The sequence below is a fragment of the Eschrichtius robustus genome, chromosome X (assembly GCF_028021215.1).
Source record: "Eschrichtius robustus isolate mEscRob2 chromosome X, mEscRob2.pri, whole genome shotgun sequence".
Classification (NCBI taxonomy): Eukaryota; Metazoa; Chordata; class Mammalia; order Artiodactyla; family Eschrichtiidae; genus Eschrichtius; species Eschrichtius robustus.
This window is the reverse complement of record NC_090845.1, coordinates 106,513,495-106,585,583: the sequence shown is the minus strand read 5'-3', so window position 1 is coordinate 106,585,583 and position 72,089 is coordinate 106,513,495. Positions and strand designations below refer to the sequence as shown.

At 39.1% G+C, this 72,089-nt stretch overlaps 1 protein-coding gene across 1 annotated transcript; it reads left to right on the top strand.

Annotated features, from left to right (window-relative positions):
* The first annotated feature begins 39,580 nt into the window (after positions 1-39,580).
* LOC137756419 (cancer/testis antigen 47A-like) lies at positions 39,581-40,243 on the top strand. Its single transcript, XM_068532684.1, has one exon. It carries the CDS (start codon positions 39,581-39,583, stop codon positions 40,241-40,243), a length of 663 nt encoding a protein of 220 aa, XP_068388785.1.
* The last annotated feature ends 31,846 nt before the right edge of the window (positions 40,244-72,089 follow it).

Here is a 72,089-nt window from a genome sequence, read left to right as displayed (position 1 = left end):
CTGAGTTTTCTTTTTGCCTAATACACCCTGGATTGAGTGCAGTAGAAGCCTGCAACCAGGACACATCAATGTGTGCAGACTAAAAATGCTCCAAGAAAAACCTACTCTCTCTAGCCAAAGGACCAGGATAAAGGCAGCCTAGTAAGATAGAACACTTTTAGACAATAATCACCCTACTCCAGCCAAACACCATGGGGCAAAAACTGTGCTCTCACCCCAATCCATGACAGCATAGGCTAAGTAGGAGACCTAGACTTCTAGCTTTACAAAGCTGTAACTAGGCACCTCTTCCCCTCTGTCAGGGTGGTGACAGAGAAGGCTGAGTAGATAGCCAGGACTTTCATTCTTGCCCAATGGTAAGGAGGCCCCCTTCTGTGATGACAGTGGAAGCCATGTCAAGTGCAGTAACGAGGCACCCCTTCCCCTTCCAGCCAGGGTGATGTCAACAGAAGCCTAGTGGGGACTTGAAATTCTATCCCTGCTCAGAAGTAACAAGGGGCTCCCCCCCTTGGAATGCTGAAGGTGGCCAAGTGGAAAACATGGACTTCCATCCCTAACTGGCAGTAATGCGGCAGAATTCTGTATCTGGTAAAAATATCCTTCATGAAAAAGGGAGAAATCAAGACTATTTTTAAGGAAAATTAAGAGAATTTGCCATGAGCAGACCTACCCTAAAAGAATGGCTAAAGGAAATTCATGAAGCAGAAAGGAAATGATAAATCTTGGAACATCAAGAAGTAAGAAAGTATAATTAGAAGAGCAAAAAATTCGGTAAATACAACAGACCCTCCTTTTCCTCTTGAGTTTCTATACACTAACAATGAACTACCTGAAAAGGAAAGAAAACAATCCTATTTACAATATCAAAGCAATAAAGTACATAAGGATAAATTTAAACCAAGAAAGGGAAAGATCTATAAAACACTGATTTAAGAAACTGAAGAAAATGCAAATAAATGAAAAGGTATCCCACGTTCACAAATCAGAATATTGCTAAAATGTACATACTATCCAAAGCCATTTGTAGATTCAATGCAATCTCTCAAAATTCCAATACTGTTTTTCACAAAAATAGAAAAAACAATCCTAAAATTTGTATGGAACCACAAAAAACCCAAAGAGCCAAAGTAATCTTGAGAAAGAAGAACGATGCTGGAGGCATCACACTTACCGATTTAAAACTATTTTACAAAGCTGTAGTAATCAAAAATAGTTCGGTACTGGCACAAAAATAGACACAGACCAATGGAACAGACTTGAGAGCTGAGAAATAAACCCACACATACATGGTTAACTAATACATGACAAGAGAGCCAAGAATATACAATGGGAGAAGGACAGCCTCTTCAATGAATGGTACTTGAAACACACCAAAATGCAAAAGAATGAAACCAAATGCAAAAGAATGAAGCCAGACCCCTGTCTTATACCACTCATAAAAATTAACTTGAAATACATTTAAGTACTTAAATGCAAGACCTGAAACCATAAAACTCCTAGAAGAAAACATAGAAAAGACTCCTTGACATGGGCCTTGACAATAACTTTCTAGATATGGTACCAAAAACACAAGAAACAAAAGCAAAAAAATCATCAAGTGGGATTTCAAACTAAAAAGTTTCTGCACTGCAAAAAAATCGATCAACAAAATGAAAGGGCAACCTACAGAATGGGAGAAAATATTTGCAAATCATCTATCTGATAATGGGTTAATATCCAAAATATGTAAGGAACTCACAACTCCATAGCAAAAAAAAAAAAAAAAAACCAAACAATCCAATTTAAAAATAGGCTGGACCAAAAAAGACATACAAATGGACAACAGGTACATGAAGAGATGCTCAACATCACTAATCATCAGGGAAATGCAAATGAAAACCACAATGAGATATTATCTCACATCTGTTAGAATGGCTACCATCAAAAACACGAGAGATAAGAAATGTTGGCAAGAATATGGAGAAAAGGGAACCCTTGTGCACTGTTGGTGGGAATGTAAGTTGGTACAGCCACAGCAGTATACTATAGACAACAGTATGGAACTTCCTCAAAAAATTAAAAATAGAACTACCATGTGATCCAGCAATTTCACTTCTGGGTATATATCCCAAGGAAATGAAATCAGGATCTCAAAGAGATACCTGGACTCCCATGTTCATTGCAGCATTATTCACGATAACCAAGATATGGAAACAACCTAAGTGTCTATGGATGAATAGAATAAGAAGGTGTGATATTTTACACATATACACACAGAAATATTATTTGGCCACGTTAAAGGAGGAAATCCTTCCATTTGCAACAACATGAATGGACCTTGAGGGCATTATGCTAATTAAGTCAGACAGAGAAAGACAAACATATGATCTCACTTATATGTGAAATCTAAAAAGGCCAACCCCATAGAACAGAGAGTAGAATAGTTCCTGCCAAGTCTGAGGAGTGGGGGAAATGGGGAGATATTGGTCAAAGGGTACAAACTTGCAGTTATAAGATCAATAAGTTCTGGGGATCTAATGTGCAGCATGATAACTATAGGTAACAATACTGTATTATATACTTGAAAGTTGCTAAGGCAGTAAGTGTTCTCATCACAAAAAAAATGGTAATTATGTGAGGTGATGGAAGTGTGAAGTAGCCCTACTGTGGTAATCATTTCACAATATATATGTGTATCAAATCTTGTTATGCAACTTAAACTTACACAATGTTGTATGTCAATTATATCTCAGTAAAGCTGAGGGGAAAAGTGTAAGAAGGGAGGGAGGGAGGGAGAAAAAAGAAAACATTTGAAGAGATGAATCTGTAGGAAACAGTTTAAAAAAAAAAAAAAATCCTAACAAAGGATCTGATTTTAATTGGGTCAGTCTGTGAAGCAATTTATCCTTCAGAGACAAAGAGAGCCCTGCCAAAACAACTATTATTACAGGGTGCCTGTGCCTATGCTCAAGGCTGTGTCCTTTAAGGAGTATCAGAGGCTTCATACTATGGGAAGGAAATACATTTCATTCAAATGATCCCGTTAGCCATAAACAAACAACAAATAAGTATAACAAGCTGCCACCCTCAAGGGTGGGGAGGAATGTGGCCCAGTAACCAGAGTTGCTACAATATATTACCTAAAATGTATTTTTTTTTCTTGGGAATGAGACAAGATATGCAAAGAAACAGTAAAGTCTGACCCATGTATGGAGAAACAAGCAGGCAACAGAAATTGTCTATGAGAGTGAACCAATGTCAGATTTCATGGATAAAGATTTCAAAGTAGCTATTAGAAACATACTCAAAGTACTAAAGGATACCATGCTTAAATAAGCAAAGGTATGATGAAAATGTCTCATCAAATAGAGACTCTCAGTAAGACAGAAACTATAAGAAAGAACCAAATGAAATTACGAAACTGCAAGTATGATAATTAAAAGGAAAATTTTACTAGAGGGGCTCAACAGTTGATTTGAACTGACAGAAAAAAGAATTAGTAAGTTTGAATATAGATCATTGTTATTTGCAATCCAAATAACAGAGAGGAAAAAGGAAGAAAATGAAAAGAGCTTCAGAGAAATGTGGGACCCCATAAAGTACACAAACCTGCATGCAACAGAAATGCCAGAAGAGACAAGAAAGAATGGAACAGTATAGCACAGGGAACTCTACTTAATGCACTGTGGTGACCTAAATGGGAAGGAAATCCAAAAAAGAGGGGATATATGTATATGTATAGCTGTTTCATTTGGCTGTACAGTAGGAACTAACACAACATTGTAAAGCAACTATACTCCAATAAATATTTTAAAGAATGGAACAGAAAAATAATATTCAAAGAAATAATGGCTGAACATTTTCAAATTTGATGAAAAAACGAATCTACACATCCAAGAAGCTCAATGAATTTCAAGTATGATAAAAGCAACCAGATTCACAGAAAGACACATCATGGTAAAAATGCTGAAAGCCAAAAAACATGGAGAAAATCAGGAAAGCAGTAAGAGAAAAACAGTGTCACTTATAAGGAAACCCCAATAAGATTAATAGCTGACTTGTCATCAGAAACAATGGAGGCCAGAAGGTCAAGGAAAAACATATTCAAAGTGCTCAAGATAACAACAAAAAACTGTCAGCCAAGAATCTTATATCCCTCAAAGCTATCTTTGAATAAAAGTGAAATAAAGACATTCCTTGATCAACACAGAGAATTTGTCGCTAGTAGACCTACCGTACAAGAAATACTAGGCTGAAAGCAAGTGACCCCAGACAGTATTTCCAAACCACACAAAAAAGCAAAAACCACTTGTAATGGTAATTATGTTATTATAAAAAGCTGTATAAATGCATATTTCTTTCCTTTCTTCTCTTAACCAGTTTAAAAAGCAATTTTAAAATATATAATTGCACTGTTGGACCTATAACATATAGAAATGTTTGCCAATAACAACATAAAGGAGGTGGTGGGGAGCAAAGCTGTATTAGATTAAGGAAATTAGATGGCAACATGGATCAACAAGAATAAATGAAATGGGAAATAAGGTTAATATAACAAAAGCTATAAATATATACATGTTCTCCTCACTGTAGTTACTTTAAAAGATTTTAAATTGTATAAAATAATAATTATAGCACTGTGTTGTGTTTTTAACATGTAATAAGTATAGCAATAATAATCGCAAAAAGAGGAAAAAGAGGACTGAGCTACACAGGAATAATATTTCTATATCTCATTAGAATTAAGTTAGTATAAATCTCCAGCAGATTCTAAGCTAAGATCTATATGTAAGCCTAAGAAACCAACTAAGGAACCATGAAGGAAATAATGCAAAAGAATAAAAAATTAAAGAAGTTAAAATTTTACATGAGAAAATATCCACTTAATGCAAAAGAAAGCAGTAAAATGAGGAATAGAGTAACAAAAAAAGCATGGGGCATATAGAAAACAAAAAAGTAAAAATAATTTACATGAAGCAAATTATATCAACAACATAATCAAAAGGCACAGTTTGTCAGAATGGATAAAACAAGAAGATCTAACTACATGCTGTCTACAGGAGACACACTTAAAATTCAAAGATATAAATAGATTGAAAGTAAAATGATGGAAAAAGATATGCAAAAAGCAACAGTAAGAAAGCTGAAAAAAAAAAAAAAGAAAGCTGGAGTGGCTATACTAATATCGGACAAAATAGACTTTAAAACAAAAAGTGTTTGAGATAAAGAGGGTAATTTTATAATGATAAAAGGGACACCATGAGGAATATATGACAATTATAAACATATACACCTAATTACAGAGCACCAAATTACATGAAACAAAATCTGACAGAAAAATAAGGGAGAAATACACAATTCTACAATAATACTTGGAGACGTCAATAATCCACATTCGATAATGGATAGAACAAAAAGACATTAACAAGGAAATAGAACTGAACAACACTATAAAACAGCTAAACCTAAAGGACATATATAGAACACGTCTCCCAACAACAGCAGGGTATACATTCTTCTCAAGTGCACATAGAATACTCTCTATGATAGACCATATGCTGGGCCATAAAACAACTCTGAATACCTTTAAAAGGATGGAAATCATGCAAAGTATTTTTTCTACCACAAGAGAACAAAATTATAAAATCAGTAACAGAAAGAAATTTGGTATGTTCACAAATATGTGAAATTAAACAAAACACACCTAAATAACAAATGGGTCAAATAAGAAATCACAAGGGAAATTTGAGATGAATGTAAAACTTATGGGATCCAGTGAAAGCAATGCTTAGAGAGTATTTTATAGCTGTAAATGCCTATTTTTAAAAAAGAAGAAAGATCACATATCAATAAGCTAACCTTCCACCTTAACTCACTGGAAAAAGAAGAGCAAACTAAACCTAAAGTAAACAGAGGTATAAATAAATAAATAAATATTAGAACAAAAATAAAGAAAATAGAAAAACGGCAAAAAAATTAATGAAACCAAGATTTGGTTCTCTAACAAGATAACAAAATTGACAAACATTTAGCCAGGCTGAGCAAAAGGAAGAAAGAAAAAAAAAAAAGAGAGACAAGACTCAAGGTACTAGAATCAGAAATAAAAAACGTAGCTGCTATAGATTGCATGTTTGTGTCCCCCCCCCCCAAATTCCTATGTTGAAACCTAATCCCAGTGTGATGATATTTGGTGGTGGGGCCTTTGGGAGGTGATTAGGTTATAAGAGCAGAGCCCTCATGAATGGGATTAGTGCCCTTATAATAAAAGTGACCCCAGAGAGCTTCCTTGCCCCTTTCTGCCATGTGAGGACACAGCAAGAAGATGTCAGTCTACAATCCAGAAGAGGGCCTTGCCAGAACTTGACCATGTTAGTACCCTGATCTCAGACTTCCGGCCTCCAGAACTGTGAGAAATAAATGTCCACTGTTTATAAAGCCAGCCAGGTACTTTGTTATAGCAGCCCAAGCTAAGACAGTGATATTGCAGAAATAAACAGGATTATGAATAGTATGAACAACTGCATGCCACTAAATAACAGATGAAATGGATAAATTCCTAGGAAACACAAATGACCAAAACTGACTCAAGAAAAAAATAGAAAATATGAATAGACTTTTAACAAGAAATTGAATCTGTAATCAAATCCCTCCCACTAAAGAAAAGCCCAGGACCAGGTGACTTTATAGGTAAATTCTATCACATATTGAAAGAAGAATTCATACCAATTCTTGAAAAACTTTCCCAAAATAGAAGAGGGAACATTTCCCAACTTATTCTATGAGACTGTTATTACATTGATACCAAAAATCAGATAATGACATCATGTGAAAAAAAAATCTACAGACCAGTATCTCTCATGAATATAGACTCAAAAGCCCTCAACAAAACTACTTGCAAACCAAATCCATCAACATAGAGAAAAAATTATATACCATGACTAACTGGGATTTATCCCAGAAATACAAGGATATATTAACTTCAAAAAAAATGACTACACCATATGAACAGAATTTTTTTTAAAAAAGGATCATCTCAATAGATGCAGAAAAAAATTGAAAAATTTCAACACATTTTCATCTCAGAAACACTCAAATAGGAATAGAGGGGAACTTCCTCAATCTGATAAAAGGCATCTACAAAAACCCCGCAGCTAGTATCCTACTTAATCAGAGATAGAGAGGACATTATAAAATGAAAAAATGTCAATCCACCAAGGTGACATAACACAATGCCAATGTTTATGCCCCAAACAACAGAGCTGCAAAATATCTGAAGCAAATACTGACAGAAATGAAAGAAGAAATAGACAAACAATTATAATGGAATATTTCAACACACCTGCCTGAAAAACTGACAAAACTAGACAGAAAGTCAACAAGAATATAGAAGAATACAACAACACTATCAACCAGTGTCTAACTCACATTTATAGAACACTCCAGTCAACAATATACATTCTTATCACATGCACATAGAACATATATCAAGATAGACCACATCCTGTGCCAAAACAAACGTGAACAAAATTTTTTAAATTGAAACCATACAGAGTATGCTGCCCAACCACTCTGGAATCAAACTAGAAATCAGTAACAGAAAGATAACAGGAAAATTTCCAAACACTTAGAAACACATCAGCATACTCCTAAATAATCCTTAAGTCAAAGAATAAGTCTCGGGCTTCCCTGGTGGCGCAGTGGTTGAGAATCTGCCTGCCAATGCAGGGCACACGGGTTCGAGCCCTGGTCTGGGAAAATCCCACATGCCGCGGAGCAACTAAGCCCGTGTGACACAACTACTGAGCCTGCGCGTCTGGAGCCTGTGCTCCGCAACAAGAGAGGCCGCGATAGTGAGAGGCCCGCGCACCGCGATGAAGAGTGGCCCCCGCTTGCCGCAACTAGAGGAAGCCCTCGCACAGAAACGAAGACCCAACACAGCCAAAAGTAAATAAATAAATTAAAAAAAAAAAAAGAATAAGTCTCAAAGGAATTAAAATACATTGAGTTGAATGAAAATGAAAATAAACATATCAAACTTTGAGGGATACAGCTAAAGAAGTGCCAAGAGGGAAATTTATAGCACTAGATGCTTATACAGTAGTTCCCCCTTATCTGTGGTGGATGTGTTCCAAGACCCTCAGTGGATGCCTGAAACCATGGATAGTACCAAACTCTATATATGTTTTTCCTATACATACATACCTATGATAAAGTTTAATTTATAAACTAGGCACAGTAAGAGAAGAACAATAATAAAGTAGAACAATTATAATATACTGTAATAAAAGTATGAAGGTGGTCTTTCTCTCAAAGTATCTTATTTTACAGATTTAATGCCTTTTCCATCTTAACTAAGCACTTATCATGCACAGTGGCCATAACTTTTACAGTTTGAGTTGTAACAGCAAAACTAGAACAAATTTTTCTTTCTTCACAATTTCACAGATAGAAGATTCATTCTTACCGTAGATCTTAGCAACCTCAGCACATGACTTTTTCCTTTTCTTATCAAGTCAAAGACTTACCTTTTCACTTTTCTTTTGAAGTGCTTTCAGAAAAAGCACTTTACAGCTTCTCTTTGGCATATCCAGATTGCCAGGATCACTACTCTTGCACTTCGGGGCCACTATTAAGTAAAATAAGGGTCACTTGAACACAAGCACTCGGATACCATGACAGTCAGTCTGATAACTGAGGCACCTACTAAGTGACTAATGGGCATGATGTGCTGGACAAAAGGATGATTCAGGTCCCAAGCAGGAAGATGTGAAATCATCACACTACTCAGAACAGCTCCCAACTTAAAACTTATGAATTATTTCTGGAATTTTCCATTTAATATTTTTGGACCTTGGTTGAGCACAGGTAACTGAAACCACAGAAAGTGAAACTATGGATAAAGAGGAACTACTGTACTAGAAAAGAGAAAAGCCTCAAACCAATACCCTAAAGTTCTAACTTAAACTAGAAACAAACCCAAAAAGCAGAAGGAAGGAAGTAAAGAGTGAAGTCAGTGAAATAAAAAACAGAAAAACAATACAGAAAACAAATGAACCATATCTGGTTATTTAAGATCAATAAAATTGACTAAACTCTAGCAAAACTGACAAGAAAAAAAAGAAGATACTTCAAAGAGAATAATATGGATAAATAAACACATGAAAAGATATTCAACATCACTAGGAATTAGTGAAAAGAAAATTAGGACCACAATGAGATATAACTACACACCTATGAGTATACTAAAAACATTTAGTTGTACTCTTTAAATCAGTGAATTTTATGGTATGTGAATTATCTCAAAGCCTTGAAAATAAATAAAATCAAGCAACATCCCCTTCAAAATTGTGATAATTCCTAATGCTAGTAAGGATAAGTTGAAACTGGTCTCTCATCCTTTGCTGTTGGGAATGTAAAAATGATACAGCTACTTTCCAAAATAGTTGACAGTTTCTTTAGGAAAAGACAAAAAAACCTAAGCATATGTTTACCATACCACCCAGCAATCACACTCCTCAGCATTTATCTGAGAGAAGTGAAAGCTTAGGTCCACATAAAAACCTATACACAATTGTTCATAGCAGCTTTACTTGTAATTGTCAAAAAACAGAAAAACAGAAAATTTCCCTCAATAGGTGAATGGTGACAAACAATGGTAAATTCATACCATGGAAGACTAGTCAGCAATAAAAAGAAATGAAATAGATGCATGCAACTTACATAGACTACAAGGAAATTATGCTGCATATAAAAAAGTCAACCTCAAAAGGTCACATACGTACTACATCTACAAGTTTCAGGAAATTTCAAAGGAAACATTAAAATGATATTGTATAAATTTACATTTAAATTCCAACTTACATGAAATTGATTTGTATGAAATCATTTTAGAAAATTTGTTCCGTAGGAATCATCAGTTACAGATGTACAAAAATGTAATTTTCAAAATTATTTATCAGAAATTTATCACAGAGTTCTTACCGCCTATAAAAACTCTCTTAATAGTTCTAGCAATAGTTATATTAGCAGAAAGATCCTGCTCAAAATTAAAAATGATCAAAAATTACAATCTTTCATTTGTCGAGTAACATTGCTTTCAATTATATTGCTTGAAAATAAAGTTGCTAAAAGTAAATTTTGATGATCTAATAAATGAATCTGCAGAAAATTAAGGCAGAAGAATCTTATGATCAATCAAGATTTCACATTAATAAAGTATTTCTTGCATTATATAAAATTATGGCACCAAAATATAAAAAAAAAAAAAGGTCACATATAATTCCATTTATAAGAAATTTTCAAAATGACAAAATTATAGAGATGGGGAACAGATTAGTGGTTTCCAGAGGTTAGAGACATTATGGGAGATGGGAGTGCGTGTGACTATAAAGAGGCAGCACAATGGAGATTTTTGTGTTGCTAGAATAGTTCTGTATCTTGATTGTGTTGCGATCACAAGAATCTACACATGTGAAAAAATAGCATATAACTATGCACACACATAATACCAATTTCCTGGTTTTAATATTTTACTGTAGTCATTTAAGATGTAACCATTGGAGGAAACTGGGTGAAAACTATCAAGACCTTTCTGTACTAATTTTAAATCTTCCTGTGAATCTTTAATTATTTCTGAATAAAAAGTAGAAAAAATAAAGTTCCCTGTATCAAATTTGCCTTGTCAAAATGTCCCACTTCATAGTTGGCTTAACTATGAACTAGGATTGTCAACCTCTGTTTCATCTCCTCTTACTTATATCTTCCCTACCACCACATTATTAGCCTCATTGATTGCCCCATCTCTAGGCTCAGTCTTGTCCTACTTTAGACTTATTTGGACTGGAAGCAAGCAGGATTAAATGCCTTGGTCCATCTATTCCTTTCCTCTTCTCTCCACTTGTCCACTCACCCCAGTGAGGCTTGAGAATAGTCACTCTACAAAGTCTTGAATCTTTCTACCCCCTTGCTAATACTACTACTAGCTATACTTTCCTAAAATTCTACTGCCTGCCAGATGCTTTATATACATTAACTCATTAATTCTCACCACAACATTCTATGAGTGAGGTACTGTTTTTATCCCTATTTTACAGATGAGGAAATAGAATCATGGAAAACAAGTCCCTTGCACAAGGACATTCAGAAAATTGGTGGCAGAACTGGGATTCAAACCCAGATCCTAAAGCTATGATCTCTATTGTTAGAACCACAAGGTTCTCTAGTGCTGACTGTTACGTTTCCATGTTTCCTCTCAAGTCACAGCTCTCTCCAGCTACTCAGTCCTCAACCTACAACTTCAGTCTCTACCACTCCTCTTGCTTTGGCCAGTCCCTTGACCCCAAGTCTCATCCTGGGGGCCACCCGTGGAAAGAATGATATGATGTATGAAAGTGCCTAGCAATAGTAATCCCCTCAACAAATAGTATTTTTTAAATTATAATTTACCTCATTTAATATCTACTGCAATCCTACTAAGTGGGCATTATTATTTCCTATTTTACAGCTGAGGAAACTGAGGTTCAGATCAGTTAAGAAACTTGTCTAAGATCATAGAATCAACAAGTGATAAAGTCAATATTCTCACCTAAATTTTTGGCTTTAGGCTCATGCTCTTTCCAAAACTGAGTCTTAACCGAGGCCTTGCACTGGAATTATCTGAGGAAACTTTTTCACAATATGTTTTCCTGGGCTCACCACCAGGGACTGAGTCAGTATGTTTGGACTGAGACAGTACTTTGAACAAGCTCCCCAAGTAATGCTGATGTGAAGAACCATTGCATTAAACTTTCATAATTCCTGGTATTTTAATCACTAACCAAGTGTCCAAATGTATATCATCTAATCTATAATTGTCCACCTTCTCCAGAGAAAGGTCATGAAAGACCGTCAGATTCTTTACTGAGATCTGGGTACATCACAGATAAATCATATATACAATAACATTTCCAGAACCCTCAAAATTGTCATTTAAGAATAAAAAAATCCATGACTAAGTAATATTCCCCTTTGGGAGTTTCACAATCCATGGTAGCCTATCAACGTCTCTGAAAAGTACTCCAGTTAAAGAAAAAAAGACAACTTTGTTTAGCACAGTATTTTATAACTTATTGGACCATAAAATTCCTTTATTATGTGGAATGCCAATTCATGGAACATAGAAATGTTGGCTTACAGAGTTCCACTTATCTAATAGCTGAGTCTAGAAACCTTATCACAGAAGTAAAAGATACTGTTGTGACTTATTTCATGACTACTTGAATTCTCCCTAAACATGCTCCTCTCTCATCTTCCCTTTCTCGATAAATGATATCACCTTCCATCTGACTGATCAAGGCAAAAAGCTTAGGCATCCTTAATTTATCATCTTTTTCCTTCTTCACACACAAATAATAGAAAAGACTTATAGATTCTACCTACACATTATATGCTGAATTTTTCTACTTCTATCTCTTCCTCTGTAACAACCCTAGACTAAAACACCACCACTCACTTCAAAATCCTCCTAATTGGTCTCCCTGCCTCCACTCTTTCCCCACTACAATCTACAGTTGAGCCTTGAACAACATGAGGTTTAAACTGCATGGGTCCACTTATTCACGGATTTTTTTCAATAAATACGTATTACAGTACTACAAGATCTGCGGTTGGTTGAGCCTGTGGATGCGGAACCATAGATATGGGGGGCCAACTATAAATTATACGCAGATTTGACTGCATAGGAATCAGCACCCCTGACCCCCATGTTGTTCAAGGGGTAACTGTATTTTCCACTCAGCAACCATATCATGTCACTCCACTGCTAAAAACCAAACAGTGGCTTTCTATTACATTTTCCAAACTACTTTCAATGACTTTTTATGGCCACAAGGTCCTACATAACTGGCCCCTGCATACCTCTCACCCCTTACTCATTCTGCTCTGGTTACACTAGCTTTGGTTCTATTAAGTTAAACCATATGAAACTGCCTTTTTTGTAGTTAACTCTGTTCCACATGTCTGTAAATAGTTCTTTCATTAAACTCTCTTCCCTTAATCCCTTTGAATGTTTCATCCATTTCCTGTTGGAACCCTGACTGATAACTGTCTTCTTAGTCAAACCAAGCAGGACCCTGTGGGGCCCTCCTGGTTACAAGAGCCTTTCCGTGTCCTCCGTTTCTTGTTTGTAAGAAAGGGACTTTCAGCCTCTTAGACCTTCCCTGAGTTCCAAAGGGCAGTTTCAAAAAGTTACTAATTAGGAGAGTGAGGGAATGCAGAAAGAAACAGTGGTACAGTGGCGATAAAGCAGAGTCCTAATTCCTCCTCAAGGGCTATACATAACAATCTGGTACGCGTCTCTGAGTTGTTCTACAGGAACTAAGGCCCCATCCAGGTGGAGGATGGTAACTTCAGGCTGAGCACAAGCACTGGACCCCAAAATGGTCAGAACCAGAAGGCTGATGATTGAGATTCCTGGAACATCACCCTGTTATCTCACCACCAGCCAATCAGAGGAAGGTCACACACCCTGCAGCCCTCCCCGCAAATTTTGCCTATAAAAACTCTTTCCCAAAAACAATCGGGGAGTTCAGGTCTTTTGAGCATGATCCGCCTGTTCTCCTTGCTTGGACCTTGCAATAAACCTTGCTCTGCTCCAAACTCCAACGTTTCAATTTGTTTGGCTTCACTGTGTGTCAGGCACACAAACTTGGGTTCGAAAACATTAGTAATGTTCTAAAATATTACTTGCTCTAGAATTTGAGCTTATGAGCCTATAGTTCAGACTCTACCTTCTCTCTTTTGAAAATCAGGTCAGTATCTGCTCCTCTCCCAGTTTCTTTATGGACCTAGTCCACTTTCATGATTCCTTAAAGAACCCTAACAGCAGTGCTATAATCCCATCTGTGTTCAGTCTCCTGGGATATAAACTGTCTGGGCCAAGAAACTTAAGGTCACAAGCTCAGCTTACTGTTTTTTCTCTTTTTTTATTAAATTTTTATTGCAGTATAGTTGATTTACGATATTGTGTTAGTCTCGGGTGTACGGCAAAGTGAATGTTATACATACACATATATCCCCTCTTATCTTGACATTGGATTCCTTCTTACCATGGTTAGCTCTACTGTTTGTGATGCAGACAGAAGCCAAATGAAACTTGAATAATACTTCTCTCTCTCACAACAATATCAGCCCTAACCACCAGACCCTTGCCCTCAGTGGCCCTCAGAGCAACTTTTTAGAACATTAAGACTCTAAAAAACAGTTTGAAAATCAGTGTACTAAACTATGCTGCCTCTTCTATAGAAATAGAAAAACCAAGGCTCCATAAGCTCTACTTCCAGCAATATTACAACCTCATTGTCTGACCATGGTTTATTAACCTGTGCCTAAGGTTTGCCCTCCTTTAAAAAAATGTAGATATTACAGTTGGCCCTCCATATCCACAGGTTCTTCATCTGTGGATTCAACCAACCATAGATCAAAAATATTTTTTTAAAAAGTTCCAGAAAGTTACAAATAGCAAAATTTGAATTTGCCACATGCTGGCAACTACTTACATAGCATTTACATTATATTTATATTATATTGGGTATTATAAGTAATCTAGAGATAATTTAAAGTATATGGGAGGATGTGCATAGGGTATATGCAAATATTATGCCATTTTATATGAGGGACTTGAGCATCCATGGATTTTGGTATCTATGGTGGGGGATGGGGGGTCCTGGAACCAATCCCTCTAGGATACTTAAGGGACGACCATATACTCATTTGCCTGAACATCTTAATGAGAATGACTCTAGAACCATCACCTTATCTTAAACACTAATAAATGTGATGTCAATCTTTAGCAGATCCCAGTGCAATCTCTAGATATACTTTGGTGGTGGTGTTCCTTTTTCCAAATAGCCTAGGACTGCACTATTTCAGCATGCAGATCAACTCCTTTAAGAGCAACAAATCATGAAATACAACCTTGGATAAAAATGTAAAAATAATAGCACTGAATAAATTGATTTCTGAAATATTTACTAAAACAGCAGCCAGTATCCAGTAGTATATCACCCAATATCTTCCTGTAATGAGAGAATCTGAGCCAAAGAAGTTTTCATCCTCAATGTACTTTTGGAATCTGTATTTATGAACCAAATCTGTGTTGTTCATCAAAAAGTAGTTGTTTGGGAATTTGTTATGCTCTACTAAATGAGAATATAAAGACAAAAATATGGTCCATTATGAACATAAACACTCTTTCTTGCCTCCGCCTCTTGTTTTTCTGCTTACTCAGTACTGGGTAAGGCCCTTGGGAGATACAAAAAGGTAAAGGAATGGACCCTACCCTGAGGGAGTTTACGGTCTGGTTAAGGTAACAGACATGTCTGAGAAGTAAAACAATGCAATAAATATGACAAGGTTGCTGATGAGTACTCTGGGAGCTTGGAGGCTATGAATTCTTGGGTCGGAGAAGACACCAAGAAAGACTAGATATGAACTAGGACTCAAGGAATGGCTAAGGTTTGGAGAGGCAGCGAGGCGATAAAGGCATTCCGGCCAGATGGGACAAAGTGATCAAAGGCTCTATAGAGTCGAGAGTGTGTAAAGCATGTTTGGGGGACAACAGCTAGAATGGGGGGGGGGTCTATGTTCAAGAATAGGAAAGATGCAGCTGGGTCAAGATCATGGATGATATTCCATATTAAGGAGCTTTGGCCTTAGCCCATTAACTACTAAAGTATAGCCATCTGCATCAGAATCACCTGGGGAAGACTGTTTAAAATGAATTATAGGCCCCAACTTTAATAACTCTCATTCAGTAGGTTTAGGGCTGGGGCCAGGAAATCTGCATTTGGAACAAGTACCCCCGCCCCCACACCCTGCAAACTGATTCTGATGCCTGATAGAATGTAAGAACTCCTTCAGGCAATGGAAAACCAAAATGGAAAGCCAATTAGAGGCTTTTTAAAAGGAGAGTATATAGTGATAGAGCAGTGATTCAGGAAAATAAATCTTCTAGTTGTATGCCTGGCAGATTGAAGGAGAAGGAGATAAGGAAAGCCAGATAGATGGCTTTACAATAGTCCAGGTGTTAAGTCTAAATCACTGATTTATCCATCCCTTTGTTCCCAGGGCCTAGCATAGAGTCTGGTACATAGTAATTCACTCAGAGGCAGACTTACTTGTGAAGCTAATGAAGCTTATGCTTCAGAGTCCCTTACTTACACAGACCCTTTCCTAGTCCCTCTCTCTTTTTAATTTAAAAAACTCACATTCACACCTATTTTGGAATTCTTTCACTTAAAGAAGGCTCCCAAAGTTGTATAAAGCCTCACACCCCACAAAACACTGGATCCAGTCCTACATTCAGTGTTTATTGAACTCAAAGTTTAGACAAATCACTTAGTGATTTCCTGCTTACTAGAACCCCTTTCCTCAGTTTATTCTCAACATAACAGATATGGCTTTTTTTTTTTTTTTAAACAGGATCAGCCTATCATAACATATCACTCCTCTGCCCAAACCCTCCAGTCTCAGAGTAAAAGCCAAATCCTTACAATGGCTCTAAGGATCTATACAGCCCAGACTCCTGTTACCTCTCTGATCTCACCTCCTACTCTCCCTTCTGCTCACTGTGCTCCAGTTACATTGGCCTCTTTGTTGTTCCTTGACCATTCCATGAATATTCCTGCATAAAGGCCTTTGATATTCTGTTCCCTTTGCCTAGAATGCTCTTCCCTACAGATATTTTCATGGCTCACTCTCTCACCTCCTCCAAAGCTCTACTCAAATGTCACCTTCTCAATGACATCTTTTCTGACCACCTTCTCTAAACTGCAATCCTACACACACATTCCCTGTATCCCTTTCTCTGCTTTATATTTCTCCTCAACACTTATTACTATACAGTCGAAACTTGACAACATAGGGATTGGAGCACTGACTCTCCGCACGCTTGAAAATCCACATATAGGGACTACCCTGGTTGTCCCGTGGCTAAGACTCCATGCTCCCAATGCAGGGGGCCCAGGTTCAATCCCTGGTTGGGGAACTAGATCCCGCATGCCACAACTAAGAGTTCGCATGCCACAACTAAAGATTCTGCAGGCCACAACAAAGACCCAGTGCAGCCAAATAATTTAAAAAACAAAAGAAAATCTACATTATAACTTTACAGTTGGCCCTCCACATCTGTGGTTCCACATCCACAGATTAAACCAACCATGGATCATGTAGTACTGTAGCACATACTTTTTTAAAACAAATCCACATATAAGTGGACCCATGCAGTTCAAACCTGTGTTGTTCAAGGGTCATCTGTATAAGATTTCAATGTTTATTTGTCTTTTACCATTAGAAGTGTAAGCTCCATGAGGGCAGCGATATTTGTCTTTTGTTTTGTTATTTCTCTACCACTTGGAACAACCGTGTACATAAGAGATGCTCAAAAAAGTCAGTGAATGAAGGCCACTTTTTAGCTGTGTCACCTTGGATAAATAACCTGACATAAGCCTCAGTTTTCCCATCTATAAAAGTGGATAATAGAACCTACTTGATTTAGTAATAAAAACCAGATCTCTGTAGCGAGCTGTACTTTTAAGCAAACAATTTGTTCTCAGGGAGAAGTTTTAAAGCCTTTCCAACTCATGAATAAAAAGAGAAATAAAACATTTTTAAAAAGAAAAGCAAAACAAAAATAATAGCACCTACTTCATAGTAGTCTTCTGAGGTTTAAAATTAGATAATTTGTTTACATGTAGTGTAGAATGTTGCACAGATGAAGTAGTCAATAAATGTTAACAGAAGTCCTTAATAACTTAATCCAAAAAAATCACCTACTCTACCTCCACGGAAAACCAGCCTAATCCAGGCATAGTCTACTTAGTCTACTTAGTCTACCAGGCTCGGCCAAAGTCATCCACAGAGCTGCAACTGCAGAAGCTACTTTCATTTCTGCTCTTCCTTCCACTGATGAATGTTGCTGACAAGTACAGAGACACGCAGACACACACAGAGAGGCAGATGTGACATAGCAGAAGCTCAGCCAGGACATGGTCCCAGGCAAGAAGAATGGGAATCTATCTTGTTTCAGAGAGACGTGAAACGGAGCCAAGCAACATGCACATTTTGTTGTAGTTGTGAAGAGTCAATCACAGCAGGAGCCCAGCTAAAAGATACTCACCACCACCCCAACACATATACACATCCTGGTATGCATATCAAATAAGCCCTCTCTTTATTCCCGAGAAATCAGGAGAATCTGTATCAAGAGCAAGCCTACTCATGCAGAGAGCAGGAGGAGTCATAACTATTGGTATCATATGATCATTACTCAATCACTATCACCCTTTAAGTGAGAGCCAGCCCCTCTCACTTGCACATAAACACACTGAGCTAAGTCAGGACCTAACAGGACCAGTGCTGTTTCCAACATCTGCCCTTGGACCCCATCCTGACTCTTCATTGCCCAATTATAGGCTATAGATGTGGGTCTTCCTGAAAGGAAAGGGGCTAAGGGAAAGTCTTTCACACTGCCATGTTACAATCTGCTCCTGACAAATGTGTGGGTCCAGCTTTGAGGTCAAAACTCTTGCTTCCTCGTTTTCTCTGCATCTACTTAAAGAGTAATTTTCTGTGCACACTGAACAATAACAACAATAATTACTAGCGACCATTTACTTAGCAATTACTATGTATGAAGCACCATATTATGGCTTTTATACTCATTGTTCTTAATCCTTCAATAACGAGTTAGGTAGGTAGTACTGTCCCCATTTTACAAAGGGGGAAACTGAACTGACTCAGACTAATTTATTTACATAAGGTCATATAGCTAGTAAATGATGAAGCCAGGACTCAAATAGATCTGCCTGGCTCCAAACCTATACTTGCCATTCTATAACATTCCCATTCTAGAAAAAGGTATTTAACCACATGCATGAAACTAACTTTAAGATATAAAGTCCATATCAGTTAGGCAACGTGAAAGGTATCAAGGAAAGACTGAGAGCAGTTTCATCCAACTCAGAAAATAAGTACGACAGCACCTAGTTCTGGATTATAAACCCACTCCTGATTTAGCCCTTGTGTATCTGTCAGAAAGGTCAATGTTCACTTTCCCATTTTAATTTGCTCCCTCTTGGTTACCTAAGAAGAATGTCTCCTGGTCCTTAGACATCCTAAGCAGCCATATTCAGTATGCTGGTGTATCAGCCTGGGTCCACAAAGGAGAAATAAATGACATAGTAATTTTAACAAGTTTAATATAAAGAATTATAACAGGAGATTGGAGTAACTAGGGATTGGCTAGGAAAAAATAAAGACAATTCTAAGTATAGAAATAGCACATATAAGGAGCAATCACTATCCCTGAGGGTAAGATAGAATGCCCAAGGAAGAGTTCCTCCTTACCCCCATAACCCACCTCTAACAGGTCTGAGATCCGGACATTGATAGAGAGGAGCTAACTATGGCTAACCAAATGGCAGAGAGGTTGCTGTGGTGCCACATCAGTAAAACTTGCTAGAAATCTGCTCTTTGGAACTTGTCAGAAACTCAGTCTCATGTGGGTTCATGGGAAGTATCTTATCATAGACACTTCACTACGAAACCACCTAAGAGGGGGTTACCAAAGGAAGCTTTCAGCAGCTGGGAGCTGCTGGATCCCACGTACTGCAGAAGCCACCCCACACTATAGGAGCTGGACTCTGGGGAAGCTACTGGTCCTGCAGGAGCCTATTGTGTGAGTTATACATGAACCAGAAAGTAAAAAATTTCTTCTAATGTCTCTCAGTGCCTGCTGAAAAAGAAACTTGATATCATGATAAGTAGAAAAAGAAAACCATTTTAAAGGCCCTTATTCATTTTCACAGATCAGACAGTAAGGATATATATGGAGCTGAAAATCAAAAACTCATACTGTCAGATCTGTTAAACCTTGGTAGGTTCCTGAGCAGCCTATTTCTCCTGGTTCTAGCTTCTACCCAATGCTATGCTTTCTCTGCTTTTCTCCTCTGCCTCCTGCCCAGGAAAAAAAACTTGATAAATGTATTTTTGTAATTTTAATTTGGTCTGATTCCAGTTAGTAATAAATATGCATTATAGAAAACTTGGAAAAGTCACTTTTATAGAAGAAAATTCAGAACATTCCCCAACTCAATCCAAGAGATAACCACAATTAACATTTTAATGGCTGTCCTTCTACACATGTAAAAGTATAGAAAATGTGTATATATATATTGTGTGTGTGTATATATATATATATCCCAAACACACGCACACATATGCACACACACCCCTGCATGCCCCCGCACATCTACGTATATGTGCACCTCCACATCTATGTATATACATTTATATAGATAGATGTATATGTAGATATAAATATGGAAATATTTTTATAAACCAAAGAATACAAATGCTAAGTATCCTTTTGGTTTTTTTATTCTACAAGACTAAGAGCACTGTATATCTCCATAAAAGAACAAGGAAAATACCTTGGTTACTCATGAATTATTAATCCTTAATAACGTGACAGTATTTCATAGTGGTTAAAGGGCAGAATTCAACAAGCAATACAACAAACACCTCACAGTCTACATCCTGCCATCCACCTGTTTTTATAAATAAAGTTTTATTGGAGCACAGCTATACCCATTAATTTATATATTGTTTATGGCTGCTTTTGTGCTACAACAGCATAGTTGAGTAGTTGCAACAGAGACCATAAGGCCTGCAAAGCCTAAAACATTTACCATCTGACTTTTACAGAAAAATTTGCCAATCCCCGGTTAAGAGCATGGAAGCTATAGTTAGACTGCCTGTGCTAAAATTCCAGCTCCAACATTGACTGTGTGACTTGGACAATTCACTTCAACTCTGAGGCTCAGTTTCCCCATCTTTATAAAATGAAAATAAAAGCATTTACTTCACAGGGCTATTGGAAAGATTAAATGAAATGTAAGGTGCTTACAACTGCTACAAAATTAAAACCTAATGAAAGCTTGCTATTGTTTTTTTATAAGCACACCAAGTATCAACAAGAACAGTCACACACAGTGTATCTTTGGCTCTGTACCATACGCTAGAGGGATGGACCTCATCGGCTGTATCCTTTTGTTTTTCTTTCAGTACACAAAATGGAGGCTTAGAGAAACGGAAAGTCAGCCTATTTATATCAAAATGGAAGTGTGCCATCTCTTTCCCTTAGGAGAAGCCCTAGCATGGGAGACTGAATCCCTCACCCATTCAGTTGGCAGAGCCAAAGAGAGAACAGCAAAAGAGGTTTGAAACAAACCTAGATCTGGACATAAATATATAATGTGCTTCAATACATACAAGCTGCAGGAATTCCCCTAATCTCATATCATAGCTCCATTTCGGCATCGATGAGGAGGTTTTGTTTGCATCAAGATGATACCTTCCCAGCAATATCATTACACCAAGGTGTGGTGACCCACTCTCTTCACCTACCAACTAATTTAAAAGCATTAAAACAAAAATGGTAATAATGCCAGGTGATAAAGAACTAGTTTGATTTGGGTTACAACCATAATTTATTTTCTCAAGCCTACTTCTTATAAGCTTTAAACAACAAATATTTTCTTAAAACTTAGCAATTTTTCCTGATGGTATAATCAAATACCACAGAAGCATAAGGAAGGTTTATCTGGATAAATTGCTTTGGATAAACAAAATAAATCCAGGAAACATAGATACTGAATTATTTTCATCTTCTGAAGTTTTGTTTTGTTTTTGAGCAGCTGAGGAGAAATGAACAAGAGTTTTGTTCTCTTCACCTTAGTAGAGTTTTCATTCCCCCCTTCACTGTTCTTACCAATAGACATAGATGGGCAGATGGGTGGAGGTGACATGGAAAAGAATGGGACACAATATGGTACTGCAGTGATTAGCCTCTACGCAAATTGATGCTCATAATTTTTCTTGGGTTTTGGTTTCTAGTTCAGATTTAAATGGGTACAATATTTTACACTGTAACAAAAAAACAGGACAATGACTTGTGTTTCACAATCTATGCAACTGAATTCATGTTCTCTTACGAGTATTTTTCCCAGAATTATTCCTCTCTGGAATATGGGGCTATTCCTTTGGGGCACTGCAGGCAGATGAAAATGACAAAGAGTATGATATGATAGGCTCATATCCCCAAACACTACACTTAGATAAATAGTATGGTCTGTTTCACCAGCATGGGATACAAATATGGCCCCAAGTCTCACAAAATAGTTGCATTTATGCATCAGGGAATTCTGTGATCATCTAGATGATACCTTCAAACATCACTACACTCCTACAGGGGCACACCATACCTCTTCCAATGCTGACTATATTTTGCTCTCAGTCATGGCTCTTTCTGGAATTCGCTGTCTACCCATTTCTGCCTATAGAAATCTTGACCATCTTTTAGATCCCAGCTCAAGTAAAACTACCTCCATGAAGCCTTCTTGGATTCAAGAACATACTTCTAAAAAGATATAACTACTCCTGTTGCTATGAGACAGAGAATATGAGAAGACAAAAGAACTAGAGTTCGTGTGAATGTGGGGAACACTGAGATGCAGTTTCCAGGATAAAGATGGAAGGAGAGCTTTGAATTTTACATCGAGTTCTCTCCCCCTGAGTTTGTAGATTTGAGTTGAAGTGAATGTGGGGAACACTGAGATGCAGTTTCCAGGATAAAGATGGAAGGAGAGCTTTGAATTTTACATCGAGTTCTCTCCCCCTGAGTTTGTAGATTTGAGTTGAAGGTGTTATAAAAGCTGTAAACTGGTAAACTAACAGGGTCTGCTTAAGACTAGACTGGATCAGAACAACAGAGAACTACCCCCAAACACAATTAGCAGAGCACAAGCAATAAGCAACAGTAGTTTACCACTGTGGGACAGGAAAGAGAATGGAGAGAAACCCTCCCACCTTTGGTGAAGGCATCCAGGGATGACTGAAACACTGAGAAAAAACTATCTGGTAATCCAGCCACTACTCTAAGTACAAGATAATAACAGCCCACTGCTAGAAGAATTTGAAGACTGTGATGCCCTGAAGGTAAAAATAAACGAGAAAACCTAAATCCACCTTACTCCTTACTACATTGACTCAACCATACATTAATGGCTTAAAAGAAGAAGAGGAAGCCCATTCCCAAACACAAATAATATTTACCTCAGTTATACTTTTTCTACATTATCTCCACCATTTAATCAAAAACTAGTAAACAGAAGTAAAAGCAGGCCATTGTCAACAGATTAAGCAATCAGAGATGGCTCAGATGTTGAAACTATCAGAGAGGTACTTATAATAACTATGATTATTTTATGTTATATTAAAGAACTCATTAAATCATTTATGATATATATGAAAGGAACAAGTGAAAAAGACAATAAGCATGAAGAGATGAAGAATTTTAACAGAGATATGGAAACAAAGGAGTCAAGTGAAGTTCAAAAAAATTGTTTTGCAAAAAAACCTAAATGAGGACATCAGACACATTGGAATAGGGCCTACTCATCAGACACATTGGAATAATGTCCCATTTTAACTTGATTACCTCTGTAAAGATTCTATTTCAGACTTCTGGTTTCACATGTAAGGAGCATGGAAGTTGCCACTCCATCCTAACAACAAGTAAAAACTGAACAGACTAAAAAAGCAATGACTCTTCTTGGATCCATGAGAGAGGGGAGGACACAGGGCAAACTTCAGCCCCCAAGACTGGAGAGACATACAGGCAAATACGGGGAGTTGTAGCTTACTAGAGCAGAGACTCATGAGCAGAAACCACCCTGGGAACCAATGCCAGGGTAGGAAAATCTGAACTACAATTGATGAACTGCTGAAGTCTCAGTGTGGGAAACTTTGAGTTAAAAATTCCAAGAGGTCCCAGTCATAGGCGGGCCCACAATGTGGTGAGGTTTATCTCCAGCAGCTCAACCAAGTTCCCACAGTAAATATCAGGGGGAAAAAAATCCACTCAGGCTCTGGGAAGGGAAGGGGAAAAGGAACCATCTTGAAATACCCAGAGAACTCTTCTTCTTGGAAAGACCTGCCTTCAGGGGAAACTAACAAGAGTCTAACCTGCTGGGCTACTATCAGAGCCTAACTGACCTAGAGAAGGGAAATACCCAACTCCAGCCCACTCTAGTCATTTTGTCCCACCTAAGGCAGGAGAAAAAAACCCTGAGAATTTCACAGTCCAGAGGCATAGGCTCATTGAAAGACTGAGACCTAATCATAGGATTATAGAATGCATCCCCTTCCCCCAACATCTCAACCACCACATTACTAAAGGCCTATGTACAATAGCTTCTTTTATCTAGTACATTGTGTCTGATTATCATGGAAAAGTTACAAAGCATAACAAAAGGCAAAAAACATAATTTGAAGAGACAGAGCAAGTATCAGAATCAGACATGGCAGGGATGTTGGAATTATCAGACTGAGAATTTTAAAACAACTATGATTAATACGCTAAGGGCTCTAATGGATAAAGTAGACAACATGCAAGAACAGATGGGCAATGTAAGCAGAGAGATGGAAATACTAAGAACCAAAAAGGAAATCCTAGAGATCAAAAACACTAACAGAAACGAAGACTGCCTTGATGGGCTTATTAGTAGACTGGACACAGCCAAGGAAATAATCTGACCTAGAGGGTACATCAATAGAAACCTCAAAAACTGAAAAGCAAAATGAACAAAGACTGAAAACCAAAAAAAATACAGAATAACCAAGGACTGTGGGACAATTACAAAAGATAACGTATCCATCGTGGGAATACTAAAAGGAGAAGACAGAGAATAGAAGAAATATTTGAAAAAATAACGACCAAGAAGTTCCCAAAATTTATATCAGACACCAAACCACAGACCCAGGAAATTCAGAGATCATCAAGCAGGATAAATTTCAAAAAACAAAACCTACACCTTGGTTTTCTGTAGTTTGAAGATGATATACCTAAGACTGATATACCTAAAACAAAAAAATCATGAAAGAAGCCAGAGGAAAAAACACATTACCCAGAAAGAGGGGGAAAAAAAAAGTTTACATCTGATTTTTCCTCAGAAACATGCAAGCAAGAAGAGAATGGAGAAAATATTTGAAGAATAAAGACTCTCTCATATAAACAAAAAATGTGGGAAGTTGTTGCCAGTAGACCTGCCTTAGAAGAAATGTTAAAAGAGGTTCTTTAGAGAGAAGGAAAATAATAGAGGTCAAAAACTCAGATCTACATAAAGAAAGGAAGAGCATCAAACAAGGAATAAATGAAGGTAAAATACTTTCTTATTCTCAGATAACAGTTTGCTCAAAATAATAATACGAGCATTGCATTTATAGATACAGACATACCCCTGAGATATCACATGTTTGGTTCCAGACCACCACAATAAGGTGAAAATTGCAACAAAGCAAGTCACACAGATGTTTTGGCTTCCCAGTGCATATGAAAGTTATGTTCACACTACACTGTGATGCATTAACTGTGCAACAGTATTATGTCTAAAAAACAATGTACCTACCTTAATTTAAAAATACTTTATTATTAAAACATGCTAACCATCATCTGAGCCTTCAGTAAGTGGTAATCTTTTGCTGGTGGAGGGTCTTGCCTCAACGTTAATGGCTGCTGACTGATCAGGGTGGTGGTTGCTGAAGGTTGGGGTGGCTATGAAAATTTCTTAAAATAAGACAACAATGAAGTTTGCTGCATTGATTGACTCTCCCTTTCATGGAGGATTTCTCTGTAGCATGCAATGCTGTTTGATAGCATTTATGCACAGTAGAACTTCTTTCAAAATTGGAGTGAATCCTCTCAAACCCTGCCACTGCTTCATCAATCAAGTTTATGTAATATTCTAAATTCTTTGCTCTTGTTTCAGTAATCAATTGTAAAAATAACGAGAAAACAATTTTTAAATGGCAAAAAGCACATACTTATCGATAATTACTTTAAATGTAAATGGACTAAATGATCCAATTAAAAGATATTGAGTGTATGAATGTAAGAAAAAACAAGATCCATCTATACACTGCCTAGAAGAGACTCATTTCAGATCCAAAGACAGGTACAGAGTGAGGGGATGGAAAAAGGTATCCAATGCAAATGGAAATAAAAAGAAAGTTGGAGTAGCAATACTTATATCAGGCACAATAGATTTTACAAAGACTGTAACAAGAGACAAAGGACGTTGCATAATGATAAAAACATCAATACAACAAAAAGATATAACAACTGTAAATGTATATGCACCCAAAATAGGAGCACCTAAATACTCAAAGCAAGTATTAACAGACACAGATGAAGAAACTGACAATAACACAATAATAATAGGGGACTTGAACACCCCACTTACATCAATGGACAGATCATCCAGACAGAAAATAAGGCAACACTGGTTTTAAACAACACATTAGACCAAATGGACTTAATAGATCTATATGTGTGTGTGTATATATATAAAACATTCCATCCAAAAGCAGCCAAATACACATTTTTTCAAGTGAACATGGAACATTCTCCAGGACAGATCACATGATAGACCACAAAACAAGTCTCAGTAAATTTAAGAAAATTGAAATCATCACAAGAATCTTTTCCAACACAACACTATGAGACTAGAAATCAACTACAAGAAAAACCCTGCAAAAACCACAAAACACGTGGAGGCTAAACAATATGCCACTAAACAACCAGTGGGTCAATGAAGAAGCCAAAGAGGAATTTAAAAAAATACCTAGAGACAAAGGAAAACAATGATCCAAAAATCTATGGGATGCAGCAAAAGCAGTTCTAACAGGGAAGTTTATAGCAATACAAAACCTACCTCAGGAAACAAGAAACATCTCAAACAACCTGATCTTACACCTAAAGGAACTAAAAAAAGGAACAAACCATACCCAAGATGAGTAGAAGGAAAGAAATCATAAAGATCAGAGCAGAAATAGATACCAAAAAAAAAAAAAAGATCAATGAAACTAAGAACTAGTGCTTTGAAAAGATAAACAAAATAGATGAAACTTTAGCCAGACTCATGAAGAAAAAGAGAGGGCCCAAATCAATAAAATCACAAAAGAACAGAGGTTAAAATGAGTCCACAGAAATACAAAGGATCATAAGAGATTATTATGAACAATTAATATGCCAATAAAATGGGCAACCTAGAAGAAATGGATAAATTCCTAGGAACGTACAGTCTCCCAGGTCAACACCTATCCTTCTCAAACTATTCCAAAATATTGAAGAGGAAGGAATGCTGACTAACTCATTCGATGAGACCAGCATCACCAAAACCAGACAAAGACACCACAAAAAAAAAAGAAAACAAAAGAAAATTACAGGCCATTATCACTGATGAACATAAATGTAAAAATGGTGACAAAATATTAGCAAATCAAATTCAACAATACAGTAAAAGGATCATACACCATGATCAGGTGGGATTTATCCCAGGGATGCAAGGATGGTTCAATATCTACTAAAAAAAAAATCAGTGTGAAAAACCACATTAACAAGTTGAATAAAAATCATATGAGCATCTCAATAAATGCAGAAAAAGCTCTTGGTAAAATTCAACAGCCATTTATGGTAAAAACTCTCCACAAAGTACATATAGAGGGAACATACCTCAATATAATAAAGGCAAAATGACAAACCCACAGCCAACATCATACTCAATGGTTAAAAGGTGAAAGCATTTCCTCTAAGATCAGGAACAAGACAATGAAGGACACTCCACCACTTTTACTCACCACAGTATTAGAAGTCTTAGTCCTAGCCAGAGAAAACAGACAAAAAGAAGAAAGAAAAAGAAATAAGATGAATCTAAATTGGAAAGGAAGAAGTAAAACTGGCACTGTTTGCAGATGACATGATACTATATATAAAAAATCCTAAAGACACTACCAAAAAACTATTAGCATAAATGAATTCAGTAAAGTTGCAGGTTACAAAATATACAGAAACCTGTCATATTTCTACACACTAACGACAAACTATCAGAAAGAAAAATTAACAATACCATTTACAACTGCATCAAAAAGAATAAAATATCTAGAAACAAATCTAACCAAAGAGGTAAAAGACCCATACTCTACAAAGTTTCAGACACTGATGAAAGAAATTGAAGACGACATAAATAAATGGAAAGATATACTGTGCTCATGGTTGGAAGAATTAATATTGTTAAAATGACCATACTAGCCAAAGCAATCTACATATTTAATGCTTTCCCTATCAAAACACCATTACAACAAAAAATTCTAAAATTTGTATGGAAACACAAAAGACTCCCAATAACCCAAGCAATCCTGAGAAAGAACAAAGCTGGAGGTAACACACTCCCTGATTTCAAACTATACTACAAAGCTATAGTCATCAAAACACTATGGTAGGATAAGGCCCTTCAAGATGATGGAGGAGTATGACGTGGAGATCAACTTCCTCCCCACAAATACATCAGAAATACATCTACATGTGGAACAACTCCTACAGAACACCTACAGAACGCTGGCAGAAGACCTCAGACTTCCCAAAAGCCGTGGTGCTGACAGGGTCTTGGTGCTATATCCAGGTGTCAGGTCTGTGCCTCTGATGTGGGAGATCCGAGTTCAGGACACTGCTCCACAAGAAACCTCCCGGCCCAAGATAACATCAAATGGCAAAAACTCTCCCAGAGATCTCCAGCTCAACGCTAAGACCCAGCTCCACTCAACGACCAGCAAGCCACAGTGCTGGACACCCTATGCCAAACAACTAGCAAGACAGGAACACAACCCCACAAATCAGCAGAGAGGCTGCCTAAAATCATAATAAGGTCACAGGCACCCCAAAACACACCACCAGACGTGGTCCTGCCCATCAGAAAGACAAGACCCAGCCTCATCCAACAGAAAACAGGCACCAGTCCCCTCCATCAGGAAACCTACACGACCCACTGAACCAACCTTAGCCACTAGAGGCAGACACCAAAAACAACGTGAATTACAGACCTGCAGCCTGTGAAAAGGAGACCCAAACCCAGTAAGTTAAGCAAAATGAGAAGACAGAGAAACACACAGCAGATGAAGGAGCAAGGTAAAAACCAATCAGACCAAACAAAAGAAGATGAAATAGGCAGTCTACCTGAAAAAGAAAACAGAGTAATGATAGTAAAGATGATCCAAAATCTTGGAAATAGAATGGAGAAAATACAAGAAACGCTTAAGAAGGACCTAGAAAAACTAAAGAGCAAACAAACAATGATGAACAACACAACAAATGAAATTAAAAATTCTCTAGAAGGAACCAATAGCAGAATAACTGAGGCAGAAGAATGGATAAGTGACCTGGAAGATAAAATAGTGGAAATAACTACCACAGAGCAGAATACAGATAAAAGAATGAAAAGAATTGAGGACAGTCTCAGAGACATCTGGGACAACATTAAACCCACCAAAATTCGAATTACAGGGGTCCCAGAAGAAGAAGAGTAAAAGAAAGGGACTGAGAAAATATTTGAATAGATTATAGTTGAAAACTTCCCTAATATGGGAAAGAAAATAGTCAATCAAGTCCAGGAAGTGCAGAGAGTCCCATACAGGGTAAATGCAAGGAGAAACACGCCAAGAACATATTAATCAAACTATCAGAAATTAAATACAAAGAAAAAATATTAAAAACAGCAAGGGAAAAACAACAAATAACATACAGGGGAATCCCCATAAGGTTAACAGCTGATCTTTCAGCAGAAACTACACAAGCAAGAAGGGAGTGGCAGGACATAGTAAAGTGATGAAAGGGAAATACCTACAACCAAGATTACTCTACCCAGCAACTATCTCATTCAGATTCAACAGAGAAATTAAAACCTTTACAGACAAGCAAAAGCTAAGAGATTTTAGCAGCACCAAACCAGCTCTACAACAAATGCTAAAGGAACTTCTCTAGGCAGGAAACACAAGAGAAGGAAGAGACCTACAATAACAAACCCAAAACAATTAAGAAAATCGTAATAGGAACATAAATATCGATAACTACCTTAAATGTAAATGAATTAAATGCTCCAACAAAACACACAGACTGGCTGAATGGATACAAAAACAAGACCCATATATATGCTGTCTACAAGAGACCCACTTCAGACCTAGGGACACACGCAGACTGAAAGTGAGGGGTTGGAAACAGATATTCCATGCAAATGTAAATCAAAAGAAAGCTGGAGCAGCAATTCCCATATCAGACAAAAGAGACTTTAAAATAAAGACTATTACAAGAGACAAAGAAGGACACTACATAAAGATAAAGGGAGAAGAAGGAGATATAACAATTGTAAATATTTATGCACCCAACATAGGAGCACCTCAATACATAAGGCAAATGCTAATAGCCATGAAAGGGGAAATCGACAGTAACATAATCATAGTAGGGGACTTTAACACCCCACTTTCACCAATGGACAGATCATCCAAAATGAACATAAATAAGGAAACACAAGCTTTAAAGGATACATTAAACAAGATGGACTTAATTGATATTTATAGGACATTCCATCCAAAAACAACAGAATACACTTTCTTCTCAAGTGCTCATGGAACATTCTCCAGAATAGATCACATCTTGGGTCACAAATCAAGCCTTGGTAAATTTAAGAAAATTGAAATCATATCAAGCATCTTTTCCGACCACAATGGTATGAGATTAGAAATCAGTTACAGGGAAAGAAATGTAAAAAACACAAACACATGGAGGCTAAACGATACACTACTAAATAACCAAGAGATCACTGAAGAAATCAAAGAGGAAATCAAAAAATACCTAGAGACAAATGACAATGAAAACACGATGGTCCAAAACCTATGGGATGCAGCAAAAGCACTTCTAAGAGGGAAGTTTATAGCAATACAAGCCTACCTCTAGAAACAAGAAAAATCTCAAATAAACAATTTAACTTTACACCTGAAGGAACTAGACAAAGAAGAACAAAACCCAAAGTTAGTAGAAGGAAAGAAATCATAAATATCAGAGCAGAAATAAATGAAATAGAAACAAAGAAAACAATAGCAAAGATCAATAAAACTAAAAGCTGGTTCTTTGAGAAGATAAACAAAATTGATAAACCATTAGCCAGACTCATCAAGAAAAAGAGGGAGAGGATGCAAATCAATAGAATTAGAAACGAAAAAGGAGAAGTAACAACTGACACTGCAGAAATACAAAGGATCATGAGAGACTACTAAAAGCACCTTTTGCCAATAAAATGGACAACCTGGAAGAAATGGACAAATTCTTAGAAAGGTATAAGCTTCCAAGACTGAACCAGGAAGAAATAGAAAACATGAACAAATACAAGTAATGAAATTGAAATTGTGATTAAAAATCTTCCAACAAACAAAAGTCCAGGACCAGATGGCTTCAAGGGGAATTCTATCAAACATTTAGAGAAGAGCTAACACCCATCCTTCTCAAACTCTTCCCAAAAATTGCAGAGGAAGGAACACTCCCAAACTCATTCTATGAGGCCACCATCACCCTGATACCAAAACCAGACAAAGATATTACCAAAAAAAAAGAAAATTACAGACCAATATCACTGATGAATATAGATGCAAAAATCTTCAACAAAATACTAGCAAACAGAATCCAACAACACATTAAAAGGATCATACACCATGCTCAAGTGGGATTTATCCCAGGGATGCAAGGATTTTTCAATATACGCAAATCAATCAATGCGATACACCATATTAATAAATTGAAGAAGAAAAATCATATGATCATCTCAATAGATGCAGAAAAAGCTTTTGACAAAATTCAACACCCATTTATGATAAAAACTCTGCAGAAAGTGGATATAGAGGGAACCTACCTCAACATACTAAAGGCCAGATACAGCAAAAATCCACAGCAAACATCATTCTCAATGGTGAGAAACTGAAGGCATTTCCTCTAAGAACAGGAACAAGACAAGGATGTCCACTCTCGCCACTGTTATTCAACATAGCTTTGGAAGTCCTAGCCATGGCAATCAGAGAAGAAAAAGTAATAAAAGGAATACAAATTGGAAAAGAAGAAGTAAAACATCACTGTTTGCAGATGACATGATACTATACATAGAGAATCCTAAAGATGCCACCAGAAAACTACTAGAGCTAATCAATGAATTTGGTAAAGTTACAGGATACAAAATTAATGCACAGAAATCTCTTGCATTCCTATACACTAACAACAAAAGATCAGAAAGAGAAATTAAGGAAACAATGCCATTCACCACTGCAACAAAAAGAATAAAATACCTAGGAATAAACCTACCTAAGCAGGTAAAAGACCTGTACTCAGAAAACTATAAGACACTTATGAAAGAAATCAAAGATGACACAAAAACAGATGGAGAGATATACCATGTTCTTGGATTGGAAGAATCAATATTGTGAAAATGACTATACTTCCCAAAGCAATCCACAGATTCAATGCAATCCCTATCAAATTACCAATGGCAGTTTTTGGTTTTTTGGTTTTTTTTTTTTTTTTACAGAAGTAGAACAAAAAATCTTAAAATTTGTATGGAGACAAAAAAGACCCAGAATAGCCAAAGCAATCTTGAGGGAAAAAAGTGGAGCTGAAAGAATCAGACTCCCTGACTTCAGACTATACTACAAAGCTACAATAATCAAGAAAATATGGTACTGGCACAAACACAGAAATATAGATCAATGGAACAGGATAGAAAGCCCAGAGATAAACCCACGCACCTATGGTCAACTAATCTATGACAAAGGAGGCAAGGATATACAATGGAGGAAAGACAGCCTCTTCAATAAGCGGTGCTGGGAAAACTGGACAGCTACATGTAAAAGAATGAAATTAGAACACTCCCTAACACCATACACAAAAATAAACTCAAAATGGATTAAAGGCCTAAATGTAAGACTGGACACTATAAAACCCTTAGGGGAAAACATAGGAAGAACACTTTGACATAAATCACAGCAAGATCTTTTATGGCCCACCTTCTACAGTAATGGAAGTAAAAACAAAAATAAACAAATGGGACCAAATGAAACTTAAAAGCTTTGGCACAGCAAAGGAAACTACAAACAAGATGAAAAGACAACCCTCAGAATGGGAGAAAATATTTGCAAACCAATCAATGGACAAAGGATTAATCTCCAAAATATATAAACAGCTCATGCAGCTCAATATTAAGAAAACAAACAACCCAATCCAAAAATGGGCAGAAGACCTAAATAGACATTTCTCCAAAGAGGACATACAGATGGCCGAGAAGCACACGAAAAGCTGGTCAACATCACTAATTATTAGAGAAAGGCAAATCAAAACTACAATGAGGTATCACCTCACACCAGTTAGAATGGGCATCATCAGAAAATCTACAAACAAAATGCTGGAGAGGGTGTGGAGAAAAAGGAACCCTCTTGCACTGTTGGTGGGAATGTAAATTGATACAGCCACTATGGAGAACAGTATGGAGGTTCCTTCAAAAAGTAAAAATAGAACTACCATACGACCCAGCAATCCCACTACTGGGCATAAACCCAGAGAAAACCATAATTCAAAAAGACACGTGCGAGGCTTCCCTGGTGGCGCAGTGGTTGAGAATCTGCCTGCTAATGCGGGGGACACGGGTTCGAGCCCTGGTGTGGGAAGATCCCACATGCCGCGGAGCAACTAGGCCCGTGAGCCACAACTACTGAGCCTGCGTGTCTGGAGCCTGTGCTCCGCAACAAGAGAGGCCGCGATAGTGAGAGGCCAGCGCACCGCGATGAAGAGTGGCCCCCGCTTGCCGCAACTAGAGAAAGCCCTCGCACAGAAACGAAGACCCAACATAGCAATCAATCAACCAATCAATCAATTAATCAATAAAATAAATCTTTAAAAAAAAAAAAAAGACACGTGCACCCCAATGTTCACTGCAGCACTATTTACAATAGCCAGGTCATAGAAGCAATCTAAATGCCCATTGACAGAAGAATGGATAAAGAAGCTGTGGTACATACATACAGTGGAATACTACTCAGCCATAAAAAGGAATGAAATCGGGTCATTTGTAGAGACGTGGATGGACTTAGAGACTGTCATACAGACTGAAGCAAGTCAGAAAGAGAAAAACAAATATCGTATATTAACGCATATATGTGGAATCTAGAAAAATGGTACAGATCAACTGGTTTGCAAGGCAGAAATAGAGACACAGATGTAGAGAACAAACGTGTGGACACTAAGGAGGGAAAGTGGGGGGAGGGATGAATTGGGAGATTGGGATTGACATATATACATTAATATGTATAAAATAGGTAACTAATAAGAAACTGCTGTATAAAAAAAATTTTTTTTAAAAAACAAACTACATGCTTAGAAAGTGAGGAGACCCTGACAAACCTCAGTAATAACCCTTAATTCTGATAATGTTCACTATATATTATCGTATTAAATATTCACAAAAACCCTGTGGGGTGGTAACTATTCTCTTTTTTAAGATGAAATTGAGGACCATACAGAAAGCTTACCCTAAGCCACACAGCTGTTAATAACAGAGGGACAGAAAACTTTCTTAACATGATAAAGTATATTTATTTGCAGTCAACAGCCAACTTCCTATTTACGGGTTGGGGACTGGGAAACTCTAATCAAAGAGGGGAATTAAGAATTATAGTTTCTGGGACTTCCCTGGTGGTGCAGTGGATAAGACTCCATGCTCCCAATGCAGGGGGCCTGGGTTCGATCCCTGGTCAGGGAACTAGAGCCCACATGCATGCCACAACCAAGAGTTCGCATGCCACAACTAAGGAGCCCACGTGCCACAACTAAGGATCTGGTGAGCCATAACTAAGGAGCCCACCTGCCGCAACTAAGACCTGGTGCAACCAAATAAATAAATAAATATTTAAAACAAAACAAAACTAAAATGGCCCTAAATTAACACTTAAAAAAAAAAAAGAATTACAGTTTCTTATCAACCTGGAAAAATGAAACTGAACTATATACTAAGTAGCAGAGTGATCATTTCCAGTTAGTGAGATTAAGGGTGATTTTTATTTTCTTAATTCAGGCTGTGCTCCTTTCTGGCTGTGTAGCCTTGGGAATGTTGCTAAACCTCTCCGTGTTTTGGTTTCCTTACTTGCAAAAGATGGATAATTAATAGTGCTCACATCATAAGGTTGTTACAAGGAGTAAATAAACTAATCTATGTCAGTGTTTAAAATAGTGCCCAACCTATAAGTACTTAATAAATGCTAATGATTAATTTTAATTTACATTGAGTTTGAGCATATGTCCATATGTTCAAAAGCCATTTGTCCATATGTTTAAAAACCATTTGTAGTTGTCTGTGATTTATGTACCCATGTCCTTTGCTTATTTTCCTATTGACTTATTATCTTATTCATTTGTATGGGCAAGATATGTGTGATTTTTTGATTCCCTGTTTAGGCTTATCTGTTTTATTAATCTGTTGTACAAAGAATATGTAGTATTTTTATAAAGAGGAAAAGTGTGGATACCAAAACTTGCTGGAAAGACCTTGGAGGGCCTTAGCAGACCTTTTCTTGACTCTACTCATTCCTAAATGCACCACAAACTCTTCTGCTAACTCTACCACCATCTCAATGGTTGTTTGTTTGGGAGGCCAACCTACTTTTCAGGACAAAGGTCAAACTCCTTACCAAAGCATTCATGGCCCTTTCTACTTTAAAGGCCCATCTGCCACTCTAACCAGTGCTCCTGCCATTTTATTCCCTGGATAGGTACACACTCACACACCTCTGCCACTGTTCATGCTGCTTCCTTTACCTGTAGTAACCTCCCTCCCACCCCTTTTTACTGCCATTTGAACTTCTAGCTTCAGGACCCCCTGAAATGCCCCCTCTTGAGCACTTTCCCAGGCACCAGCCCACCTCCTTCACCTCTCCTCCCCCCACCCATCCACCAGCTCCAGCTAATCGTTCACTCTCCCATGCTTCCTTAGCACTTTGTGCTTATCCCTGTTATAGCACTTGACAGCTTGTGTCATCATTGTCCAAGTGTCTGTCAAACCCTCTAGATCATGAACCAGAACAACCCATGGGTCTTAGATACCTGTGAGCCCCCAAGCCCTAACATAATTCCAGGCAGATAGTAGGTGCTTAATATGTTCTCAGTGAGTGCTTAAATAAGTAGGGTCTGGAGTGTTTGTCCTATAGCTTCAAGTGGACAGCCCAGTTTTTCATGACCTGGAAAGACACTTGTATGATTTGTTTTGTTTTCATTTTTTGTTTGTTTTGTAACATGCTACCTCCTCTAAAGTGAATAGTGATGGTCCTGTTGAGAGTTCTGAAAAAAGAATGTACAGAGATAGGAGGAGGTAAAGAAAGCAGAAATACTCTGCTTTCATAGGGGGAAAAAACCCATCTACCCAGGAGCATGCGCTTCTGCTAAGGAAGAGTGGAGGCAGCCCTGTCACAGCATGCAGTAGGAAATGGGGGTGCCCTATTAGGCACCTTCCTCACCACAGGAACCTCCATCACATCACCCAGGTCTGCCCTCTGGCCAGAAGCAACATCTGCTTCCTTTGCCTACCCCAAGGCTCAGGCTTTTTTACAGCCAGGGATCCGCTGGGATTATGAGCCCATTTTATCAAGGGCCACATGGGGACAACATCCTGCATTTACTGTCCTCAGTCAGGACATGTTGCCCATCTTTTGAGTCCAAGTCCTCCCTCCTCTGAGAAGCCTTTTCTGAGAAAAGCCTACAAATTGCAATGCCTCCTGACTCACTTGGTTGAGTCAATATATTACAATGTAAAGATGGAAATATTTTACATTGTCAGTGTCCTCCAGCCAAAGATCACAAGAACATGCTTGTAGTTGAGCGAGCTGGGTTTATTATTCATTGCAGTGAGGGAGAACACACAGCATGGGGGAACCATGTGATGTCTCAGTAATAAGTGTCAGAAAGAACCTGTTATAGGAGTTGGGGTTTGGTTGAGTTATTTGGGGAAGTTTTCAAGGAAACAGGGGTTTGCTCTAGATTAGATGCCTTTAGATAGCAGGGGCAATTCTGTGATTGGTATTTGAATAAATCTTATCTATAGGGAGAGGAGATTAGAACCAGGATAAGGATGTAATTGGTAAAGAAGTGGTAGACATTCATTTTAGCCAAGAGAGGGGGATTTTTAGTAATGTGTGACCTTCTTTTTGACCCTGCTTAAACAAAATTAAAGTTGCCTCGTTTTGTCTCCTTTCAACATGGTCTCGGAATGACCATGTCTGATGTTGGTGTCCTATGATATTGTTTATGTCCAGTAGGAAATAAGATGGCCAACGTTGCATATATAAGGTCTGTTTCAACTTCAGATTAAAGGTCAGGAGATTGGTCCTAGTCCTGGCTCCTCCATTAAGTGGCATGACCTTGGGGAAGCCAGTTAGCAGCTCTAGGCCTTAGTTTCCCGGTTTAAAAAAGAGTGGTCTTAAATGTAAAATAGATGGCTAGTGAGAAGCAGCTGCATAGCACAGGGAGATCAGCTTGGTGCTTTGTGACCACCTAGAGGGGTGGGATAGGGAGGGTGGGAGGGAGACGCAAGAGGGAGGAGATATGGGAATATATGTATATGTATAGCTGATTCACTTTGTTATAAAGCAGAAACTAACACACCACTGTAAAGCAATTATACTCCAATAAAGATGTTAAAAAAATAAAATTAAATAATAAAATTTTAAAAATAAAAAAGAATGGTCTTAGATTCAATATCTAAAGGCGTTTCCAGCTCTGAAATTATGGGAGAATATGCATTTCTCTTGCATCTCTTCTACCTTCATAGAAAGCGCTAAAGGGTACATAGCCACACATCCTTATAGAGAGGAATAATTACATAACATATGGTGTTATAGGTGACCTGTTTAAAAATCAACTAAGATTTTAATCTTAACACTATGTGTCACTATTAATTCCAAATGGATTAAGGAGTTAAATGTAAACATTCAGAAGACTTCCAAAAAGAAGAAAGTATAAAATTTATCTCTGGATGAGAAAAGATTTGTAAACTTATGATGTTAAAATGAAGAAAAAGAAATATTACATTTTACAACATGAAAATGAAAAACTACATACTTAGAAATATTAACCAACTTAGAAAGCAAAATCAAACTAAGAAAACATTTTCAACAAATGGTTAATATCCTAAATATTATATAATCTCATCTCATTCCATCTACCTAACTCAAATCTTGACTGAAGGTAGGGGATGAACTCCAACTATACAGATGATAAAACTGAGGCCTAGAAATGATAAGTAACTGTTCCAAGATCACATCAGGGGGCAAATGTTAAAACCAACTCTAGACCTCAGATTGGGATTCTGCCTCATTTTTGCTGTCTTTATAGTGAGGATTTTGGACTAGAGATTTTTGACATTGCCTTCCAAATTTAAACCAATGATTTATGGCAACACCATGCTCCATTCTTGAGGTGAGAGAGGGAAAAAAACATTGAAATTTGGTTTTCCTTTTGGTGAAAGGAAAAAAAATCCCTCTTTACCATTATGAGATTAGTATTATTTTCCATAAATATAACATCCAGATATTATTTGCAATGTTTTTTTCAAAAAATATTTTTAGTGTTACAAATTTTTTTTTTTTTTTTTACAGATTGAGTATAAAATAGCAGTTAATTTCTCCATAACTTTCAGAATTACTTACACTTGAGGTCTTGATTATGTGGATCTTGAAATCAATAAAAAGTCTTGGACTGTTGCCTCAGAAACATCCTAGGGAGCCTGTCCTTTTAATGTTTGTCATGCTTAGCTCTTGGGAGATGACCTGGTCCTTTAAAAGAAGCATTCTTTTTTTTATTCAGTCTTTGGAGGCTTTAAAGTGAATTTGTCCGGGTTCATTACACACCCTCCAGCTCCTTACATTTACCATTTCTTCAATACTCAGTTCTGACTGCATCCATTTCAATTTTGACTACTCTTTTCCAAGTATCTTTACGTTAAATCGTCCAAATTCTTCTCTTTCTCTTCTTGGGAGGTTTTTACTACTGCTAACGTCTGAGCTAGACAACATTTTTATGACCCTGTCCCTACTCACATGAGCCATTACCAGGTGGAAATTCCCAGGTGGGAACTCCTCACAGTTCACACGGCCGAGGGTGCCTCCATAAATAATTTTTTGGACAATCATAAAATTAAAAGGACAGGAGCCTTGTGAACCTGAACTTAGGGTAACACCTGAGGCGTCAAAGAACAGGGAGGCGACTGAGCAATCCTACAACCGAAGGTCCTTGGTCGTTCGCTGGGCGCAGGGCACGTCAATCCTCGCTTGTCAGCAAATAAGCTTGGAGCTCGTGACGAGGGGGCACTGTCTACTCTTCTGGCCCCGCCCCCCGTCTGCGGCCTAGAGGAATCTTTCCCACACGGCCTGGCCCACTGCTATCTGAGGCCCAGCCTCGGTGGGCCGCTCCCGGCGTCGGCCCCCTGCCCTCCCTGTCGTGGGACCTCCTCTGTTGTCCCGTCAGCGGCCTCCCCGTCCGGCAGCCACAGCCCTCAGCCTCCCCTCAGGGCAGCCACCTCAGCGGCCACCGCCTCCGCGGTCGTCGTCGCCGCCACAGCAATCGACGCCCGCCTGGTTGAGGTAACTGCCCGGTGCCATGTCGGCCACGGGGGATGAAGACCCGGCCCCGGGAGGCCCAGAGGGCCCCGCGGGCGCAGCTGGGGCCCAGGCCGAGGCGGCCAGAGCCGGCGACCGGGGGCACCGCGACTCGGAGCCTCGCGGGGGCGACGCGGCGCCGGGGGCCGGGGCAGCTGGAGTCGCGGGGGCCTGGGGAGGCTCTGGGGAGGCGGCCCTGGAAGGCGGGGGCGCCGAGGAGGACTCGGACATCGGGCCGGCAGAGGAGGAGGAGGAGGAGGAGGAGGAGGCGGAGGCAGGGGGCCTGGACCTCGTTGTAGAAGTGCACCGGTTCCCCATGACGGGCTTCTACTTCATGCTCCTGGGGCTGGTGTACTCACTGCTGCGCCGCGTCCAGTACAACGACCACGTCCTCGTCCCGCCCCCGCCGAGACCGCGCCACGGCTTGGCCTGGCTCCGCCAACTCCGGGCGCCCGACGGGCGGGGGCAGGGGCCCGCGGCCCAGGAACCCGAGGAGGCGGAGGAGGCTGCGGCGCCGGAGCCTGAGGAGGCGGAGGAGGCCATCGCCCCTGAGGGTGAGCGGCTGGCCGGGGGGTCGGTCGGGAGACCCGGGATCCCGAGGGACCCAGGCTCAGAGGGGGGGCCTCGGGAGGTGAAGCCGGGAGTCGGGGCCTCCAGGAGCTGAAGGCCAGAGGGGCCCAGTAGAAGCCCAACTCCATAACGACCTCTCCAGTTTCGGGGTTGGGGGGGGGAATAAGCTGCCCTCTACCAACCCCTGGTAACAGGTCTGAGATGATCGGTGCCATTTATGAGGCCACAGGTGAAGGTCAGTGGAGGCAGGTGTTCGGAGGGAGCTTGGGAGGAGATGGAAGAGAAAAGAGCAAGCAAACGGCTTTTGGATCCTGGCTTTTAAAAATGTCAAGATTCTTAGAAAGTTGATCCCAGTACATTATGCACTGATACGGGAGCACTTGGTCACGGTGAAATATCCAGGGGGGTGAGGAACTAATGAGCTTCACCACAGATTTTTGTCATCGAGGCAAAACATGTTTTTTGCAACAAAGTTCTGACCAAAACATACAGAATGCATCAGACCCCGACGATTCTGATCCATTCCCTAAAGGGCCAGAAGTAATCAGCAGCACAGGGTGACAGATTTACTGGAAAAAGAGAAATAATGTCACTGTGAAAATGATCAAGCAGGAGCAAAGTGAGGGCCCTGGAAGTGTGACAGCAGCCAGAAGGAAGGTGCCCAGCTACTGTTTTCTTAGTTGCTCCTATCCTTCTGCGTCTCCTGAGGGTAGAGTACTGGATGTTGGTTGCTATTCCTTTTGAATTGGGATTTTTTTTCTGTGAATGTCTCGTCCCAAAGTCTGTATTATTATTCACTAAAGGAACAACTAAATATCCGGATGAGAACGCCAATGAAGAGGCCCAAGGTGCTGAAAGTGAGGGGGAAAGAGAGAAGTTTAACGAAAAACAAGAACCTGAAAAGGATCTGAACCCAGCAGGACAGACCCAGAAAGTCCAGGTAGCTGTGTATAGCTTTGAAAATAACCCAACGGTGCCCAGGCACTTACCAATTTGTTTTCGTTTTTTCATTCTACCAGTGAATTAAGAAAAACATGTGTTTAAAATTAGTTTAACAGTTCAAATTTACCTAATAGAATGTTAATAGAACATTCATGCACCTAGTAATATAAAATGCATTATATACTGAAATATACTTCATGGCTACTCATTTGTCCTTGCGAGCTCTTTTGTCCTCTACCTGTAAGCCTACTAACAAGTTGTAAATGTATCAATGCCTAAGACCAATCTTTGTTTAGAAAACAGTTACTAGAAGCAGCAGCAAAAGTAGCTGGGCTGTGTGCACTAGTGGGGCCTTCATTACTTGGCCACAGAAGTGCAGTCTCCTGTACTAAGAGATGACGGCTTTTAGAATGTGACTACTTACAAATAGCAAAACGTTCAGAATTTCAGGTAGGACCACATTTAGTGATTAATACCTAAACATTTGTTCGGTTGTAGATTTTTTTATTTTATGTGACAGTCAAAAGAAAAGCAATTTAGTCACAGGATGACTCTCGTTTATCACTGAATTGGTAATGAAGTCTTAAGGTGTATCTTGTCTTTGAGTATATTTAAATGATTAACATTTTTTTCTGCATTTTCACAGCTGTGTATTTCATGGTAATAGCCTCTTTCTCATACGGTAGATAATAGAAACTGAAGGTCTGGGAGGGTAAGGGAGTATCATTTGTGGAATGAGCATAGGCTTTTAAGGTGGAGAGAGTGATTTAAATCCCAGAATCGCCTCTCAAGGGGGAAAAAAGCATTTATGGTGTGGGGCAAGAGGGAGACAAGGTCGGTATGATCACATGATTGAAGCCATCGGTTGTACAAGCACCCTGTATCCAAGGTGCAGGTTACAAGAGGAAAACGTGTTGTTCTTCTCTACTTGTTTAGATAGAGCCCTCAAATGCAGCACATACACAAAGGGCTGACCATTTTCTTAGATTTAGAAAGTCTCTGGTGCTGGTTAGTGCTGCATAATTGTTAATTTTCTCTCATTTTATCCTGCAGTTGGGAGGAATGGAAAGAAAATGAAGAAAGAAGAAAGGATCTGTTGTTCACGATTTTTAGGTTTTTCATTTTTCAGAAGCCCATGGGAATGTTAATAACAATGATTCCATTCCAAAGTTCGTTACCCCAAAAGTGATATCCAATAACATTTGACTTTTGTCTTTTACAGATATATTTGACAGCATTTTTTCTAGTTAAAAATAAATTTGTTTTAAATTAATAAAAATGAAATGCAGGCAGATTTTATCTACATAAATATTCCTGCCTCAAATCTCTTTTACCTTTCTTTAACCCACTTTACCTTCGTTGAAAGGCATCACTTTCTACCATTTGGTAAGCCTGTTTTAAATTCTTTTACTGCAGCCCAAAATAAACTAAAATTTCAAGTTTAAAACAATTTTTGTGAAGACAGAAATGGAGGTCGAGCCTTTAGAGTTGTGCTGTTTACTACATTAGTCACTAGCCACGTGTGGCCGCTGAGCATTCAGAATGTGGCTAGTCTGAGTTGAGATGTGCTGTAAGTGTAAAAAATACTGTAAAGTCTCATTAATAAACTACACACTGAAATGATAATATAGTGTTAAACAAATATAACATTAAAATTACTTTCTCCGGTTTCTTTTTACTTTTTTAATGTGGCTACTAGAACATTTAAAATTACACATGACTTGTGTTATATGTGTATTTCACAGTACTGCTGTGAGCTTCTGAAGGAAACCTGATGGATGGCCCAGCTTGCCTGGAGGCCAGATGGTGCTGCAGAGCCTGAGCCCAGACACTGATTTGGAAAACTGGTTCTCAAAGTTTGGTCCTTAAAATAGCATTATCAGCATCACCCAGGAATTCTTAGGCTCCACCCAAGACCTGCGAATCAGAAACTCCGGGAGTGGGGCCCAGCAGCCTGTATTGTAACAAGCCCTCCAGGGGACTCTGATGCAGCTAAGGTTTGAGAAGCACTGGTTTAGAGCCACACGGGGAGAAGCTGAGACCCACCTGTGGTGGGACCAGCCTTCGTTCACTGCCTTGGGACTGTTGTAGGTAAACTAAACAGGATGGCAAGGGCTGGACTGGGGAGGAGATTAGAACTCACAGGGGCTGAGACACAGAGAGGTTAAGAATGGGTGATGGCAGCAGAAAAATGCATAAGGGGAAAAGCTGGTTCCACAGGATAGAAAGCCCAGAGATAAACCCACACACATATATATGGTCACCTTATCTTTGATAAAGGAGGCAAGAATATACAATGGAGAAAATACAGCCTCTTCAATAAATGGTGCTGGGCAAACTGGACAGCTACATGTAAAAGAGTGAAATTAGAATGTTCCCTAACACCATACACAAAAATAAACTCAAAATGGATTAAAGACCTAAATGTAAGGCCAGACACTATAAAACTCTTAGAGGAAAACATAGGCAGAACACTCTTAAGACATACATCACAGCAAGATTCTTTTTGACCCACCTCCTAGAGAAATGGAAATAAAAATAAACAAATGGGACCTAATGAATCTTAAAAGCTTTTGCACAGCAAAGGAAACCATAAACAAGACAAAAAGACAACTCTCAGAATGGGAGAAAATATTTGCAAACGAAGCAAATGACGAAGGATTAATCTCCAAAATATACAGGCAGCTCATGCAGCTCCATATCAAAAAAACAAACAACCAAATCCAATATTGGACAGCAGACCTAAATAGACATTTCTCCAAAGAAGATATACAGATTGCCAACAAACACATGAAAGGATGCTCAACATCACGAATCATTAGAGAAATGCAAATCAAAAGTACAATGAGGTATCACCTCACACCGGTCAGAATGGCCATCATCAAAAAAATCTACAAACAATAAATGCTGGAGAGGGTGTGGAGAAAAGGGAACCCTCTTGCACTGCTGGTGGGAATGTAAATTGATACAGCCACTATGGAGAACAGTATGGAGGTTCTTTAAAAAACTAAAAATAGAACTACAATAGGACCCAGCAATCCCACTACTGGGCATATACCCTGAGAAAGCCATAATTCAAAAAGAGTCATGTACCACAATGTTCATTGCAGCTCTATTTACAATAGCCAGGACATGGAAGCAACCTAAGTGTCCATCAACAGATGAATAGATAAAGAACATGTGGCACATATATACAATGGAATATTACTCAGCCATAAAAGGAAACAAAATTGAGTTATTTGTAGTGAGGTGGATGGATCTAGAGACTGTCATACAGAGTGAAGTGAGTCAGAAAGAGAAAAAAATACCGTATGCTAACACATATATATGGAATCTAAAAAAAAAAAATGGTTCTGAAGAACCTAGGGGCAGGACAGGAATAAAGAGGCAGCCATAGAGAATGGACTTGAGGACACCGGGAGTGGGAAGGGTTAGCTGGAACGAAGTGAGAGAGTGGCATGGACATATATGCACTACCAAATGTAAAGTAGATAGCTTGTGGGAAGCAGCTGCCTAGCGCACGGAGATCAGCTCGGTGCTTTGTGACCACCTAGCGGGGTGGGATAGGGAGGGTGGGAGGGAGGAGATATGGGGATATATGTATATGTATAGCTGATTCACTTTGTTATAAAGCAGAAAGTAACACACCATTGTAAAGCAGTTATACTCCAATAAAGATGTTAAAAAAAAAATAAAAATAAAAAATAGAATGTGACTACTTACAAATAGCAAAACGTTCAGAATTTCAAGTAGGACCACATTTAGTGACTAATACCTAAACGTTTGTTCAGTTGTATATTTTTTTTGTATTTTATGTGACAGTCAAAAGAAAAGCAATTTAGTCATAGTATGACTGCTGTTTATCACTGAATTGGTAATGAAGTCTTAAGGTGTATCTTGTCTTTGAGTGTATTTAAATGATTAACATTTTTTTCTGCATTTTCACAGCTGTGTATTTCATGGTAATAGCCTCTTTCTCATATGGTAAGTATAGAAACTGAAGGTCTGGGAGGGTAAGGGAGTATCATTTGTGGAATGAGCATAGGCTTTTAAGGTGGAGAGCATGATTTAAATCCCAGAATCGCCTCTCAAGGGGGAAAAAAGCATTTATGGTGTGGGGCAAGAGGGAGACAAGGTTGGTATGATCACATGATTGAAGCCATCGGTTGTACAAGCACCCTGTATCCAAGGTGCAGGTTACAAGAGGAAAACGTGTTGTTCTTCTCTACTTGTTTAGATAGAGCCCTCAGATGCAGCACATACACAAAGGGCTGACCATTTTCTTAGATTTAGAAAGTCTCTGGTGCTGGTTAGTGCTGCATAATTGTTAATTGTCTCTCATTTCATCCTGCAGTTGGGAGGAATAGAAAGAAGATGAAGAAAGAGAAAGGATCTGTTGTTCACGATTTTTAAGTGTTTCATTTTTCAGAAGCCCATGGGAATGTTATTAACACTGATTCCATTCCAAAATTCATCACCCAAAAAGCAATATCCAATAACATATGACTTTTTTCTTTTACAGTTATTTTTAACTAGAACAAGTGCTGTCAAATATAAGTTTAAGTTAATAAACTGAAATGTAGGCAGATTTTATGTAGATAAATAATCCTGATTCGAATCCCTTTACCTTTGTTTGACCAATTTTACCTTCATTGAAAGGCATCACTTTCTACCATTCGGTAAGCCTGTTTTAAATTCTTTTACTGCAGCCCAAAATAAACTAAAATTTCAAGTTTAAAACAATTTTTGTGAAGACAGAAATGGAGGTGGAGCCTTTAGAGTTGTGCTGTTTACTACATTAGTCACTAGCCACGTGTGGCCGCTGAGCATTCAGAATGTGGCTAGTCTGAGTTGAGATGTGCTGTTAAGTGTAAAAAATACTGTAAAGTCTCATTAATAACTACACATTGAAATGATAATATAGTGTTAAACAAATATAACATTAAAATTACTTTCTCCGGTTTCTTTTTACTTTTTTAATGTGGCTACTAGAACATTTAAAATTACACATGACTTGTGTTATATGTGTATTTCACAGTACTGCTGTGAGCTTCTGAAGGAAACCTGATGGATGGCCCAGCTTGCCTGGAGGCCAGATGGTGCTGCAGAGCCTTAGCCCAGACACTGATTTGGAAAACTGGTTCTCAAAGTTTGGTCCTTAAAATAGCTTTATCAGCATCACCCAGGAATTCTTAGGCTCCACCCAAGACCTGCGAATCAGAAACTCTGGGAGTGGGGCCCAGCAGCCTGTATTGTAACAAGCCCTCCAGGGGACTCTGATGCAGCTAAGGTTTGAGAAGCATTGGTTTAGAGCCACACGGGGAGAAGCTGAGACCCACCTATGGTGGGACCAGCCTTCGTTCACTGGCTTGGGACTGTTTTACGTAAACTAAACAGGATGGCAGGGGCTGGACTGGAGAGGAGATTAGAACTCACAGGGGCTGAGACACAGAGAGGTTAAGAATGGGTGATGGCAGGAAAAAAATGCATAAGGGAAAAAGCTGATTCCAGAAGGATGCAAACATGATACTGTGTATATGAAGTCTAAGAAAACATTCAGTCACCATATACTGATTGTGGGTACATACAGAGAGTAAAAGGCAATGCATGTGAAAGATGTATACAAATGTAGCATACAGAAGGGCATGCAATGGAAAGATAAACACCACGTTTAGGATATCGGTTACCTCTTGGGAAAAGAGAGGGAGGGGAATTCTATTGGGAAGGGCTCCGCAGGGGGCTTCAATTATATTTGTAATGTTACATTTCTTAAGCTGGGTTGTGGGTAAGTAGACATTTACAGTATTATTCTTTATAATTTTGTGTAGATCTGAAGTATTTCAATAAATAATGAGTAAAAATAAAAAGAGGAAAGGGAGAAAATGGACTTAATCTCTGAACTCTGTTTAAGGAAATAGAAAGATAAAGTTGTAGATGACCAGAGTAGAGGATCAGAGAAGGGGAAGGGCCTGGGGATTTGAGACCAGACAGCCTCATTTCTGCATTTAGTTAAGGCTTCCTAGGTACCTGAAATATGGTCTACCTGGGGTACACTTTGTTCCCATGGGCTTGTCTCCTGGCCTCCTTATAGATAGCTGATAACCTCTCATATTCTGTGGTGGCATGTCTTATATTCTAACTACACACACACACACACACACACACACACACACACACACACACACACACACACACACACACACACACCCACCCACATTCCACCTATTCCACCAACACCAGCCCCTGGACTGAACCTCTAAATGGTTGGGACCTTAAAGGGTTTTATTTATCTTTCTTTCCCAAAGCACTGGGCAATGAGTTTTCCTCTTAGTAGGTACTTAATGTCTATTAAAGTAAAGTAAACTTAACATCCCCACAATCTTTTTTTGGTCACCAGTGTTGACATTTTAAAATGTATTATCACATATTATTCCTTATGGCTAGAACCCCATGGTGAGACAAAAGGCAAAGCACTCCCTGTCACCGTTATTTAAACTGAAAGGGCAGGCCAAGTAGTATGATTTGAGGACCTTCAAACTGGTTCTGATTTGTTAGTGTTTATGCCGTGCTAGTTGTAAATATAGTATTGCTTCTAGACCCAGGCAAGAGGGACCTCTGTCCTGAGCTCTATGCTTTAGAGGGCCCACTTTGGCCTTCTTCCAACCACACCCGTCCCTATAGGGCCAGGAGCCCAGCCCATGGGAACAAGAGGTATGCCCCTGCTAGCCCACGCTCCAGGCACCTGGCACCCCTGAACAGTCCCAAGCCTGCTTCCAGGGCCTGTGTGCTCCTCTTAGAGCTGTCCTGGGGAGGACTGACTGCGCTGCCAGGGTATGTGCTCCCAGGCCTTAGGGGAGGGGGGATTGTATGCCCAGAACAAGGGATGGAGCCTGGCCTAGGAGCCAGGGCATAGGCAGGGGGAGGGGAGAGGGGGCAGCTCTTCCCACAGCATTGGGGCAGAACTTAGAGATGTTGGAGAATTCTAAATCCCAACCTGGCCTTTCAGGTCATTATGAAAGTACATTTGTCTTGGAAGGAGATCCAGCATGTTTTATTTAATGGTTTATTAGGTGATTTAAACATTTCAAATATTCAGATATATCTTATGTGGATTCCCAACTGAACTCTTCTTCTGAACGCTGCAAATATTACAAATGTTACAGGCAGGCCAGATTAAATATCTGGTCGATCACCCCTTTCCCTTCTTCACTCTGTGTTACACTTTGTTACCTGAGCATAGTGGGCCCCTTGCTTCTGAAGGTGCCTTATTCTAATAGCCCATCTTGCTATAATACTTGGATCTAGCCCCTGGTCCAGGCTGGAGTACAAATACGAACCGTCTTGCCCCCTCTACTCACCCCCCACTGTACTACGCTCCCACTGGTCTCTTTCTTTGCTCCGCAGGTGTTTATATACAAAACTTCTCTTCAGTACTACCTCTCCCCCATACAAATACCCACTGGATGTCATGAGCTTGGCCAGGCACACCTGAGTAGAGGCCCTTTATGCCCTGCACTACCTCTTAAGAACATTTTGCTTCTCTGACAAACTTCAGGTCTGAATTGTCAATATCCTATTTGATTTCCCTCCCCGCTGTGACAAAAACTACAGAACAGGTTCTGTTGTATTTGTTTTCATATAGCAAAGATCAAAGAAGCTGAATATTTTTAAGAATGTGCCTCTGGGCATTAAAAAATAACCTCTATTTAAAAACAGAGTTGTTAACTGTGGGGAAAAAAATCAATAATGGGGAGTTCTCAGAATAAGAATAACCTGATAGAAGTCCACACTGAGAAGAGAGAGAAGGAAGGTATAACAGCTAATCTACCAGAATTACCTGGGTAAAGGGCATCCACCTAAATGAACTTTCATTATGGGAATACAAAGGAAATAAAATCCAATCAATCAAAAACCTAGCATTATCAAAAAGGTAAAGATACAGAATTAGGGACAGTAGATGTTTTATAGAGAAAATGCAAAATCCAGCATGTGGTTGTATGGTATCACATTATTCCGTCATCAGCAAAACCAAGCAGCCATTGGTTTTTCTCAGCCATTACACTCAGAACTGAAAAGGCACAGTTATGTCTAGGTCTGCATTTCTATTTAAGCAAAGTAGCCCCAAGGTGACAGAGGCACACACAGTGAAAGGTATAGTACTGAAAAGACACCTCTGGGTCTCCTAAGAAAATGAGCTCTCCAGGCATCCAAAGGGAGCTCATGGAGTTTGATGTGTTTGGGGAATGGAATAAAGGGGAAGGACTTGGAGAGGAAATTTTAACCAACTTCCCGTGAACCTAGATGAAAATCTAGGGTGGTTGGTGCCTTGGAGAGCCAGCCTATTAACCAACTAACTCTTATGGTAAATGAGCCTATATCTTTACTCCTCTGCCTAGAAGTTCTTAATGGAGGCGATGGTACAAAAGAAAAAGACTGTGTGGCAAGATGGGAAGGGAGGAGTCAAAAATTGCTGGGCTACTTGTCCCCGCCCCTCACAGCTAACCATCCCTCTCATCCTGACTCCTCCTTTCCCACTCCCCCTTTTGACCTTCCCTCTTCTCTGTGGCTGGGGGGCAGTGGTTCACTGGGGAGGTGGGGGCTGTCAGCCTAGTGATTGTTGAGGTGTGTGTGACTCTAGGAATGAGGGCAGGGAAAGCCTGCTTCAATCACTTCAGGCTTCCCGTTAGCAGAAAGTCAGTTCTATGGCTTTGGGATTGCAGCCTTGCTTTGGGCTAAAACCTGTGAAGCAGAAGTTACTGAAGGGAAGGAACTAGAAGTTTGGCTACATGGAGTTCTCCACCTCAAGGCAGGAGTGAGGGGATAAGACAGCTCTCCAGTGGCCCCAGACTTTCTTCACTGTGGTGAGCTTGCTGTCTGCCTGACTGGAAGTACAGCTTTTGGCTTCTGTAGAATTTTGAATTTTAACAGAGTCTGAAGTGCTCCAACAATAGGATATGTATGACGTGCAGTACATTTCTGGGCAATTGGAGAGGGTCACAGTGGAATTGGGGCAAGATGCCAAACACTAATGGACTAACCATCCAGAGGAGTACAATAATCCCCAAGAAATGTTCTGTCTCATAGGGAGGTGCTTACTGTTGTCAGACCTGAAACAGATTGACATGGGGCATGTGTAAAGAAAAAGCTCTGTATAAGTGTTCTATAAGTTACTATTACCCAATTTGCACGCATTGGGGCGCCCCAGGAACACAGGGAAGGTGTTTCAACGGGTGGTGGGCTGATTGGGGAACTAGCCTTCGCAAAGCATGGAGTAGCAACCAAAAAGTGAAACATTTAACTACGCTCATAAAGCCTAAGAGACAATCCTTGGACTAAATCACCTGGACTTTTTCCATTAGAAATACTTTTTTTTTTTTTCTTTGTCAAGGAAAACGACAACCTCTTAGTAACTCCAAGAAAACATTTTTGCATCCTCCCTTCTAAAGCACATTGTCCAAAGATAACCATTTTATAAGTAAATCTACAACAGTGCATCCAGCATCATGGCCCTTTCCTGAGAGCAGAAATCTCATAGGCCAGGGTGAGGATTCAAATTAAAAAGAGGACGTGAAGGCCGTATGTAGACAGTCAAGACCTAGGCAGGTTAAAATAACAAAAAAACTGTTAATGGTGATAGTTATTACAAATAGATGAAACAAGTCTTACCAAATTCAAGAAAAATGAAATTTTATCAAGCATCTTTTCTGACTGCAATGTTATAAAACTAGGAATCAATAACAGGAGGAAAATTGAAAAATTCACAAATACATGGAAATTAAACCATTTCCTGAACACCTAATGGATCAAAGAAATCAAAGGGAAATGAAATAATATCGAGACAAAAATGGAAACAAGATACCATAACTTACAGGATGCAGCAAAAGCAGTTTAAGAGGAAAGTTTATAGTAATAAGTGCCCACATTAATAAAAGAAAAAAGATCTCAAACAACCTTATATTACACCTCAAGGAACTAGAAAAAGGAGAACTAAGCCCAAAGTTAGCAGAAGGATGGGAATAAAGATTTGAGAATAAATGAAATAGAGAATATGAAAACAATAGAAAAAAGATCAATGAAACTAAAAGTTGGTTTCTTGAAAAGATAAGCAAAACTGAAAAACCTTTAGCTAAACCATGAAAAATAAGAAGATTCAAATAAAATTATAAATGAAAGAGGAACCATTATAACTCATACCACACAAATACAAAGGATTTTAAGGGACAACTATGAACAATTATATACCAACAAACTGGACAACCTAGAAGAAATGGATAAATCACTGGAACCATACAACCTACCAAGACTGAATCATGAAGATATTGAAAATCTGAACAAAACAATAACAAATAAGGAGATTGAATCAGTAATCAAAAAACTCCCAACACAGAAAATTCCAAGACCAGATGGTTTCCCTGGTGAATTCTACCAAACATTTAAAAAATTAATGCCAATCCTTCTTAAACAATTACCAAAAAATCGAAGAGGGGGGAACACTCCCAAACTTATTTTATGAGGCCAGCATTACTCTGATACCAAAACCAGATAAGGACACTATAAGAAAATAAATTACAGACCAATATTCCTGATGAAGATAGATGCAAAATTCCTCAACAAAATACTAGCAAATTGAATTCAACAGCACATGATCAAATGAGATTTACCCCTAGGATGCAAGGAAGGTTCAAAACATACAAATCAATAAATGTCATTCACCACATTAATAGAATGAAAGATAAAAATCATATGATCATCTCAACAGATGGAAAAAAAAAGCATTTGACAAGATTCAACATCCTTTCATGATAAAAATCTCAACAAATTAGGTATAGAAGGACTGTACCTCAACATAATAAAGGCCATTTGCAATTAGCCCACAGCTAACATCATACTCAATGATGAACAAGAACAAGATGAGGGTGCCCACTCTCACCACTCCTATTCAGGATTGAACTGAAAGTCCCAGCCAGAGAAAGTAGGCAAGAAAAATAAAAGACATCAAAATCAGAAAGTAAGAAGTAAAATTGTCTTTGTTTTCAGATGACATGATCTTATATATAGAAAACCCTAAAGACTCCACCAAAAAATGTTAGAATGTTAGATCAATGAATTCAGTAAATTTGCAAGATACAGAATCAACATACAAAAATGAGTTGCATTTCTATACAGTAAGAACACAGTATCTGAAAAAGAAATAATGAAAACAATCTCATTTACAATACATCAAAAACAATAAAATACTTAGGAATACATTTAACCAAGGAGGTAAAAGATCTATATACCAAAAACTATAAGACATTGAGGACAAAAATTGAAGAAGACACAAAGGGAAAAATATCCCAATTTCATACATAGAATATTGTTAAAATGTCCATACTACCCAAAGCCACCTACACATTCAGTACAATTCCTAGCAAAATTCTAATGACATTTTTCACAGAATAGAAAAAATAATCCTAAAATTTGTATGGAACCACAAAAGACTCCAAATAGCCAAAACAATCCTGAGAAAGAACAACAAAGCTGGAGGCATCACACTTCCTGATTTCAAACTATATTACAAAGGTATAGTATTCAAAACAGTATGATACTGGCATAAAAACAGACACATAGAACAATGGAACAGAATCAAGAGCTCAGAAATAAGCCTTGCATAATTGGTCAACTAATATTTGACAAGGGAGCCAAAAATACTCAATGGGGAAAGGGTAGACTCTTCAATAAATGGTGCTGGGGAAACTGGTTGTCGACTTGCAGAATGAAATTGAACTCCCATCTTATACCACTCACAAAAATTAACTTGAAATGGATTAAAGACTTAAACGTAAGACCTGAAACCATAAGACTCCTGGAAGAAAACATAGTTTCCCTATGACAAGCTCCTTGACATGGGTTTTGGCAAAAGTTTTTGGATTTTATACTAAAAGCACAGGCAACAAAAGCCAAAATAGACAAGTGGGACTATATCAAACAAAAAATCTTACACACAGCCAAGGAAACAATCAACAAAATGAAAAGGCAACCTACAGAGGGAGAGAAAATACTTGCAAATCTCTATCTGATAAGGGGTTAATATCCAAAATATAAGAGGAACTCATACAATACCAAAAATACAGATAACCCAATTCTAAAATGGGCAAAGGACCTAAATAGGCAAATGACCAATAGGTATAGGGAAAGGTGCTTAACATCTTTAATGATCGGGGAAATGCAAATTGAAACCACCTTGAGGTATCTCCTCACACCTGTTTGGATGACTATTATCAAAAAGACAAGACAAAACAAGTGCTGGTGAGGATATAAAGAAAAGGGAACACCTTACACTGTTGGGAGTGTAAATTGGTACACCCACTATGTAAGATGGCATAAAGTTTCCTCAAAAGAATTAAACATAAAATTACCATATGATCCAGAAATCCCACTTCTGGATATATAGCCAAAGGAAATGAAATAACTACCTTGAGGAAATATCTGCACCCCCTTGTTCACTGCAACATTATTCACAATAGCCAAGACATGGAAACAACCTAAGTGCCTGTGCATGAATGGATGGAAGAAAATGTGATGTGTATATACACATATACACACACATACATATATAATGAAATATTATTCAGTCATAAAAAGAACGAAATCCTGAACTTTATGACAACATGGGTAGACCATGAAGGCATTATGTTAAGTGAAATAAGTCAGACAGAGAAAGACAAATACTGTATGATCTCACTTATATGTGGAATTTTTAAAAACCCAAACTCATAGAAACAGAGAGTAGAATGGTAGAATGGTGAATGGTAGAATGGTGGTTGCCAGGGGCTGCAGGGTAGGGGAAATGGGGAGATGTTGGTCTAAGGGTACAATTATACCCAATTATAAGATGAACCAGTTCGGGTGATCTAATGTACTATAGTTAACAATACTATATTGTATCCTTCAAAGTTACTAAGGGAGTAGATCTTAAAAGTTCTCACAACAACCACCACCACCAGAAAAGGTAACTATGTGAGGTAATGGATGTGTTAACTAACTTTAATGTGGTAATCACTTCACAATATGTATGACTATCAAATCATCACGTTGTGCACCTTAAAGTTACACAGTGTTATACACCAAATATATCTCAATAAAGGTGGGGAAAAAAAGAGAACTGAGGTATCAAGCCATGAAAACACATGGAAGAAACTTAAGTCATATTACTAAGTGAAAGAAGCCAATTTCAAAAGGCTATATATTGTAGGATTCCAAGTACATGATATTCTGAAAAAGGCAAACTATGGAGACTAGATCAGTGGTTGCCAGGGGTTGGGGGAAGGAATAGATGAATACGCTGAGCACGGGATTTTTAGGGCAGTGAAACTACTCTGTATGATATGTAACGGTGGATACACGTCATTATACATTTCTCAGAACCTAAAGAATGTACATCAAGAGTAAACCCTAAGGCAGTTATACTCCAATAAAGATGTTAAAAAAATGAAAAAGTAAACCCTAATGTAAACTATGGACTCTGAGTGATAATGACTTGTCAATGTAGGGTTGGTTAATTGTAACAAATGTGCCCCTCTGGTGTAGAATGTTGATAGTCGGGGAGGCTGTGCACGTGTGGGAGCAGGAGGTACATGAGAAGTCTGTGTACCTCCTGCTCAACTCTGCTGTGAACCTAAAAGTGCTCTAAAGAATAAAGTCTATTAAAAAAAAAAATCCAGGGGCTTCCCTGGTGGTGCAGTGGTTGAGAATCTGCCTGCCAATGCAGGGAACACGGGTTTGAGCCCTGGTCTGGGAGGATCCCACATGCCGCGGAGCAACTAGGCCTGTGAGCCACAGCTACTGAGCCTGCGCGCCTAGAGCCTGTGCTCCGCAACAAGAGAGGCCGCGACAGTGAGAGGCCCGCGCACCGCAATGAGGAGTGGCCCCCGCTTGCCGCAACTAGAGAAAGCCCTCGCACAGAAATGAAGACCCAACACAGCCATAAATAAAAAATAAATAAAATTTAAAAAAAAATATCCGTGGGCTCCCATATGCCTATGTAATAATCCACGAGCTCATTCTATTTTTCCCTTCCCTCTCTTCCTCTTCCACTTTTAGTTGTGCTATTTATACATTATCGATATGTATTTCAGTTATGAATTGTTTATCACCTTTATCCCAAACTTTTAGTCTTTGGTCTATAATTAGATTCAATGCAAAAAAAAAAAGAAATGGACAGAGACAGGAAGCAGGTAAAAAAAAATGAGTGCACTCTTTTGTATTAAAAAAAAAAAATCTATCTAGGAGTATTTGTTTCTGCTACGGAAAAGTAGCGAGTAGAGACAGCCCTGGTCATAGCAAGTGGTAGGAAATGGGGGTGCCCTATTAGGCACCTTCCTCACCACAGGAACCTCCATCACATCACCCAGGTCTGTCCTCTGGCCAGAAGCAATATGCTGTTCCTTCCCCCACTCCTTGAGTCAGGCTTTACTTACACCTTAGGACCCTCTAAGGCCTTGTGTGAATTCTAACACAGATACTGTGTAGACAATTTCTTGCCTTTACTGCCCTACCCAGGTAGGGGATACTGTCATCTTTTGAGTTCAAGTCCTCTCTCCTCTGTGAAACATTTCCTGGGAAAAGCCCACACACTGTGGGACTTCCTGACTCTGTTGCAGAGGTGAGTGAGTCAATACATGAGACTGTGAAGATGGAAATATTTCACATGCAATCCTTCTCCCAACTAGACTTGAGCCCCTGTCACTAGAGATAGTGACACCTGCTTTTCTGTCCCCAGCAATGTCTCATACGAGTCATTGAACATAGGTGTGCAGTAAATATTTACTGGTTTCTGTGGGATGGGTAAGGAAGGCTGGTCTGTATCGTTCAGAGACCCTGGGTCATGCTCATTTACTTTGTGGCTGCTTAATAACCTTCTCCCGTCAAATGTCCCTGGAGCTCTATAGAAAAGAAGCAGACCTATCTCAAATTCAGATTAGAAGTCAGAGATGTTGGTTTTAATCACAGCTTCTCCATTAACTAACATGACCTTAGGAAAAGCAGTTAGCTGCTCTGGGCCCCAGCTTCCCCATCTGGAAAAAAAATGGGCTTGGACACAAATCTCACTCCCACCTATTCTACATTCCTAGGATGCACAGCCACACATCAAAAGAGAGGAAAGGGATTACCTAAAAAATGATGCCAGAGGTTAGCTGTTTAGAAAAAAGGAAAGTCAACCAAGATCCGAACTTCAGAACACGTGCCAATATAACTCCAGAGGGGTATGGGTATACAAGGTAAAAATTCACGAGGAAAATAAGAAAATATATCCTTGAATAGTCTTATCAGATGGTAAAGAATTTTTAAAGAATATGAAAGAAACAGAAAAGGAAAACATTGGGAAACTTTCTACACAAAAAAGGAAAACCAATATACTTAGAAATATTAACAAACATAAGAGGCACATACAGGATGAGAAAAACACAACAAAAAGAACAAATGCTTTATGTCCTACCCCCAATTTGACAGCCTCTTCCTCTCTCGGTCCTCAGTGAAAGGGAACGCAGACAGTAAACTCTGACCCACTAACCAGAGGGGAGCCGTTTAAGTTCGTGGACCTGATAACCACGTGACTGCTCCACACCAAACCAGAGGGTTGCTGCTAAAAGCCTGAGTAACTACCCAATAGCAGCCACCTGTAAATTAAACTCCGTGGGGTAGGCAGGCCAGAGGTTATTACCTAATTTTGTAGATAAGAAAACTGAGACCCAGAAAAGCTAAATGAGATTGCAAAGTCATAACAACTGGTAAGCGTTAAGACCAATCATGGAACCCAGCTGGGGTTCTGCCTCAGTTGACCCATCTATGAAATGAGGAAGTTGGATTAGACCCGTGGTTCTCCAAGTGCAAGTGCAGTGCCCGGACCAGCAGCATCAGCCTCCCACAGGAAGCTCTTGGAAATGCAAATTCTCAGGTCACCCCAGACCCTGGCGTCCTGACCTCTGGGGTGGGGCCCAGTAATCTGTGGTCTAACAAGCCCTCCAGGTGCTTCCTATGCGCACCCAACTTTGGAGAACCACTGGATTCCATGATTCCTAAGGCCCCTTCCAGACCTAAAACATTTTCATTAATATCTGAGCATTGACCTCCAGGGCATTTGGCGCAAAACCATGCTGTCTTCTTGACCTGGGACCAAAGGGTAAAAAAAGGAAAAGTTTGATTGGAGTTTGTATTAGTGGGAGGAAACACTCCTTCCCCTTGGTGGAATTGTGTTTGTGAAAAGCTACCTGTCTTAAGTCATTTGCATATGGCATGTTGGCACTCAAACCAGGCTTTCTTCCTGGGGTCTGCGGTGGAGAGAGGAGCAATGAGCCCCTCCTCACAAAAGCAATGTGGAGGCGGGTGGTGGGGTGGGGAGGCGAGGAAGAAATGGCCTGTCAATCACCTTTTCCCAGCAAATTCTCTTAGACCTAGAGGCCTCCAGGACCCACTGGAGAAACTTGCTGGAGGGAACAGCAGGGGCCAACTGTTGACCTTCCCTGATCCTGGCTGCTCCCCTTCGACTTGCCCTGACCTTGGCCAGATTTAAATGCCAGCTCAAGACTGGCTGACATGGAGGGAACCCGCTAGTCTGACACTGAGGTCCTGCCCTGTGTTGAGGCCACCCAGACTTTCCGTCGCGGGCAGGGTCTCTGCTCCTCAGCCAGCCTTGCCTAATCCTGGTCACCCAGCAGTAGTGGCTGTCGCCTCGGCCACAGCCCAGCACCCTCACCCCAGCAGCACCCCTGTGGCCACTTTCGTTGTTTGCTCTCACCTGTGTCCCCACTTCCCAGCCAGAGCTACTGAGGAGGTCTTATGTCTGATGAAAGAGACATAAAACCGGCTCCACTGGCCCAACCAGAAGTGGCTGCTGTGAAGGATGGAGGGGGAGGAGGGGAAGCTGGCGATCATGTCCAGGAGAGGGTTGGCGACATGAACCTTGATGCGGAGAAGGCAGCTCATGAAGGCCAAGAGGAGGGAATCCCACAACAAGGCGCCAGAAAGATAGACTATGGTGCTGAGGGCTGCCCATCATCTTTCACCGTCCACACCCTCCTGGGCTGCCTGTCTTAATTAGGGGATGGAGGACACTTGAGCAACTTGGCCTCACAGCTAATGAGGAGGAAGATAAAGGCCCTCACGTGGGAAAGCAAAAGACCCTCAAGCTCTGCCCAGGAGGCTCTGTTTTCTGTTCTTGAGGACAGGAAGGAAGGAAAAAACTTGAGGGGAGGCAAATTCCTCAAGCTTCCCAAGAAAGATTTGCGAAAAAACACCCACAGCCCACGTAGAATACAGTTAGGATGCCCAGCAGTTATCTAACGCCCTCAAAAATGTTCAGTTTAAAATTGCTCAAACGAAAGCTAAATTTCATAGAGAAGTTCATGATATTTTAAAAAATGCTTCTATCAACCTCTATTTGATAAGAGATTCAAACTCATCAGTGCAATTTACGAGCTTACAGAAAATAAGTGCAAATGCAAACAGATGTTAAGGAGGCACTTATCAAAGAAATGGAGAAGACAGCTCCAGGAAGCAACAAAGTCTGAAGTAAAAGCTACCCTAAAGGAATTCCTCATTTTTGGTGAATGTTTGAGAATATACAGATGTTTGGAGACATAGTTCAGAAACGTGATGAGCCATTCTAGAGCATCTGAAAGATACTAGACTCAAGTTTTCAGAGACTGGTAAGACTGAGTTTCACAAAATATTTCTTTGAACCCAATGAGTATTTCTAATCATTGGATCCTGATATTGCACTCAATGAGCTATTTCTTTGGGTTAAGACACGGTGTGTTGATGTAACAAGTGATTCTAAACAGCATCTGCACAAGGTAAAAACTATGTAAATATTAGTGATTGCTTACTAAACCTACTTACTGGGGTTAGAAACACTAATGAATGGAGACAGGAAAAGAAGATGGTGCTACATGGTTGCAGATTTTGCTGAGAACCTTACCTTCCTCACCGTTTTGCTGAAAAACACCTTGGCAAAAGAAAGTGTAAATTCCTCTTCTCTTCCATGGTGGTAACAATTGATGACCTTATTTTCCCTCACAATCTCATCAGCCATCCTAAACAAACCTATAGATATTGGGTGTTTTTTGCAAACAGTCACACAAATTAAAACCAAATCACCCTCCTCAAGCTCCTTCTATTAAAAAAAAAAAATCTGGAGCCCTTTCTTTTGCCTCTCTTCAGCTACTTTCAGCTCTTCTTATTTGAGGCTAAATCTGATGAAGAGATGCCGTCCAAGTAAGAACAAAGCCCATGATCTCAAGGAAGACCCACCCTTTCCTAATACTTAGGAATCCTACCTTGGAGATTCACTTACTAAATAATGTCAGATCTTCAAAGGCTTCCTTGTCATTGACTCTTCAGTAGAGCCTTCAGAGGAAGATGATGACTTCTGTATAGATAAGCTAAACCAGTGGTTCCCAAATTTTGTTGCATATTGCACTCACCAGGGGATCTTTAAAAAAAAAAAAAAGCCTGGCTCCCACCCCAACCCGAGACATTCTGATTTAATTGGTATGGGGTGCAACTTGAGTATCAGCAGTTTTTAAATCTCCCCAGGTGAGAAATCCCAAAGTTTGGGAACCCCTGGGGTAAATCCTCAAGATTATCAGGGTTTTTTCTGTGTATTTTTTCTGAAATTGTCCTGCTTTGGCTTTAGTAATCATATGCAGTTAGGGGGTGTGTGTGTGTGTGTGTGTGTGTGCGTGTGTGTGTGTGCGTGTGTGTGTGTGTGTGTGTGATTTCATATTTTTTGATAGGAATATATAGTTTTTCATTCTTTGCAATATGATTAGCCTTATTCTTTAGCATTTATTTTCATTATCAATGTTAATAAGATCACACACACACACCCCCAAAAAAACTAGATACACCCATGAGCCAATTATCTGTCCAAAACCAGACATTTGCAAGCCACAATAGCTCTCACATAACCTGAGAAGACCAATTCGAATTTACTTTCCAGTGCCCTGCTCCTTCTTGAGGATATAAACATCAGGGAAAACCGCTAGGATAGGATGGGCTGCAATGAAGCCCTCTTTTAAGTCAGTAATCTTAAAGAGCCACTCTGCTCAGAGCCTCTGGCTGCCAGGAATATTCAATTATTCTCAGATAAAAGTCAGGCAGCACAACTACTGAGCCTGTGCGTCTGGAGCCTGTGCTCCGCAACAAGAAAGGCCACGATAGTGAGAGGCCCGCGCACTGCGATGAAGAGTGGCCCCCGCTCGCCGCAACTAGAGAAAGCCCTCGCACAGAAACGAAGACCCAACACAGCCAAAAATAAATAAATAAATAAATAAATAAATAAATAATCTAAGCTTAAAAAAAAAAAAAAAGTCAGGCAGCTACTTATGCTTTTATCTTCTCATTAGTGTTAGCCCTAATATGGGTTTATAGAAGGACTGCTGTGGGGAGTGGGGTGGTTAATGAATATATCTATTTATGTAATGCAGTGACCTTGTACTAATTCAATGTATAGAATCCTAGAATTTGGAGGGGAAAGGGATTTTAGAACTCATTTAGACCAGCTCCTCCCTCTCAGCTCTGCTACTTCTAGCTGTGTGATCTTGGACAAATTACCTAACCTCTCTGTACCTCAGTTTCTTCATTTATAAAATGGAGATTATAGTACCTACTTCACAGGATGTTTGTGAGCATGTTTAAATGAGGCAATATTTGTATAGCACTTAGAACAGTTCCTAACTCACAAATTGATTAGCTATCCTTATTATATCAGACCCTGTGGTAAAAGCTTTATATGCATTTATCTAATTTACTTATTGTAAGGACCCTGCAAGGAAGTTGTCATTGTACCATTTCACGGATGAGGAAACAACTGAAGCTCAAAGGTAACAACATACAAGGTCATCCAGCCAGTAATGTGTGGAGTTGTGAGAGGAACCCACGTCTGTAGGTCCGATTCTACAGCTCACATAATATTTGAGAGCAGCATGGTCCCTCATGTGCATGTGTGTGTCCTAGTGAAAAGGAAAGGAGTTTTTTCACTGAACTCAAACATCAGTGGCCCCAGCAACACTATTTAGGGCTCCTCTGAATGAGGATAACGTGATACAGAAAGATCCCCCCACCACATACACACATCCTTAACTTTATCATAGGCCACTTTGGTAAAGTAAGGGAACCTATCAGAGCAATGGCATCCATCAACAGGGTACTTCTCTACTCAGTAAAGCAGCAGCAAGACCCACTATGCCCATCAGTGCACTAAAGAGGCTACGGTGCCTGATGGAGCAGGGCTTTTATATAAGCTGACACTACCATACCAGCAGAGCAGTGACAGTATCCAATGAGCCAGTTGATCTGTGAAAAATACAATACTCAGAGAGAACGGCTGTATCTAGTGAATCGATAGTGCCATCAGGTACAGAATTAAAGGTATGTGACACATTTCTTGGGTGTCCCAAACACATAGCAGATAGTAGATTCTTGTCAAGCCCCCATGCCTGCCCCAATATAAAATACACAAGTTAGACCTCAGGGAAATATATTTATTTATTCATTCATTCGATAAATGCTGATTTTGTATCTTCTGTAAAGATACCAAGTGCTCTGGCTGCCAAGGATATAAGGGTGACGAAGCTTCCAATTTTGCATGGCAGAGTATGTTATTCAAATAATTATGCAAATACAGAATTGCACTTATGACAAATGCTATGATAGAGATGGATATAGTGCTATAAACCTCCATAATAGGAGGATTTTTACCTAGTCAGTGAAAATGAACAATAAAATGAGATCCGAGGGATGAATAGGCATTAATGAAACAAGAGGGGAGGGAAGAGCATTCCAGACAGAGGAAATAGCATGTTCCAAGGCCCCGTGGCAAGATAAAGATTGATAAGTACAAAGACTTGAAGGCATAATACAATATGAGGCTGAAGACTCAGATGGAGCACAACCATACAGGGCCTTATAGATCACAGTAAATAATTTGATCTTTATCCTAAAATCCATGGAAAGCTTTTGAAAGCTGTTAAGTAGGAGAGAGAATGTCACATGATTAATATTACGGAAAATCACTCAATCATGCCACTCCTCTGCTGTAAATCTTCCTAAGGCTTTCAATTACACTTGGGAGAGAAACCCAAGTCCTTGCACCATGATCTGCAGAGCTCTGGCCCCTGGCTACCTCCCCTACTCTACCCTTGTTACCTCTGCTCCAATCACATTGGCTTCCTTGCTATTCCTAGAAAATGCCAACCTTGTTCCCACCCAAAAGCCATTGGGCTTGCTGTTTAGTCTACCTGGAGGATCCCACATGCCGCGGAGCAACTAGGCCCGTGAGCCACAGCTACTGAGCCTGCGCGTCTGGAGCCTGTGCTCCGCAACAAGAGAGGCCGCGACAGTGAGAGGCCCGCGCACCGCGATGAGGAGTGGCCCCCGCTCGCCGCAACTAGAGAAAGCCCTCGCACAGAAACGAAGACCCAGCACAGCCATAAATAAATAAATAAATAAAATTAAAATCGCACCCCCTGACACTATTTCCTTGCCTGTTTAATTTTTCTTCATGGCATTATCACAACCTAACATTTGATTAAATATTTGCTTATTGCCCATCTCTCCCAATATTATGTAACTTTATGGGTTCAGGGGCTTTGTTTTGTTTACTGCTATATTACCAACACGTAGAATGGTGCCTGGCACATGGTGGGTAGTTGATAAATATATTTTGATTGAATGAATGAATGAATGAATGAATGAACGAAATATAAAGAATGTATTGAAAGGGGGCCAGAGTGGAAGTAAGGAGGCTAGTTAGGAGACAGTTATAGTATTCCAGATGACAGCTGAAGAGAGCTTCAACTGGGATGGTAATGGAGGAAGTACTGGGAATGAATAAGTTCTTAGAAAGATACTGGGGGGAGGGGGTAAAATTGGTAAGACTTGATGATGGTAGCAGGTGATAAAGGGGGAAGAATGTTAAGGCTGACTCCCAGGTTACATGCCAGAATCTTCTCGTACAGTATTTCCCAACAAATGTCTAGCAAGCATACTATTTCAAATATGCTTTGTTAAGGACCCTAAAATAGCATTTCCGTGTAATAAAATCATACATACAGAGGTTACTACAGAGCCACCATCAGAAAGACTAGACTTGACCCTGTTCTACTGGGGAAGACTGATCTAAAATGACTGTGTCACCTGGCAGGGGGCCCACATTCCCCTCCTCCTTCTAACACCACCCACCATAGCTAACCATACACATTTGAAGTAAAGTACAGTCTGCCCCTGGAACAAAAGCAGATCAACCAGGCCACATGAGAATGGGAGCTTCATCCCACATTTGACCAACACAGAATCATCTCCTAAAACTACATTAGCCCTTAAAAAAGAAAAACTACAAATTGAGGGAGATTTTACAAAATTTTGGACTTTACTCCTTAAAACTGTCAAGTTGAAAGGGAGCAGAATGTGCCACTCCAAAATGCCTCTTTGGCATAAGGATTATCTTGAGCTGGTTATTTTTAAGAAACAGCAGACATAGAAGAAGCTCTGACAACCGAGTAGGAGGTACCCTTTTGTAAGAGACACTTACATCTATAAGGGAAACCTCCATTTGTAAGGGTGTCTTCTTCTCTGTACCAGGAAGAGGAGGATGACCAAAGCTCTAGAAACTCTTGTCAATGGAGAAGGCAAGGACTTAAATCTGCATGACAACCATGCCCTTGCTTACTGTGCTTTGCATGAAAACCTCCCATAACTGCCTTTGTCCACCTCCCCCCACCAAACCTTTTGTCTTTAGCTGGAGATGGTATTTAAGGTGGTGACTTGGGCCATTTCAGGGAGTTACTCAGTTTTCCTGGATCTCTCTCCCATATATACAGGAGGAATACATGTTATTAAACTTCTGTTTGTTTTTCTCCTGTTAATCTGTCTTTTATTATGGGGGGTGGGGGAGTCTCAGCCAAGACCCTAGAAGGGTAGAGGGAAAATTATTTTTCCTCCCCTACAACACCATCCAAAACAAGGAAAGTCTGAGAAACTCTCAAACCATAAGGAGCCTAAGGAGATACAGTGACTAAGTATAATGTGGTGTCCTGGATGGGACCCTGGAATAGAGAAAGGATATTAGGTAAAAACTAAGGACATCTGAATACAGTATATTTAGGTGATACTAGTGTGTCGGGATTGGTTAATGAGTTGTGCCCAATGTGCCATACTAATGAAAGATGTTAAACTGGAGAAACTAGGTGTGGTACACATAGGAACTCTTCATACTATCTTTGCAATTTTTCTGTAAATCTAAAACTTCTAAAATAAAAAGATGTTTAAACTACACAAAAACACACACACTTACAATGCATGATCTCACTCCATTACCTTGCTCCCCATGTGTAAACAGATCAGAATTCTCTCTTTCAAGTGATTTCCTACAGGTGCTGGTTTTTATAAACACTTGATCTTTTCAGACACAGTACTTTCAAATCTTGAAAGTGTTAAAGAAAAAGCTGACCTCTCTCCATTGGTAGGAGAAGAAAATTAGAGGTAAAAAAAGAATACAAAACAATTCCTACTTATCCATTAGGAATTTCTAGAACACTGAGCAGGATCAGGGTTATATATGGCTTTGCTTTGTTTTGGGGAGATGGCTTGTAAATTACTGCTTGTCTAATATTTGTTCACAATTACCACATCTGTTGTCCTCCAGGAAATAGCCTTCTCAATAAAAGAGTCATTCAGAATTCTTAGAAGTCTTTCTGTTAAATTGTGACGAACCTAGTTAAGCAACACAGAACAGTAATTTCATTAAACTATTCTCTCATTCGCTACATACCCTACAAACACACACACACACACACATACACACACACACACACACAATTTAATGGAAGGGGAAGATTATGCAGCAAGGGAGAAGAATTTAAAAGTTTAGAGGAAAATCTCAAGGCAGCACAAAATTTCAAAGCTAGACTAAACCCTAACGATCATCTGGTCCCAAATCCTCATTTTGCAGACGGGAGCTTAAGACCCAGAGAGATTAACTGATTCACCTAGGATCACAAACCTTAAATGCTCTTTCAACAACATCAGGCAGGTTCACTCCATTCATACTCTAGTTTTGTCTACACACAGATCCAATAAATTATTTACAAGGTCAATAAAAAAGTTCATAGAGGTAATTTGACTTGTGTTTATTAAACAAATTAGGAATAACATTGTGTATAGTAGAAGGGACCGTAAAACTATTTTTTTTTACCCTGGTTATGACCAGCTGTGGTATTTGGTTCTTTTAATAAAACCTGACCTCACCATAAGAATCAAAAATGAATGCATGAAGGAAATACAAGAGTCAAGTTCTAACTCAGACTTTGCATTTTATTCTATGTCTTGGACCTCAATGCAACTGAGACAACTGAGCCTCAGTTTCCTCCTTAAACAGGAACAACAATTTCCTATCTTACTCAGGGGCCATGAGAATTATTAGAGCTTGACACCCTCTGTCATCTTTCTCATCTGAAGAGTGATAGGATTCTCCTCAGTGTTGTGAAGTCCTAAGCCTAGGCCACTATCTGCTCTTGCTACTAACTGATCACCCATCATTCCAGAGGTCACACACTCTAACAGCACTTGGTTTCACCTTTAGGTCTTTGGAAAGTGTAATAGAAAGAGCAAAGGACATACAGGAAGTCAGAAGAAAGTGTTTTATGCTCAGAGCTGCCACTGCCTTTCATATGACCTTCAACAGGTCACTTCGTCCATTCGTATAATGAAGGGATGGGACCCCAATCTAAGGTTCTCTGTGGATCTGAGGATCCCTTCAACAGGTCACTTCGTCCATTCGTATAATGAAGGGATGGGACCCCAATCTAAGGTTCTCTGTGGATCTGAGGATCCCTATGAGCCCTTTCAGCTTGGACAAATGACTCCAGAACTCTATATTCAGGCAACACCAGGCAGGCTGAAAGTGTAGATGGCATACGACCTTTTGTGTCCATATCAAGTTTTCAAATCAGCTACAAAGTTCATCTCAGCATGCGGGCTTCTAGTGCCTTTGGCCACTCCACAACCCACACAGGGGGCTGCTGAGATGACTCAAGGGGAGGAAGGTGGCAGGCCCCCTTGTCCAGAGGCAATTAATTAACCTTGAATTTATTGTTATCTCTACCCCAAAGTCTGTATTCCCCTGATTAGAAGGGTGGGAAATCCAATAATGACACTGTTTCTGCAATGGAGGTTGATAATTACAAAATGGAATTTCTCAGTTAGGTGAGAGGGGACATTGACCCTATTCATATTTATAAGTCTGGTATTTTTGAATCTCATTATGTCTGTTTCACAGGTAAGGGAGAAATGTACTTTCCCATTTTTCTTACATCAGCTACCCAATACACAGTCTGTAGAGAATATGGAGCCCCTTTTATTCTAATCTCGACACAGGTTTAGAAAGCTGCTTTCAACAAATATCCCAACTAGAGGCTCTCTGCTCACTTCCCTGAGCAAACTAGCCAGGCCATGTGACCCACAAGGGTAGAGGCACTTCAAAATCAGCTTTTTGAGGACTGGAAAAGAATGTGGGAACCAGATTATTAAGAGTCCCAAAGGCAGTGAACAGGTTCTAGGTCTGGGTAAGATGGAGTAAGCACATTCCAACCTGCCTTTTCTACTAAATGCAGCTATAAAATCTGAACAGAAAGCATGAAACAGCTATTTGAAGAAAAAGTAAAAAGTAACAGGCAGTTGGAGAAGAAGACCACAATCAAAAGTACCACTGACCCAGTGCTGGGTTTCCCATTTTTCCACTAGTACCCTCTGACCTAAACCCAAAATCCAGAATTGGGCACCAGGTCAGGACAGAGAGAATTCCAAGAAGCCCTCTAATTCGGGTTCAAGGCATGGGAAATGAGTCTCCTAACACCTGGACAGAATGGAAGAAATTCCCTTTTCCTATTCTGCTTTTTTTTTTCTTCTTTCTCTCTTCCCTTTTCTTTTCTGTGTTCTCTCATGACCAAGCCCCCAGGCAATTCCATAAAGAAGGCAGCAGTGGCAGCAACAGTGGGGGCCCAAAGGCAGCTAAACACAGAGGGAAGGTCAGTGAAGCAGTGGGCCCCAGAGAGTGGGGAAAACCCCACTGTTTTTTTTTCTCTCTGTCCTCCCATCACCTGGCCCCAGATGTGAGCACAACTATGGGAAGTGCACAGAAGACTGGAGTAACAAAGGCCAATTTTCTGGCCAGAGGACCAAGAGGGAAGTCTCAAAGAACCAGAAAGTACCAGGGATACGGCAGAGAAAGAGGAGCTTGGCAAAGTGGCCTGGCCCCAAAACCTGTTGTTTATAAACTTCTGGGCTCACCACTAAGGTGCGCATATTGGATCTGACCCAAAAGCGCATAGCAAAGATTCTGAAAACTGAACTCCAGGATAGACCACTGCCCAAGTCCCATACTGGCCACTGGGCAGGATAGATACAAACAGCATTGCAAAGGCTTTGAAAAATGGATCTAACACTGAAAGCAAAATCCACAGAAATCTGGTCAGAACTTGCAGCCCAAACCCAACTGAGTAGATTGCCTGCTAAAACAAAGACATCAACTTTCTCCATGGATTTAAACAAGACCCAGAGGCTCATAATATTCAAAATGCACAAGATAGAATCCAAAAGTACTCAGCATATGAAGAATTAGGAAAATCTCAACTTGCATGAGAAAAGACAAATTTTGAAATGAATGGAACTATAGAGCATCTCGGAAAAAATAGAAAATGTAAAGAAAAAATAGAAATTTTAGAACTGAAAAATACAAAAGTAAGAAAGTTTTTAAAACTCACTAGATGGACTCAATAGTACAGTATGGTGCAGAACAAATATCTAAAGAAATAATGGCTGAAAACTTCCAAAATTTAGCAAAAGATATAAACCTACAGATTCAAGAAGCTCAGCAAATCATAAGCAAGATAAATCCAAAGAAATCTATGGCCAGGCACACCATAATCAAACTGCTGAGAACTGCTCATAGTAAATCTTAAAATTGAGTAGTATGATTTATCCAACTTTGTTCTTTATTTTGAAAATTGTTTGGTTACACCGCTTCCTTTGTTTTCTATATAATTTTAGAATCAGCTTGTATATATACACAAAAATACTTCTGGGTTTGGGTAGAATTGACAAATTAACTGTGTTTAGTCTTCTAATACATGAGAATGGTCAATCTCTCCATTTATTTAGGTCTTCTTTGATTTCTTTAATCAGCAGCTTGTAGACTGTAGCATATAGACCCTATACATGTTTTATTAGATTTATATAAAATTATTTCATTTTGGAGCTATTATAAATGGTATTATATTTTTTAAATTTTGGTTTCTAATTATTCAATGCTGATATACACAAATACAATTGATTTTTGTGTGTCAGCGTTGTATCCTGTGACCTTGCTAAAGTCTGTTACTAGTCTAGAAGTTTTATTGTCAATTTGTTAACGTTTTTCTACATAGAAAATCATGTTTGCAAATTGTTATTGCCTCCTTTTTAATCTGAATGCCTTCTACATCTTTTTCTTTTCTTACTGTACTAGCTAGAACTTCCAGTACAGTATAGTGATGAATAGGAGTGGTGAGAGTAGAAATCCATGCTTTGTTCTCACTCTTAGGAGGAAAGCATTTGATCTTTTACCATTAAGTATGATGTTAGCTGTACGGTTTTTGTAGATACCTTTTATCAAATTGAGGAAGTTCCCTGTATTCCTAATCGGCTGAGAGTTTTTATCATGAATGGATGCTGGATTTTGTTAAGAAAAAAAGAAGATCAATTGATAAGCTTATGTGGATTCTCTTCTTTAGACTGTAGATATGGTGGATTATATTGACTGATTTTTGAATATTGAACCAGTCCTGCATTCCTGGAATAACCCCACTTGGTCATGCTGTATTACTCTTTTTATATTGCTAAATTCAATTTGCTAATATTTTGTTGAGGATTTTTACATCTATGTTCATGGGGAATACTAATCAGTAGTTTTCTTATAATATCTATATCTGGCTTGGATATCAGGATAATACTGGCCTCATAAAATATGTTGGGAGGTATTTCCTCTTCTATTTTCTGGAGGAGATTGTGTAGAGATTGGTGTCATTTCTTTGTTAAATGGTTGGTAGAAACCTCCAGTGAAACTATCCAGATCTTGAGTTTTCTTTTTCAAAAGGTTTTTAATTACAGATTCAATTTATTTAATATCTATAGATCTATTTGAGTTATCTGTTTCTTCTTGGGTTAATTTGGTGATTTGTGATTTTTGAGAAATTGGTCCATATCATCTGAATTGTTGAATTTATAATAACATAGTTATTCATATTATGCCCCTTTTGTCCTTTTATTGTCTGTGTGGTCTGTAGTGAAACCCCCTCTTTCATTCCTAATGTTAAGTCATTTGTGCTTCTCTCCTTTTCTTTATCAGTCATGCTAGAGGTTAATCGATTTTATGAATCTTAAAAGAAACAGCTTTGGGTTTTATTGATTTTTCTCTGTTGACTTTCTGTTTTCAATTTTATCAGTTTGTGCACCCTATTCTTTCCTCTGCTTTCTTTGGGTTTAATTTGCTCTTCTTTTTCAAGTTTCTTAAGGTAGAAGCTTAGATTACTGATTTGAGATATTTTCTCTTTTCTATTTTAAGCATTTAGTGTTCTAAATTTCCATCTAAGCACTGCTTTAGATACATGCCACAAATTTTAATATGTTGTATTTTCATTTTCATTCAGTTGAAAATATTTTCTAAATTTCCATGATGTTTCTGCTTTGACCTATGGATTATTTAGGAATATGTTACTTAATTTCTGAGCGATTGCAGATTTTCCTGCTATCTTTCTGTTACTGATCTCTAGTTTAATTTCACTATAGTCAGATAGTATTCTTTGTGTAATTTAAATTAATTTCCCAAGATGTGTTTTCATGACCCTGCATATGGCTTATCTTTGTGAATGTTGATCTCAAAGTGCTTTTCAGTTAATGGATTCAAGAGTCTTGCAGAGACTGCAAAGTTGTAGCTCTACTAAGATAGGGTCAGGAGAGGGGAAATTTGAGAATTTGCACAAAATGCAAGCAAGGAGAGAACCTCTGCTTTAACACAAAAGTAAAGTTATCGGAGCCATTCTGTGAAAACTTATCGGACACACCTCAAAAATCCCTTTAGGAGACTACTGAGACATTTCATATGAACCGTATAGAACCTGTGTTACCACACTTAAGCACTGTTGTACTCTCTTTTTCATATAGATGGTTGCATATATATGGTTGCATAGGGTCTTGTGGAACTTTTAGTCAAAAGTCCTAATCACCAAGGTCCAATGAAAATTGATTCCAAAGAGGTAGCAAAAGAAAATCTGACAATTTATGCCAACCTCACATAAACCTTCTGGTTTACCTTTTGCCCATGTTGGTAAATAGAAAGACATGTTTAATTCTGTCTCCTGTGTGTGTGTCTCTACCTTTGGAATGAAACAGTTATACCTTCTATCCAAAGCTCTCTAGGGAGACAGTAGAGCATAGTGACTAAAAGCAAAGGCTCAAATATAAGACCTAAGTTCAAATTCTGGCTCTAACCCTTACTGACTGAGTGAAATAGAGCAAGTTCCTTGGCCATGCCAAGTCTCCACTTCTCATTCTATAAAATGGGATAACAGCAGTACCTATATCGTACAATTTTTGTGAGGAGTAAATAGGATTAAACATAAAGGTCCTGTCAGCTACATGCAAAAGAATGAAACTGGACCACTTTCTTACACCATATACAAAAATAAACTCAAAATGGATTAAAGGCTTAAATATAAGACCCAAAACCACAAAACTCCTAGAAGAAAACCTAGGTAGTATGCTCTTTGACATCGGACTTAGCAATGTTTTTTTGGATCTGTCTCCTCAGATAAGGGCTACAAATGCAAAATAAACAAGTGGGACTATATCAAACTAAAAAGCTTTTGCACAGTGAAGGAAACCATCAACAGAACTAAAAGGCAACCTACTGAATGAGAGAATATATTTGCAAGTGATATATCCAATAAAGGGTTGATAGCCAAAATACATAAAGAATACATACAACTCAATGTCAGAAAAACAAACAATCCAACTTAAAAATGGGCAGAGGATCTGAATAGACATTTTTCCACAGAATACATACAGATGACCAACCAGCACGTAGAAATATGCTCAACATCACTAATCATCAGGGAATTGCAAATCAAAACCACAGAAAGATATCACCTCACACCTGTCAGAATGGCTATCATCAAAAAGACAAGAAACAACAAGAGCTGGCGAGGATGCAGAGAAAAAGAGAACCCTCATGCACTGTTGGTGGGAATGTAAATTGGTCCAGCCACTATAAAAAACAATATGGAGATTCCTCAAAAAATTAAGAATATAACTACCATATGATTCAGCTATTCCACTTCCAGGTATTTATCCAAAGAATATGAAAAACTAATTTGAAAAAAATATAGATGCAACCCCTATGTTCATTGCACAGCATTATTTACAATGGTCAAGATATGGAAACAACCTAAGTGTCCATCAATAAATGAATAGATAAAGAAGATATGGTATGTGTGTGTATATATATACACACACACACATACACACACAATGGAATATTAGTCATAAGAAAGAATGAAATCTTGCCATTTGCAACAACATGGATGGACCTATACAATATTATGCTAAATGAAATAAGCCAGACAGAGAAATACAAATACCAAATTATTTCACTTATATGTGGAATCTAAAAAATACAACAAACGGAAAACAGAAACAGACTCATAAAAAAAAAAAAAAGAAAAGAAGAAACAGACTCATAGATACAGAGAGTAAACTGGTAGTCACCAGAGGAGGGGAAGGGGTGGGGGGTTGGGTGAAATAGGTGAAGGGGATCAAGAGGTACAAACTTCCAGTTATAAAATAAGTAAGTCATCATGATGTAACGTATAGCATAGGAAATATAGTCAATAATATTGCAATAACTTTGTATGGTGACAGATGGT

What these genes read in the sequence shown, in the direction of transcription:
- LOC137756419 (XM_068532684.1), top strand. Translation starts at nt 39,581, where the DNA reads ATGTCGGCCACGGGGGATGAAGACCCGGCCCCGGGAGGCCCAGAGGGC.